Source organism: Hypomesus nipponensis, chromosome 1 (genome assembly GCF_054491055.1).
Source record: "Hypomesus nipponensis isolate SF chromosome 1, ASM5449105v1, whole genome shotgun sequence".
In the NCBI taxonomy this organism is placed as follows: Eukaryota; Metazoa; Chordata; class Actinopteri; order Osmeriformes; family Osmeridae; genus Hypomesus; species Hypomesus nipponensis.
Window position 1 is genome coordinate 5,654,071 of NC_140361.1, and position 72,089 is coordinate 5,726,159.

The following is a 72,089-nucleotide window of genomic DNA, read 5'->3' on the forward strand; positions in this document are numbered from 1 at the left end:
AATGGCAGGGAGTCAAAGACAATCACATTAGATTTCAAAAAGCCTTTGCTGCTGATGCTGTTCACCCAGGGGCCTTTCCATGATGTGTGTGTACGTGTGTGTGAGAGAGAGAGAGAGAGAGAGAGAGAGAGAGAAAGAGAGAGAGAGAGAGAGAGAGAGAGAGAAGAGAGAGGGAGGGAGAAGGAAAGAGAGAGAGAGAGCGAGAGAGAGAGAGAGAGAGAGCGAGAGAGAGAGAGAGAGAGAGAGAGAGAGAGAGAGAAAGAGAGAGGGAGGGCGAGTCAGAGACAGAGACAGAGCAACAAGGGAAAAAGAAACAGAGTGAGACTTTGCAAAGTGTATGTGCATTTGTTTGTGTGTGAGTGTGTCCCCTATATTGATTTGCGCCTGTCACAATGCCTCACGTTTGTCCTTGAAATAGACCGCTGTGTGTTCAAATGATCCTCTTGCTGTTTCAAACAAGGGCTTGTAATTGAATGTACCCTATTAGGAAATGAAGTAGTTCTGATCACATAAACACTTCATCCCATGTTTTTTGGACCACACATTCAAAATGCACAGTCGTGTGAATGAACTTGCATACTTATAAGTTCACACACACACACTTGTGAAAGGACACACAGACCCACACATACATCCCAGTTGGAAATGTAAAATAGATGTCCTGAATACTCTGGAAAATCTGAGGTTCAGCGAAACAGCATCATAGTAAAATTGTGTCCATACACTTGATATATCGTGTAACACTCAACTATGTAAAAGATTGATAATACTGTTTCTCAGGGTTTCTCACCTCACAAGGCCAAAGCTTCAAGAAGTCCGGCAGAGAGCTCCTGATACTGTCTACCCTGCCTGGAACTTCTCAATCAGTCCTGCACATTTATTGTTGTCTTACAAAAGCCTTTCAACAGACCTAGTTACCAGCTTAGGATAGGTAACTATTCAGGGTTTATGTTTTTTCCTCTGTATATACATAAATTCAGTCCATTAAAACTTATAGCTTCTGTATACTGAGGTCAAATGTAAAGTGTTGGTGATTCAAATGCTAACCCTTTAGCTGTGCTCCATGCATCACCAGCTCCATGCTTGTGTTCGGGATAAACAAAGCTTCATTATGTGCCCTTCACTCTGTCTCGTCCAGGGGCCTTCTGCTTAGCCTTCCAAACCACAAGTGAGGTCCAGCAACACTGTGTGCCAAATCCATTCCCCTTGTTCATCCCAAATCAATCGCATTTTTAAAGAGATATTGATGAGCTCCAAAGGGATTTGACACCTAAGAATTGGACTCTTAAAGTGTGTATTTGTGTCAGAACGATCTGACACAATGCAAGGAGCTAGCCTTGAGCGTGACCTTGCCAGTCTTTAGTGGGGCTGAAGCCAAGCTCGGGAGATCACGAGAGCTTCTCGTCCCACTGTGGGCCCTTTAAACAGCCCCCTTTCATCTCTCACATGACCCTCCCGGCTCCTTCTACACACAGTCACATGCGCACACACACACACACACACTTGCATTTGTACCTGCACAAGCACGCATGCATGTATGTATGCACACACAAATACATACATACTTTAGTCATCACTCCCTCCTCTTGCTGTCCTCTTCCCTTGTCGTCATTCTCTGCAGAGAGGCGTCTTAAAATATATTCCATCTCCAAGAGCAAGGATCCCAGTGCTCGTTCCCTTAATACGCACATTATTAATTAGAGGCAGACTCTAGCGGCCATATTAGCCTTTAATGCAGAGTCTGCTCCAACCCAGGGCAGAATATAATTCTAAGATGTTTTATTTTAATTTGCTCTTAATTGAATCTGAAATAATTGTTGGGAATCCCACTGGTTTGTGCCTATGGTGACTGGCTTTTTATAGAGATCCATTTCTGTCACTGATACAAACCTTTTTCTTCCTGTGAAGAAAGTTAAAGAATGGATTTTATGAGTCCTACAACTCATACAGTCGATAAACACCTTTGCTGTTTATGGAATCTGAACGCTTAGATGATCTTATTTACTAGCTGAAATATTAATAATCCAGCATGACAGAATACCGTTATCATAACCCTCTGCACAATCGACACAATATTACAAATGAAACAAGAAGGCATTTGTAAATGTTAGAGCTGTTCAGTAGTTCTAAACGCAGTAGCATTCTTGTCAAAGTATCTTTCCAGAACGAATGTTCTGCATGCTAGGGAAGCAGAGTAAGACTCACCTCAAGCCTTCAGCATGATTTGGTTGTAATGATGCTGTAAGATGTAGTCAAGGACACTGTTATTGATAGAACCTCTAGCTCAGAGGAAGCTGAGATGTGAAACTAATGCAGAGAGATTTGACTCTCTGCATGACACCACAGAAATAAAAAGAAAATGGATTTCAAGGAGACGTTAGACAACAGTTTGACGAGAAATTAGTTTAGAGACCCAAATAGAAAAGAGAAATGGAAACAGACCTGTCCTTGGTCACAACTGGGACACCCGACTTTTGCATACAATAATTGCCATGGCTATTGCTGTTGCACTCTGTTTTTCTCAATTTCTATTCATTTTTTTCTAGGCATGAAAAACAGCAGTGTCCCCAAAAATAGGAGTTTAATCCTCCAACCCGACTTTCTCATCGTCTTAAATTAGTTTGAATCAAAATTCACCCCTTCATCATAAACACAGCACATGTTAAACACTATTATATGAAAGATACATTTATGCTTGAGTTTGAGTTTTTTTAAATGCTTTGTTTTCCTAAATCTCAAAATAACCCACTCTGATGTTGTAGTCTCTTCACTGCTTGTTATGTCCTTGTATGTTCATAGATCCCTTGGTAGTAAAATAAGAGGGAGATTAGCATTACGATCAGCTTAGCACTGTGTTAGCTGTTCTGATCAAAGAGACCAAGATCTCGTGACTCACACCAGACAGCCCCCAACTTCCCTCTGCCTGTTCAGGAAGTGAGCTAAAAATGACCGGTAATTGAGGCTTCTGCTGGCAACATTAATGGGGAAATAAATAATTAGAACAACGAGACAAATGCGGTGAGAACACTTGACTGGAGGCCACGGCAGGTGGAGCGTAATGATGTTGGACTTTGTAGGGACGTGTTCCTCTGTGGATTTACTGCACCCGCATCAAAGAGAGAACGAGAAAGAGACAGACAGAGAAAAGACATGAAGAAAGGTACGTGTTGACTTTGGGAATGGAAATGTGGCCAGGGCACGGCAAAGCCAGTGCAATGTTGTGCAGCTTCAACCAAGAATTGTTTATGTTTGATGTTTTGCTTTTCAAGCCTCAACTGATGCAAACAAATAACACAATTTGTGAATAGCAAGTTTGTCGACGTATTTGAAAGTAAGACTTAAAATTCCTCACGAATGATACGATGTTGAAAGCCCCATACATCTCCTCACAAGTCGTGCACATGTGAAGAAAAACCCCCCCAGGCATCCCATGTCCAGTGGAGTTGTGAGCCTTTTATACTTGAATTTGAAGTAAATGTCAACAGTGTCAGAAAACAATAACAACCAAATCATGTATCACTTAATGACTTTCAGACCAAGGTGACATTATGTTTCCCAAACAATGTCCCAGTATGTGTCCTCGTCACTGCACTTGCACTTGAGTTTGTCATATAAGTAAACCTCCAGGGTATGAGCCGCCGTAGCCTGAGTAAAACAAGCATGAAGGTCGGATCATTTCTCCCTCTCTCGTCTTGGATTTTTAATTGCCATCCGTCTTCATAATCTGATTACTTGGTACGAGGGGTAGGGAGAAAGATAAGGCAGATAGTAATTGAATTAAAACCAATACCCTATCCTGCCTTCCCACCCTCCTTCCCTCTGCATGCCAGTGATCAAGGAGCTGAGGGGTGGAAACAACAACTTAAATTCAGCACTGATTATCGTGGCAACACATTTTTCATTTTGCGCGGCAGCCCACAGTAATACTATCAACAAACACACTCATATACACTCATAACTCATCAAACACACTCATATACGTCATCTACAAGTCTCCCTGACTGCATCCAGGGCTTGAGCGAGTACTAAATGTGGAGAACCACACCCAGAAGTGGAGGCCTGGATGCTGCAGTACACGTATATTAAAACCCAATTCGGCTCCTGTGAATGATCTAACAGCTAATGTGTAATATCCAATGGCTTTAATCAAATGCCCCCTCAAAGTTTTTCTCAGCGGTACGACATAAATCACGGAGGTAATGAAATATGTGTTGTAATATGGTTGGCGAGGTTCTCCGCAGTTAAGCCATTTGTTAAATAGCATCCCACTGTTTGGGCTTCTGTGATCTCTGCTGGGTACCTGTCTGTTGAACAACCTGCCTCACATGCTTGCAATTAGACAGGTTTCATTCAGAGGTGTGCTCGAATCAGATGTACAATACTACTGTCGTACCTCTGTGTTTTGTCACGCACCTCCAAGTCTTGGATACGATGCTCTGTGATTAAGAACAGATTGCCAGGGAGAGGACTAGAGGCAGTTACTTGAAATAGAACCATGTATTTTGGCTTGTTACCGTAACACCACCGGCTTGAAATTACATTGCCCCTGGTACACCTGTGTAATATACCTTGCCTACTATGCTGTCTCTCTTGCTCTCTCTCTCTCTCTCTCTCTCTCTCTCTCTCTCTCTCTCTACTTTCTTTGTTTCTAAAACAATCATATTACCCTATCTCTCCTTATCATAGAGTATGTCTCCTTTTCTCCTTTCAACAGAGATTCAAGTTTCCATCTCCACTTGTTCATGTGGTAGTGATGCTGTGTGTTTACGTAAACAGCGTGCCGTGCCCGCAGGTCCGCAGGAGGGTTGCTGCTCAACTGCACTCCTCGCCTTGTTGATAAACGAGGCACCATGACGAATGCTTCTCTGTGAAATAACAGAGGGTACTTGAGTTACTTTTCATTACATTAGGACAATGGTTCCCCCCATTCATCAGACGATAAGTGCTGCATGGAATGGAACACACACACACAAGCAGAGAGACAGAGAGAGAGAGAGAGAGAGAGAGAGAGAGAGAGAGAGAGAGAGAGAGAGAGAGAGAGAGAGAGAGAGGGAGAGAGAGAGAGAGAGAGAGAGAGAGAGGGAGAGAGAGAGAGAGAGAGAGAGAGAGAGAGAGAGAGAGAGAGAGAGAGAGAGAGAGAGGGAGAGAGAGAGAGAGAGAGAGAGAGAGAGAGAGAGAGAGACAGAGAGAGAGAGAGAGAGAGAGAGAGAGAGAGAGAGAGAGAGAGACAGAGACAGATGGAGAAAGAGATTGATACAAACATTACATATGATGTATGTCTTTCTCTGTCATCTGAAATGCTATTACAACAGCAACCAGAGAAAAGTTTTAAGCATACATGAGAAATTTAGATATGGATTTTTTTTCATTCAGAAATATCATAAGTTGCTCAGTACCAGTGTTTATGTTTGGACATGCTTGTAGGATAACCGATAAGGGTCTAAATTCAGAATCCATAAATGCATTGTGCGTACAAAATTAACATGAGAATAGATCACTTCACCTTTGAGGTGAAAGGTCATAATAATCGGCAAAGAAACTTGCACAATCTTGGTTCACTTGAAAAAGTGTGTTGAAGTTGAGTTTGTAGGCAAAAATGATGCAGGATTAAAGTCCACATACTGTAAAACCAGCTGATGCATTCTATCCTTGTATGTTCATTGGAGTGAATATAAATCACACATCAGTATTCACATGTACACTGACTCCTCTCAGGGTAAAAACGTCTGCACTTAATACAGCAAGCCACTGTCTTCAGACGCTGGCATATACCATGGCTCTTTACTGCGGCATGAAAGCATTAACCTCTGTCTGTCTTTGTAGCACTGTTCAGGCATCACAACAGCAAGCCAGTTGCCCATTGAGCTGCTGTTTCCTCCTCTGACTTTTAAGGACTCCTTGTTAACTTGAGAGCTTTTGTAAATTCCCCTGTGAAAGATATTTACAGCTTTCAATTTGTCCTTTGAATGAAATGGGCAGGGCCAACAAAGTTAATTTTTCTGAACCGCACTCCTAATGCTAAGCACTTTTATGTGGTAATCAAAAGCAGGAATCACTTTAAAATGTTGGCACACTTGTCTGCTTCGGAATTATTTATAGTGACAATTAGTGATCCAGCTACACCTTTGTCATTGCTCTAGCCGCTCTTCGTTTGTTGGACAGTGTCGTCGTGATTGGGCTATTAAATCTATAGCCAATCATTATCTGACCTTTATTTTTTTTTATGACTGATGTCCTGCATGTTTTCAGAATGTTTTGCTGAAAACAGGACACCCCAGAAGATGGAGAGACTCATCCAGAGAGACTTTGGTTGATGGTGTTAGTAACAGGTATATTGAATCGCAGCAGTTACAGTAATGTACTGTAAATCATTGTACATTACCGCACTTGTTCTGGAGGAAACACAACAAATAACATCTGATGCCGTGTATTTCCCACAGTCTACCTATGTCAATTCATATAACATGATAAGAATGGAACCAAACCATTTGTATACTAAAGATACAAGGAAATTGCCCGTGGGAAAACAACTGAGAAAAACAGAGAGGAGAGATGAAAGAGAGAGAGAGACCCTAAGACTAACCCTAAGACAGAGACAGAGACAAACTCATCATCTTCTCTACTCTCTTGGCTAACGAGGCTGGAGGGGACGATGTTTGAGCAACGCTGGCCCTTTCCTTCACCTGGCCCCAGGCCAAGCTCCCCAGCCCAGGCCAAGCTCCCCAGCCCAGGCCAAGCTCCCCAGCCCAGGCGCACCATCAGTAGACCCAGGGAGGAGCACATAAGGATGGATGAACACTGGCAAGATTTGAATAACATGGAACTACAGTGTGACTGTAAAGACTGAGGTGTTATGTAAATAGGGTAGACAGGTACCTGATGTTTCTAAGACCTTTAAATTAGTTCACATGCCACTTCCCCAGCAACTACCAGGTCTTCACATGGTACCTGTTTTGGGATTGCATTACTGATTATAGTCATTTACTGTAAATATATATAGTACATGCACGTACAGACTAACATGAGGGAGTACACAATTTTATTACATTACATTTGTCAAATGTGAGAGTTCTGATGGAAGACATATTGTAGGAGATAACTATAAATATTCTGTAACGGTATCTTCTTTTGACAAATTTGCTCCAGGCCTGTGTGTGTGTGTGTGTGCGTGTATGTGCGAAAGAGCTGTGTGTTTGAGACAAAGAAAAAAGAGGAAGAAAGAGAGTGTATAGTAGAGGAAGAGAGAGACAGAGAGAGAGAGAGAGAGAGAGAGACAGAGAGAGAGAGAGAGAGAGAGAGAGAGAGAGAGAGAGAGAGAGAGAGAGAGAGAGAGAGAGAGAAAGAGACCGAGACAGAGAGACAGTATAGTAGGCAAGGTATATTACTCAGGTGTACCAGGGGCAATGTAATTTCAAGCCGACGGTGTTAACAAGCCAAAAGACATGGTTCTATTTCAAGTAATTGCCTCTAGTCCTCTCCCGAGCAATCTGTTCTTAGTCACAGAGCATCATATCCAAGACTTAGAGGTGCGTGACAAAACACAGAGGTACGACAGCACTTGGAGCCCAAACACCAAAGGGCACTTAAGTGTTGAGGCATTGGCAGAGAACATGATTCGACACCTGCTCCGAATGAAACAGAATGTGAGGGAAGGTCTTTAGGGGTTGGAACAAGCCCAAATTTGTTCTGTAATAATTCCCTATATATAGTTATCATACAGGACATGTGTGCGAAGAGTTAGATTTGGTGCCTTCTTAAGGGTATTCGGTATCACAGATGTTCATGAGCTGCTGTACTGATGTACTCTACAGTATTAACAATGTTGAAAATGATCCTATTTTTATGAAACTATGGATTATTTATTTGAATTTTTGTATTTTTGTATGAAAATACTGTTGTTTGATGAAATGTTATATACCATTTGAACTTTGTGCTGGTGTGTTGTTTTGCAAAATACAAACTTAAAAGGACCCTGAAGTGTCTTCTATACGGTAGCATGTCAGATAAGATAACGTCTAGAAAAGTTCTGATATCCATATGGGCTTTCCCTCTGTTTCCTTGTGAGAAATAATTGGATTGTTTCATGTTGCATTGAAGAGGCATCTCTCTGCCTTCTCCCCAGCCACATGAGACATGAAGGGCCCAGCTAATGTGAATGGACATGTTTACAATAACAGACTGAACAACCAGTTGCACTCCATTAAGGATAAATTAGATCCCGGTCCACAGGATCTCTATGATGTCTGCTTGAGGTAGACTAGTGTGTCCGCGTTTGTTTCCTACATCATCATAACAGGCCTCTGCTCACCACCTTCACTGTAGGATCTGCTGTATCTGTGTTTCTGAAGATAATTGGAAGGTATTGGGATGGTCAAACCCCTTCTTTTGACAATATTGTTGAGTCCTTGCGGAATCGCACTTATCTATCCTAAGTTCAGAAGAATGTGAAATGATATTCATGTGTTTTTTATCCTCTCCTCTATCTATCCCACCAGTCAAATTTCTCATGTTTTTTTCAGTGTGGTCTTTATCTCTCTCTCTCTCTCTCTCTCTCTCTCTCTCTCTCTCTCTCTCTCTCTCTCTCTCTCTCTCTCTCTCTCTCTCTCTCGCAGGATACAGGATTGAGGATTGTTGGGTAATGCATCTTATACATTGCTTGGCAGAGGCAAGCAGTTCTTTCATTGTATCTCAGAGGGGCTTTCAAAATGATTCATATCTGAGGAAACCTTTAGAAGCAATATCTAACACTCCTGTGGCTCTGCCTCTTTCCCTTGGTGGTTTGGTGTGGAACTGTCACCGTTTAGCTTGACCAAGATCATAAACCAGAATGTATGGCATTTATCAAATGTGGGGCATCCATCTTAAGACTACTTTCATCCCTCTAGTTAATTCTGTTCATTCCAACTTTCTCTTTTCACATGCTCCATGATAGAGGAGTTTCGGTGATCCTTGTTTTTTTTCTTATAGATTCATAGCGTTTTACTCTCTAAAGACTTCAGGCAACTAAAATGCCATGACCGTTGATGTATTTACACATTAAATGGCTGTTGAAGGGACATTCAACTGTCACTGTAATATTGGGGAAGAATACAAAAGCCTGCAGGAGAGAAGAATGCCAGTGATGAAACGGCAGGGGTTAGAGCTTTAGCAGAATTAAGCTAATCATCTTGGGTATAGATATTTCCCAGTCACTCAATTAACCTCGATGCTAGAAAATAGAATACCTTTCTAATCCGTGATGAGCTTTAATTCACAAAGAAGCAGCATGGCTGTGAAGAATGGCTTGTTGTGTATTTGTGTTGAGAAGATAGAGACAGGAGGCACAGTTTGTGCTGTGTATGAATAACACTCGACAACTCGCTGCAGCCGAGTACCGACACCTGACAACCATGGCAAGATAATGAACACAGCATGAATGACATCATACACAAAACACAGAGTAAGTGGGCTATTTGATGGCTTCATTGTGTTTATAAACCTCAAAGTCTTTCCTCCTAACAAATGAACAGAGTAGAACAGATTTAAGTTGTATTTTTGTTTTGGTGTCTCTTGTGAAATGTGATTCATGGGCATTCATCCTAACAGTTCATTCCTTAAATAGTTTGACGAGCACTACTTACAAGTTTTTAAAGGAAATACATATTCCTCTACTGTACTTTATGTGAAAAGAACAATTTTATTTGGATGTCAACAGGTATGTTTCAGCAGAATTTCTTCCATGCCATTTGAAGTTTGAAACTGTAATTCAAAGTAGCCTTTCAAAAGGAATATTTTTCATGGAACTCTATAACTACTTTCAATCTTTAGAGAAGGGAAAGGGGACATATTTGACTATTGAACATTCTATTTGCCAGCACAGAGAGACAGTCTCTCGAGTCTGGTCTGCGGAAAGGAAACCAAATCGATTTTCTCGGCGGAAGCTTCCTCTGAAGAAAAGAGAAATCCCTGGTGAACACAGTTCTCTACATGTGTGAGTTCCACTCCTCCTCAAAACCTGTTTTTATCAGATGGCGGTCAATTATTACACAAGGTCTAGAGGAGATGTTTTAGATTGCTTGGTTTTAAATGGTTTGCTCTCTCTGTACACTGGTGCAATGAGATTCAGTGTGCACCATAGTAAATACAATCCAAGGAACTACAGAACTGCAAAAAGAATGTACTTCTATATTCAGGTAGTCAACTGGTAACCTCCTTCACTAATCTTTATCAATGATACATTTTTGTCTGCAATAAGCATCCAATATAGACTAAAAAGTTCACTGAATGCCATCGACATCATGTGCTCTTTTGCGCTTTGTGTTGAAGGCTGTCGTTTTCTGGTTTCAGACGGGACAACAAATTATAGATTGAGGCCCTGATCCCCTTGGTGAGACAGCAGTACACACTCAATACCGTTCCATAGCCTCTCGTCGCTCACATTGACACCTTAAGTGTCACTGTAGCAGGCAAGCAGGAGCAAGATGACTTCGATCACTTTCTGTGTTTCAATCAGCTCAAATTCAAACATCAACAAAATCAAGGTCAGAGAACTTTAAAAGACAAAGCAAGAAGTTTGTTGAACCTTTGATTCTCAGAGTTTTTAAGAGCTGCCAGCATCTTCTGATTGATGGTGATTTTCAACGTTGGAGATTCAGGAATTTCTAAGGGTATTCTGGGACATTAGGCCTATAACTTTATCAGTTAATGATCATATTTGGTATTCTATTTTACAAAAAGATCAGCAGGTAGAGTTAGATTTTGAAAGACATTATAAATGTACTAACAATATTACACATTTGTATGGATGACTTAAGAGTTGAGCTATGTGAAGGTTACTGAGGTGACTCAGAATGTTGATGCATTTACAAAACGTTTTATTTTGAAACCAGCGACCAAATATATTTAAGAAAAACAAAATTTAGATTTTCCCAACATTAACTCTTATTTAACCACTCATTTTTGTGGGTGGTAATGACATTGTCTTAAATAGTGAAATAGTTAATTTTCATTATGTATTTGAGTTATGGTTTGTAAAAAGCTTTAGAAGAAAGACAATTCAAATGATTACCACAACCTTAACTCTACCAATCTAGATTCTTATTGTCATTTTGCAATAAAAAGTATACATACGGCAAAAGCATCTCCAGTAAAGAGGGTTTACTGACAGAGGCTTGTAGAATGTGTATATTCTTAATAGAGTGATCACCGGGTAGATTTTTTCCATGCATTGTCACGCTGAAAACACCCCAGAATAAGATACTTTATTATCTATAGTCGCTGGACTGTGTGATAAATCAGTTTGTTGTTTCACCTGAGATATTTGAGAACGCAATGAAGACTGGCAGAGCCTGAACTACTTGCCAAGCCTAATGCAATGGATACATTTAAATATTGTTCAGAATGAGGATAAGAGAGAACTAAAAGGCGTAATGTTCCTTGATGGGTGACTCTCAAATAGTGGCACTGGTGTTTGTGCTTCTACACTAGCACTTTGAATCCCTAATGGGAAAACGATGACTCATCCCAGAGTGTATCAGGCTGTTCTGGCTTAGTTTAAGAGATGCTAACTGTGCTTACCATGACCTTTCCTGGCCCCTGTTTCAATACTTTATCTCATCCAAAACTTTAAGGCAAGTTAATGAATTGTACAAATATAGTTTAAGTTTCATATATCTCACGTAAAACTGTCCTCCACCAGGTAATTTGTGGTTCAGCACATAGTTCATAGAATGGGTTCAAAAAACATTTGACTGCTGTTTAACAAAAAGTTCTGTCTTATAAAACCAAAGATAAATCCAATCCCATAAAATAATGTTTAAAAGGTTGAGCAAAAGAGAATGGAACTTGGAGCAAGGATTTTAAAGTTCAACTTTCCCTTCACGTCAAACAAATCTTGGACACGAATGTCAAACACAAGATGATTCATCTCTATCTGGCACCGGATCCTTACATCCATCATTTATCATGTTTGCGCTCCACTGTGCTCTGTCCCTCCAAGGCGCGGTGGCCTGTCTCGCCATGGTAATTAAACTGACATAGAGAGGACACCCCGTGCCTGCCCCCAAAGGCATGCTGTCAACTACATTACCCACAATCCAATTGGACCGCCCACATTTTTTACTTGGCAGAGGAAGTGCTAGGGGGGGAACTACATAAGAGACATCCCCGCCCACTTTGTCGGTTGGCCCTTTAGGGCCACGAGACAGACATGACTTGATGTCGTCCAGTGACCAAGCAGTATTGTTAACTTATTTGCGTGTGGGTTTGTGTCTATATAACTTTGTCAAAGTGTCGGATGCCCCTTGCCATTTTAACAAAGGTTAATGGTGGGGAGTTTCAGCTGTCATCCCAGACAGCACTAAGAGTTTGCATAGACATCCAATTAATCTTCCCATGGAAAGAGGCTACTGGAAGTGATGACGTGCACCAGGCCAATTAAGCCGTAGGAGCAGGTCTGACAACAGATCTGAGACAGCTCTAATTTAAGCCTTGGCACTAATGAAGACGTTCACTTTGATCATTATGCTTAAGGTTGTCCATCTCAAAACGTTCAATTTCAAGCCAGATATTTTGGGTCTATCAATGCGAATGGAAAATTGAGCTTTTTTTTTTGTTCTTTGTTTCCAGTCACTTTTAGCAGGAGGCGTTTGAATGTCAAAAGATTGAACTTTTGTAGAATTGGTCAAGGGCTCACTGAAACAAGCAGAATAGAATAAAACAGATCCCTCTCCTACACCCTTTTGCTCTGGGCACCCTCTGACAGAGCTGCCCACTGCTCCTGCGTGTGTCCTGCTGCTGCCTCTCCCTGCAAATGTGTGTGTCACATTGACAAGATCAATACATGTTTCTTCTTCGCTCTTCAGATTTTGTTGTGAATTTTTCGTCAGAAACCGTCAAATTTTAAGCATGCGATCCCATGCAGGCTTTTACACAAACATCTCAAATACACCTCATGTATCTTTTTTCCTCTCAAAACCCCCAGCTGCACACGTCAAAACCGTTATTTCTCAAAGACACTCGATGAGTGTCATGAACAACCAGTGCATAGCTTTTTAATGGTCGTCATACACAAAATCAAATAATTCTGTGATACAGCATTCACCAGAGTTTTGTGGACCCCCCATTGATTGCCTACCCTGGTGTGCTCACAGGGCTGAAGCTTGTGTTCTCAGCCTCAGACAGGTACCTCCAACTCCCCCCATGATGTCTGTGTGTGGAGAAGGAGTCTGCGTCTGTACCTGGGAGCAGCTGCAGGTGTCTGTGGGTTTGTGAATAATTCAACTGTCTAAATTAGATTTCCCTGACATTAATGAATGTATTAATGAGGCCCATTGACACACTCCCTTATGCTAATCAGCGGGGCTGCGCAGGGAAGGAACAGAAAGTTAAATAGGTCACAGCGAACTTAGAGAGAGAGAGAGAGAGAGAGAGAGAGAGAGAGAGAGAGAGAGAGAGAGAGAGAGAGAGAGAGAGAGAGAGAAAAGATAGGAGAAGGGCAAAATCAACCAAAATCCTTTGTGTGATACTATAGCATATCAAAGTTGGTTCTTTTGAATACAGTGATTAAAAGTACATCTGAAACTGCCACAGTGTTCTACTTTTATTCGAAACTCTGCAGGGGTCAAAAACCGTAGTGGTTATCTTGCACTGTACTGTATATGTTGACGAAAAATTAAATTAAATTGCATTAATTGAACTAAAAGTATGCAGCAGTTTATGAATTATGAGTCCTTTGATTTATCCTTTGCCAAGTTATGACAGCTCTCTTACTGTGTCAGCATCCTATCATTACGTAATATATTCAATAGTATGTATTGCAGTGAATTCTAAACAGTAGAGAGGTGTCCTTGTTTTACATAAGAAAACATTGTATAATGCCAGCTGTTGTTAGTGTTTTTTAGGTCATTGTTTTGTGGGTGACAAAGCACTTTTGTTGGCTGTCAACCATTGCTAGTGTTATGGAAGAATGAGTTGATTTGAGACATGTATGAATGTAGGTGATTTGGTTGTTTTAGTGCATTTTGAATGTGAAATTAAAACTACTGTGCCGAGCTGAAAGTTGGTTAGGAGAACTGCGTTAAGAGTTTTGAAAATGTGACTTAAGTATTGAGAAATGCCGCCTAGCAACTGTAAAAAACTGTAATATTAATCAAATAATTAGTAAAATTAACCAAATACCGTATTCAGCCAGGGGGTACCCCACTGTTACGTAATAAAGCCATACACATCATAGAAATTATCCTCAGCAGACACTTTTCTCCAAAGTGGTGTACATGGGGAGATTTAATTGATGGAAAGTCTTATCTATTCTCAAAACAATTCTGCATTTTATAGCACGATTGCACATACACTCAAATACATACCACACCACAATTCATAGGTTCTTTTTTTGTGAAAGTGTGAAAAAGCAAGACAAATTTGATCTAGCGTTTTATCTTCAGATTGTACTTTCCGAAAAAAAAAAGTTATTCACGACCACTCTTTCACTCTAATCAATATTTAGTGTTGAGTCGACCTGGCCTTAAACTTTCCACATTGGGGCCACCTCTTCCCCAAAATATATAAATAAGGAAATAAATAAGAATCACCTCTTCCAGCTTGTTGAGGGACTAAATCAATTTTCTGATTACATGGTTCAAGGTACGACGTAGGCACTAAGCTTATTAACTCTCTGGGCTTGGCTGCAGTACCTGGAGACCTGCCAACCAGGCAGAGAGAGAGAGAGAGAGAGAAAGAGAGGAACAGAGAGAAAGAGAAATACTAAGAAGCACTGAGAAATCTCAAGCTACAGCCTTGGCTTATACTGCAACCAGCACCATACTGTTCCCATATAAATCAAGGGCTTTTCCTACAGACACTGTTGCACCCGCTCACTACTGAATCCTGTCTGCCGGATTCTGTGGTCCATTGTTACTAGCGCTTCCAACACTGATCTGCTATAGCAGGGATAAGCCCTTCCTCCCCATTGGCTAAGCCTTAACGTAACATTTAAAAATGTCAGGTTTCATAGTAGGCACAATACAGATGTATTAATATTGAAGAAGTGCCAACTTTACTGTATATCTATGTGCTTCATGTGTGAGGTGCGAGTTCTTAGTATATCTTGTCAGGATTAAACAAGCCGGCCCTCTAAACCGTGGGTGGCTAATAATGTCATGATAACACGAGAATGACAGTAATCTCTTTCTGCTCTTAATCACTGAATACAGCCCAGGGATAGAGGCTGCATTAGGATAAGTCATCACAGACGTTTGTTATGTTTTAAATGTTTGGCCCTTCTCCAGAATTGGGCTCAAAAAGTAGAAACTTTTTTCTAACAGGGCCCTGACAGTGTCAGACAGTTTGATGTCTTTTATGTGTCTTTCCTATCCTTATTGGTGTTGGCATGATTGTGTTTTTCCAAATTGGCCAAAAGTCCAGGTCACAGAAAAGTTTGCTGCTTAAAATACAATGCTAGTGCTATTTGACAATCTTACCACATTATACATTTTGGTCAAACAGCTTGAGACTTCTTATGCTTTCACCTGCATTAGATACATGCGTTTGTTCATTGCTTTGACATGAAGGAAAGTGCTTTTGCTATAGAAAGTTTCGATTTTACTTTGTACTGTGTGTGTGAATGTTTGTGAGTGTGTGCGTGCGTGTGTGTGTGTGTGTTTGTGTGTGACAAGGTGCAGCTTGCATTTATTTCACGGACCTCTACATACCTCACAATGATCCATCTCTCTTTTTCTCTTATCTTTTTACTCCAGTGGTTTCATCCTCGCTTTGCGTTCCACCTGACCGAGTGTTCAATTCATCCAGCATGTTCCATTGATACAGACATTCACTGAGGCATGGGACTGGATGAACTTCTCCCTGACTCTCCCTTCACCCCGACCTTCACCTCCCTCCAACCTCTGTGACATCAGCTGGTCTCCTGCTTGTGGATTGAGCTCTGTGCTGCACACAGCAATTGAACAGGCTTCACTCACGCTGAGCCACCGTGACATAAGCACAAGTTTCAGATGCATTGCGATGCACGGCGAGTATCGTTAATAAAGCACAGTTTAGCTGTCACACTGCAGGCATTTCTCGTGCAATATCAAACGATCGAGAAAGTTCATTCAAATCAATCGCCTCCATATGAGCGAAACACACTGTAAGAACAGCAAATTGTTTGTCTTGTGTTTTGACTTAAATATGTTACTGTCATGAACTGAAGTTAAATTAAGGTTCGATACCAATTTGAGTAGGTTTAATGATGGGCCACAAGAAGAGCCATAAGCCTGTGTTGTTCTGATGCAATGAACCAGACCACCACATGAGAACAGCAAGGTACTGGGTTATTGGGGACATAAACAGGTTATCCGAGGACACTGGTATAGTATTTACTTCAACTGCATTACATTGTGCTGGAGACAGAGGCACTCAAAGCAGATCCCTTTATTGAACAGCTAACCCCTTGAGATCTACTGTGTGAGAGAATCAGCTGAACATAAACATGCAGTCATTTTAGGTGATTTCCTTAGGAGACCCTCCTGGTATTTTTCATGTTTTCATTCAATTTAGAATTCACACAGTATGGTATTAAAAATCTTATTTTGTGATAAAAAAACGTTTCAATATTATAAATATTGATTCGACTGTGGAAGGATATATTACAAAAAGACTTGAATGCATATAAAGCATGCCAACATTGCGCGAACCATCGATAAAACCTGAGAGCATGAAACAGTCTTCCAGATTGTGACTTTCATTACTGTCACTCATGGATGCATCCGAAAGATGCAGAAGTGTCATGGCTCTGATCCCCAGTGTTTTTGCCCTTCCTGGTTGACCACCACAGTAGCAGTCCAACCTCAAGGCCTTCTTTGTATCCTAATGCATTAATACACTGAGCTATAATTTTTTTTACTCTGACTTAAATAAAAATACACGTTTAATAACGTGACACATTAAATGTTCTGCCTCATTCTTTTGTGGTCTTGTCCTTTTGTATTGACCTCTAGTATAACCACAGCAAGGACTCTTCACAAGACACATTACTATTCAGAGCCAATAATGTTTGAGATGCTGGTCTCTGCTTCATCTTTCCCTTCAGGTTTTTTCTACATTATAACTCCAAGGTCAAACATCATGCGTGTAACATAAGGGTGTGGGGAATGCATACAGTGTAAAGAAGTTAGGAGGTATTTTTCATTTTCAAATAGTGTTTAAAACGTTGTCTAATGTGCTGCATGAACAGAAGTTGTGAGTCTTTGCCCAGATGGGATGGTGAACCAATGAAGATCATGATGTTATTCAAGGTAAGGTTTAGCATGGAGGAAAATATTAAACTCTCTAAGTGAAGTTTTTATAATTGTCACACTTAAAGCTTAAAATCATGTTATACCTAAATTAGTTTGTAACCTGCACACATACAGTAGTTCAAATTGTAGCCATTGAAACAGGATTAAGTGTGTCCTCAATTTAAATTATTTCTTGACTTCATGCCTTCAGTTCACATAAAACCCGTCAGAGGGCATTACAAGGTTGTAAAGGACAAACTATTTAACAATTATTTTCTAGTATTGTTCATGTATTGTGCAAAATAACAAAATCACAATTCTTATAAGACTACTATAATTGCTCTCAGAATTTGTGCCATGAGGAATTCAATATGCAATATATCAGAAATGTCACACATTAGTTCCTGTTTTTGCACATGTGCTTTTGCACACCTATGTCGTTGCCTTACTAAGACATCCACTCTTGTGGAGCTGACTGCTGTGAGATATATATATATATATATATATATATATATATATATATATATATATATATATATATATATATATATATATATATATATATACTGTATACATACTTAAATGTAATGACTCAGTAATGTTACTGTAAAGCTAACCGGCCATATGGATAAATACTGTACTAATCAAATCATACACGGTTGGTGGTGCTACATCTCATAGTCTATCTCATACTTAGTCAGCAAGTAAGAAATTCCTCTCACATCAAAACTTTGCAAGACATTGTTTTCAAATTGCAGCAAGGCGTGAGAGCACAGCAAGGATTATTTTGACAAGGTGTAAAACAGGGGAACTGTGAGGGGGAGGGGTGAGTCAAATACAAAGAGTTCCATCTTTCCAGGGATCTAATTGAACAGTGGCCCATTGGGATGACTTTAAAAGAATATTTCTTCCCTGTTTGGAGCTTACTTTGTTCAAACAGGTCTCTGCCAACTGTTGGATTTAGTTTCTTGTTCTTTGTTTGTTTTCCAAGCTCTCATACATAAAACATAGCAGTTTGATGGTAACGCAACCACAGGGAAATCCAACATCCAAAATTCTTGGTTTTAGTTTTTTCTTAATGTTGCCTTTTGAGAGTTTCCTCAACTTTTAAAATGATTAATGTTGACTCCTAATTCACCAAATCTTTTTACCTTGAAGATTATTTGGAGATTACCCATCTTTTCCAAATATTTGTTATCAATCTTAACTATGATTAAAACTTTCAATGATTGACCTACGTATGACATTATCGATTTTTGTCTAAAGAACTGTATAATTTCTCATAATCTCTGAGCTATAATATATAACAATTAGATTTTTGAAGACCAGTTAGAATTTGAAAAAAAAAAACTAACATTTTATTTTGTAAAAAAGGCAACACTTTATAGGGACACTATGTTACTGTCACTTTTTTTTAACATGGGTCACAACTGCTCAATTGATCAGTGGAACTATAAAGAAACAGACTCCTATCTTTTTGTGGTCAGACATTAACACTTCATCAAGTGCATAACTTTAATTTCAAGTTGTTTCATGAAAACTGCAGTGGAACATACCATCGGGATGCACATGCTGTAAATGTGCGTAGTAAGATAATGGTCAAATGTTCGTACCATGATTGCAGTAAGATACAGGATTGATGATGTGGTCTTTGTGAAGAGAGGAATACATTGTGAGAACATAGTAAGATATGGGGTAGTTATACTGATGGAGCTGAGTGAGGTAGTTTAATTAGGAAGGGTAATGGGCTGAATAATGATGTTACCTTTTTGCCATCTGGCCCTTGGTCTCCTGGAGGCTGAGCTGGTGTTATTGTTCTGACTGGGACCAGCCTCTGGAGATGCGGGCTTGGGTTTACTACATACAGCGCTCTCCTCCTCTCCTCTCTTCAAGGCACAGGAGACATATTACAAAGCAATTGATTGTGTACACATGCGACACCCTGCCATTGACGGCTGCATGTGAGTCTGTTTGTCCCTGAATGAAAACTCAGGGGTTTAGAACCACATGATGGGTTTAGACAGAAATGTGGTTTAGGCACCAAAACTGATCCTCCCCCCTTGTCCAATGGGACTTTTTGCAATTGAACAGGAAGTGATCATGAAGAGCCATGTCAGCGCATCATCTTAAAAGTTAGTAATGTTTTGAAATTGCAAAGAAGGGTATTAGCATGCAAAATATTTTAATCTCCAGAGCTTGCAAGGATTATGTTTTGGGCTCAATGAATGTGTTTAAAAAATGGCTCAGGGAACAGAGCATATGTTTCATTTCTGGTCTGCCAGTTGGAGTTTTTCAGGCTTGTAAAAACAAATGTTTTTGTTTCCCCCTAATACCCCATAGGTGTTTGTAATTATACAGCAAAGGCATCCTGTCAGCAATCAATTCATATTAAGCATGACAAGCTGAGTGTTTGTAAGTCTAACGCTACTATACCTGCTGAAGGCTTTCACCCTTCTATTGTCTTGGGGTCATAATGACCCAACATTTAAATTGAAAACCTGAAAATTATATAAACCATGAATCTTAGTAAATGGCCTTTAGATGTAGTTCCCTAAAATAAAGGCAAAAATGTAATGAGTGTGTATGGTGTATGACTATGAATTAGTTGTGTTCTCCGCTCATAGCTTTAACTGTGTGCCAAATATCACATTTCATTTGTATTCAAAGGTTCAGTTGAGTTCTGAGATAAATTGGACTCTGAGTCATAGTGACCCAAATTTACAGTGTACTGTAGATATTTCGTTTTAATAAAGTCCAACGTGATTCTAAACTAAATGGACACCCACAGTACACGCCACTTGACTATATGTCTGTGGAAATATAATGGTTTCAGAACTAAATTAATCATGAGTTCCAAGATTGGAATGGCGTACATACAGTACTATGGATACCAACCCGTCATACACGACCAAAGACTGTCAGGCATGTTCATTGTCATACTACATCCTGGGAAACAGGGATATAGCTCTGCACAGAGTGTGGAATAATTCAGCATTATGTTTGACCTTCGGACAATAAGCACTCTTATGAATTACTGACCGTAGCCATTAGCAAGATTTGCAACGGGTGTGGGTTGCTGTCGCACAAACACAAAATAGTATTCACAGCAATAACAATTTTTTTTGTGTGATGTTCTGCCTATATCGTCTCTTCCTTTGACATCTTTTGTGAAATAAGATATGGAAATGCACCCCCACCCACCCACCCCACAAACAATAACAAACATAACCTCATTCACACTTTCTTGTACCAAGTTGTATACCTACAGGTTGCCCTCCTTCCCTGTCTCTTTGGTGTGAAGACTTTCATTAGCATTCTTGTAGCTCTCTACGCACATCTCCAGGAATAATTAGCCGCTGGAAACAGGGCCACTGAGGTGGAAGAATGTGTCATAAGGGACCTTTACTCCTATAGTTTAAGTTTGCCACTTTAATATTCCGCAAATACAAACTGTTTTATCATACTCTTGGAAGTTCACATAAGAATTACAGGTGAACTTTCTTTGTTTTTTTGTTGTTAACCTTTTTGTAAATGTGTTTGTCCTTTTCAGAACTAACATACTAATGAACATTCGAGCAGATTAATTTGAGAAAAACCACACTGCTTTTAATTGAGAAACTGATGAGGAGGGTTACATGAGAGAGGTGAGAGGGGGTCGATAAACCTTTAGAATATATATATATACACAGTACCAGTCAAAATTTTGAACACATTTTCCCATTAAATTGGAAAATGTGTCCAAACTTTTGACTGGTACATTACATTAATATTTAGTCATTTAGAAGACGCTCTTATCCAGAGCGACTTGCATACAGTGCTGTACGTTGTATTAGTTTATATATTAATACATAGATTAATTATAAACTAATATTGACCAAAATCAGCAAAAAGGAGAATATTGGCTTCAAAGATCCACAAAGCTTTTTGAGAAAGTAAAGTATTAACAACATTTATTTTTAAATCTTATTTGCAGGATGATGAAGTCAGTAAGGGGCTATGTCAACTTAGTATAGCCATTCACAGCATTCTGCTCACTCCACATATATTCATATTACATATGTATTATGTACTGTATTTTATATTCTAGACCCTGTTTCTTCTGCCTTACATGGCTGGTTTAGTGCATAGGTCAAGATCACACTATGAATTTACATTGGAAATAAATAGTCAGAGTTGAGATTGCATGTGACCCTCTTGATTATGTATGCAAACTGCTAATATTCTAAGGCTACAGTATGGAACATCTTAAAGGCTTGATGGTGTTTTAAGTGCCTCTGGGACACAAACTTGTAAAAATAGGGCATTTGTGGACAGACATACGCAACAACAACTCTCATCATGAGGTTAAAGCTATATAATTCTGGGCAAGCATCATATTTCAGAGGTTAATTGCTTATACTGAAAGTATACATTCATGCTGTGGTGGTCTCCAGTGGGTGAGGCTATGCATCTCTGGAGCACATTTGTAAAATGTATATAGAATATATTATTTGATATCAATGGAAAATACTTCACACAATACAGTTGTAACCAGCCAGACTTGTGGGATTTCAATTCAATGTTTCCACAGGATCCGTCTGTTGCCTACCTGATGGATGTCAGTGCATGGAAACAAAGCAGGCCAAGAAATGTGCTAGGCCGGTCTAGTAGTTTATAACAATAATATGGATGGCAGACACGAAACTGTGACAACATGATGCCCTGGCTTGGCTCCTGATCTCAAATCAAAGACAATTGCTTGTATAGCCTTTTTAAAGCAATGTCTGAAGGCTCACAGAGGCCTACAGATCATCATATCTAAACCTTCAAGGAAGACACGGAAAACCCCCCATGAAAACTTGTAGAGACAAATGGAAGGAAGGAGGAGCAAATCAGTGAGGGATCCCTCCTCCAGAGACGTTCAGTAATACAGAGAGGAGCAGACCGTAAGCTAAATACAATCATGCAATAAGACTAGAAATAAAACTGAACATTTGCAAGTGAATGGATGGTAAAGTCCCAGATATATCTGATATCATTTTTCATAACAGCCAGACACCACTGACACCATCAACCGGCTGTGAAGTTTGGCAAACTGTGCTATTGAGTGTTGTAGAATGTAACAAATTGATTTTTTTTCCCTTACAGAACATGATAAACATTACTTTCACAGCTGTTAAAATACATAGCAATATTGCAACATTCAGATAAGTCATCCTAGTCTGGCCCTGCCCTCCTACATACTTCTGCTCAATTTTACTTTTGCCTGTAGGTCCAATCAGCGAACAGAGGGAGTGGCAGAGAACGATGGCGTTGATGTTGTGCGCAAGTTTGATGCGAGCGAACCTATTCGGTCCGTTGTGGCAACGCTGCCGAATATCCAGAAGTTAACGCCGGAGCAAGAACAATCCTTGCTAAGTTTTGTTGGTTTATTTATTTTCTCATTTATTTCAGGGACAATGCACACGGATCAACAGCAAAAACTGTAAGTGCGCCAGAGTAAGCCAGAGAGGCAAATTTTCATCTGCTGTCCCTAGTCAGATGTTTAAAGGCAGCCCAATATTACAAAATATCAAATAACATACTAAGGTTAAAATAAGTCAATAAACATACAGTAACGTAGACACACCCAGTTCACATATAGGCAACTGAAAAGTGTACCTACAGTTCAAGCACATATGACTAAATGTAAATGTACATATGAGGCACATGATGGTGGCCATGTTGTGAAGTTTGATTTTCCAGCTACCAGCTTCCTCCGTTACAGTAGTGGTGAAGGAGTTGGCTAAGGCAAATGCTAGCGATTGGTCATCAGAGTGGCTCTGGGCAGATCCAATAGTTTTAAAGTTCAACAGAGTACCTGCCTTCAAGGAAGTTAACGCTTGTCAATTGAGGAATCCCAGACCCTCTGTACAAATGAAATGTACGAGGGTCTAGTTAGGACCAGGCTAATGTCATCCATCCTATTAATGGTGTATTACAAAAAAAAGAACTTCTTGCCAGCTGTCAGACAGAGCAGGGAACAATCCAAAACCGAGACTCGACGAGTCAGAACCAGTACCGGTCCTAGCACATTTGGCGCCCTAGGCTAAAGTTATCACCAGCACTCCCCCCCCCCCCCCCCCCCCCCCCCCCCCCCCCCCCGGGGGTGTCGCCCCCCCAACCATAACACGGACATATGACGTGGCATGGTTTGCGCCCTTTGCTGGTAGTGCGGGAGGGTTAATTAATGGCTGCACTTTGGAAAATGCCGCCCCCCTCTTCATGCCGCCCTAGGCGGCTGCCTATGTCGCCTATAGGAAGGACCGGCCCTGGTCAGAACCACAATGCATACTGGAATATTCTTAGTCACATAGAGCTGTCAGAAGTAAAAAAAATAATTCATGGACAGTTGACTCTCTCCTTTTCCAGGAGAATTAACTTCAGCCTAGAGGCCTAGTTTTGAAGCACCATGAGGCTTTATTGAATAATAAAAAATGGAAGAAAAAAAACATCAAATGATAATTCTCTCGTCCTAATTTTCTGAGGCTGTGGTTTGCTGACCTTGTGGTAGTGTACTGTCAAGGCTCCTTAGTCACAGTAAGCTTCACGGATCAATTACCTCTCATTGCATATTTACCAGAGCTTGAGGTTCTAGAAGTACTGCGATCATAATATCATTTATTATAAATAGTATTGCTGTGCATGTGCATCCACATGCACTCGCTCTTGTCCATGTACAGGCACAAGACAAACACATGCATGCATTCACAGCCACACACACTCATTCCTTTACACATACACACACACACACACACACACACACACAGTGAGGTTTTCCTCACTGCTCCTATTGAAGTTCTACTCAACTGTTAATAAGGCAATTGGAGGGATCAATTGGCTGGTTTGGTTAATGAGAATGTTTAGAGACGGAGAATTGCTACCTCAACAGTAATTGAATTAGCTTAATGTGACTCAGTTGGACAACTTTTGTTTGCATGTTTCCAGCTGTGGGGCAGTACATGGCTGTAGTAGAGTTGGACAACCATCAACTTGATTTAAAATCACTTTATCAAGGAATTTTTATACATAACATAAAAGAGCTATGGACTACTAGTAAAAAGGATAACTTGGCTGCATCACTGAATTTGCGGAAGAGTTAGTACTGTAAGTAGCAGAGCAATTTATAATTATTCAAATGGGTCCCTTCATTTGGAAGGATTGTTCAAGTACACCCACCTCAGAGCACTTTCTTCACCACCAAAGGTACACCATCTGCTCCCTGTAAATGCATCTTTTCAAAGGTGTTACTGAGGAGAATCCATGACGATATTTGTTTGTGTGTGGGAGTGTGTGTGCTACACTATCCATAGTACCTTGCCATATTGGGTAGATGATGAGGGATATTACATTGCTCTTGGGTCAGGTCTTGGGTAGTTCCTGGGCCATACCTGTGTGTGTGTGTGTTCAGATTGTGAGGCTAAAGTCACACAGTGTGATGGACCTTCTTTTTATCAAAGACGGAGATAGATGGGGAAAGTAACTGGATCAGGCTAAAGAAGGGTGAGTACATAGAGAGAGAACAAGGGATACATAGCCAGACCCGAAAAGGAGAAAGGAGGAGAGAGAAAGATAGAGAGGTAGGTAGAGAGAGAGAGAGAGAGGGGGGGGGGGAGAGAGCGAGTACAGGAAGGAAAATTAGTAGGAATGTAAAATGTGTTGTAGGAACGTACAATGTGAGGTCTGAGAACAGAGCTCCAGGCGATGCAGGCTATGCAGAGCAGATGGGAGAGACCTTCTGGTGCCAATAAAGCTGATAACAGGTTGCATTAAAAGGGTGAAAGGGGAGCATGGTGCCAACTCTGAGTAATATGAATGATAATACGGTGGATGGATTGACAGAATAAAAATGTGTCTGCCTTGCAAACGGTACATTCTAATGTGTATACCCTCTTTTATCATGGAATGACAGGCTCTTCACCCGTGAAATCCCAGCACAGTGTCAACCAGCCTCATCCCCCAAACAGTCCAACCACCGAAAGAAGAAAGAACATTTTAATATGTCTACCTAATCCATAACCAGTCTGGTGTTCTCATGGGTTAGGCCCTCGAAGGCTGGATGGTTACTGATTACAACAGTTTACAGGGGCACTTTTAAATCATGGACAAAACAATACTCCTTATTTGTGTCTAAGGAGAGATTTCCCTTTGACAGCTTGAATGATATAAACCAATTAACCAGAACCCCTGCTGTGACAACACAACACAGCGCTAAAAATACAGAACAGCCGGGTGTTTGCTTGCCCTCTTTCTTTTTTCTGCTATATAGCCAAACCATTGATTCCCTGCTTCAGCGCGCCCTATTAAACGGATACTAGTGGGACAATAAAAAGAGCAGATATCCTGCTCATTGTCTTCTAAATGCTGAGTATTTTTAGACTTCTGGCCCCTTGATGTGAGAGGAGAGAAATGGTGAGATGGAACATATGTGGTGAGGCGAGAGAAAAGATCTGGAACTTTGTCACCATTGAGTACTGGGCTCACTGAGCAGACATCAATAGCGTGCGTTTGCCGCTTGGCGCTCGCCTTGAAGTCCACTGAAGTAAGACAATGCTTGGTCCCTGTGGTGGTCACACATCTCTGCCTCTACCCAGCCCTCCCACCCCAATCGCTCTGTCTGTCTATACCTGAATGCTTCTAATGCATCAGGCCACAGCACACTCGGTTACACTGCAGAAAGAAAGGCAGGCAGACAGATAGAATGACCGACTGACAGACAGACAAGCATCACACGGCAGGCAGATATGCAGACAGACAGGTAGACAGTGTTATGTTTACCAAAAGTGATCTTTGGTAAAGAGAGAACACAAATTGAATACATTGAAATAATTGAAATTTAATGAAAGAACTATTCCATTTCCCCTCTCATCTTACTACCACATATACCAGTATGTTGGAAAGACCCTCCAGTGGTGTAATACATTATTCCTCCCCCTCTTCAAACATTGTCGTCTTGACACATGATAAAACACAGTCTTGGCATTGTCTACTCCCTTCTCTGTTTCTCCCCCAGGGTATAATGAATCTGCAATTACAGCTGGAAAATGCTCCCTTTTGTTGAGCTTCTGCACATCACTATTGGATACACAGTCATGGTAATTGTTCCCAAATTGCAAGAGAAGTTGCTTAAATTGTCCTTCCCCTTATCTTGTGCTCAATGATGGCAAGAAAAACAGTGCTAGCTTTTGTATATATGTCCACTGGGCTTGAGCTGTTCTGAAGGTAACAGTTTTGTGGTACAAATGTGACCAACCCTTTAGCTCTAGTCTTTGTAAATCTCAAACATTATTGGCACATGCTTACTGTATGTGTGTATGCACTCTTACAACAATCGCTTCTGACTTCTTTATTTCTTACACAAACACACATTTTGTGCCTTTGCAAAAGAGAAACACCATATACTAACATGACTATACCTTGTGGAACCGAATGCTTGGAAGTAATATTAAAATAACCCACTGTAACACCTCTGTCCCAGAGGTGGCAAGTTATTCCAGCATGCTAATTAATTTACATAATTGTCTTAATTACACAAAGCAATTCAGAGAACAAAGGAAGTCGAGTCACTTGGCGCTAACCCAATGTTATTGGGAGCCATACATCTGGGTCTATACAGGTGTAAATACAGTTTACCCAGCGTCACGCGTGTACACAGACACGCGCACATATACACACCTATCTGCTGAAACGTACTAGAATGATCAGCATACTAGAAGGCAATTCATACCTTGAAACAATATTAATGTTCCCCCATTTTCCTCAACTTAAATGGTCCTTGTTTGTGCTCCTTGTTAAGTGTTTTCTTTTTTATATACTTTCCATTAGGGCAAGCCTTTCCCTTAAATGAGTTCATTATGTCAGGTGTCAGCCAGTGCTATTTTTCTTCAAATATGTCACAAGGTAAGACAGAGAAGGATGTATCCTACATGAGGATGCATGCTCCAGTGCCCCACATAGATGAGGTTATTAGCCATCACTTCCAACATGTGAACAAACTACTGCATCTAATACCCCTTCACACACAGTCACACACACACACAGTCACAAACACACACAGTCACACACACACACACACACACACACACTATGAGAGTGACTTCAGCAAAGACAGATTCATTACCCTGCCACAGTTGTTCCCAGAGGGAGGCCACACAAATGAACTGAGGAATAGGTCAGATTCTAATAACTTTGTGTACAGGGAAGAAACTTTTCTTTCTAGACCACTGACCAAGTCACATCTTGTGTCTCCATTGTTCGAGTTAAATCTGACATGACAATTATACAAACAAAGGGAAGCTATGTTGCCATGGCTTTTTGAAATGTGAATGTGGAGAGACTATTGAAAAGCCATACTGTAAAAACGTAATGGCTTCAAAAATGGTGTTGAAAGGAGCTGTGGGCGAAGATTCTCCATGTCCACACTCTAGAAAGTGCAGTACATTTAAAAACCTATTCAGCATTGTCTAACCTGCTGGGACGAATCATCTTTGCTAAATGAAACTAAACTATCGTATTTAATTTCATCCCCTCCATTTTACCGTTATTGATTATACATGCAACGTAAAAAGACAAACACTAAAAAGGTGAGAGGCAGATGTGTTGGATTAAGACAATTCATAGAGGGATCTTAAAGGCCTGTTCATGAACCCTGGTCAGTCCCTATTGCATCTAAATGGAAATACTTTCATGCCAGCAAACAATGGACTAAACAATCATAAACTGTGTTCAATTATTGTTTGGTATTGTCTGCCCTATATGTAATGTCTAACTGCCTTCCTCCTTAAGCTAGATCTCTTCATTCTTACTTAGTACATCTGTATTATATCTCGTTGCAGTTAAGTAAACAAGCTATGAGCAAAATAATTTTAGCTCTCTCCCAAACTTCCTAACCGGTATATTTCTACAAGCGAAACTGACAAGATGACAACATTTCCCTTGGCTTGCTCTCCAATTTACATTTGTATGTACTTTTCTATGCAACCAGAGGAATATTAGATCCCATTTGGTCCTTAAAAATATACATTAAATAGGAAGGGTCACTCTTGATAAAATTACTGTGATGTCCTCTTATCTCTGTACTCTTCATGCTGCATCCTGGATCTGCGAGAGTGGCCCAAAACACAATAATAACGACCATTTGAGAACCCTCACAAAGCAATGCTCTATTCAACAACCAAACTAGATTCACAATCTGACATCCAAGGGCTTGACCTGTATAGCATTGCGTGGACTTAGCTTTTTGGGTTGAACTTTTCCAGAGTCTGTCAACTTACTTATGGATCTGAAAAGCCATTTACAGTTCGTCTCACAGTACTGTACAAAGTAAATTGCTTAAGCCTAACGGGTGCCTGCAATTTTGTATAGGATTTGTATGTGCATTGTACTAAGAAGACCATAAAAAAAGTGTTAACAGAAAAATCTAAATCATTCATTACCACACTGGGATAGTTAGTATGCAGGGGTTCGTTTGGTATGTCACATTTGTGGCAACCAAGGGACATAGACAGGGGAGAACAGCACAGCACCACTCAAAAGCACGGTTGTCATATTAATTAATAGACGTTTATTGAAATAAACGACAAAAAACACAAAATAAATGGGGCTGTTTGGGTTGTAGGAGTTGGTTAGACTACGGTCTTAAGCATGTGTTGGAGTCCAGCTCCTACTCACTTCTAGTGAGCTCCCCCCTCCGGCAGGGTTGGCTTGCCTTTCATGGTGTGGCCGCCGTGTGCCTCCCTTGGGAGTGGTACCTGGACATACATGCCTCCGATCACCTGACCCCGGGCTTGCCGGTGACGCAGTCTATAGTACAGCACTCCTGGGTTGCCACACATTGTACAGAAAATAGATGGAATCACCATTCGAGGAAGACTGTGGATGCCCACATGTCCCCTTCTCATTCTCCACTGATGATTCTCTTTTCAGGCAATGTCATTCTCTCTCTCTCTCTCTCTCTCTCTCTCTCTCTCTCTCTCTCTCTCTCTCTCTCTCTCTCTCTCTCGTTGCCCCTCTCGTTCCTAAACAAAGGTTACGTGTTTGTGACTGACAAATTCTCAGACAGATCCACTCCTCCATTTCCCCCAAGAGTTCCTTAGTGGCAGAGGGACTTATAATAGATCAAGCGGAGGTAAGTTATGACAGGTGCAGGAAACAGAGGTGGGCCTGGGTGAGGAGTGGTGATGATGGTGTAAGAGTAGGAGGGAAGTGAGCAGGGTGAAAAAACACATGATGGCGTCCCCCTCAGGACCTAGTCCTCCATCGCCTCAACGCTCAGAAACTAGCGCTCTTGTTATTGCCTCTGTGTAGTCTGTAGGTTTCTTTTTTTTTTCATCAGGCTTCTGTCCACAGCTTTTTAGAAAGGCTTCAGTAACATTCTCCCTTGTGGGGCTTTGTTGAAATGTCCTTTGTTTTCCTTTTTTGTTTGTGGTTTGGATGCGGGCAGGGCGGGGAATCTGCACTGAGTGCTCTCTGTAGTTACCATACATCAAGAATAGCCACACGTAAGTTACTATGGCCATGTTTATACTTTTGCCCTTGTATCGTTTCCCCTTCCTCCCATTTATATATACAAATACATATACACATATATACAGTATATATATATAATATTCATGACACAGATTTGCAGTTTATAAGTCTGAAGTTTGTGAGTTATTTTAAACGCCTGAGGGTTATGAATATGAAATGGTGGTTTACGCCCCCTCGCAATGCAGTTCTCTGTAGGAATATTCACTGGAAAACTACACTGCTGCAATACCTCCATTATGGGTCTTCCCTCAGTTGGCACAATTGGACTTAAGTGCCACTGAGGAATAACAGCCCATATTTTATGTGACTGACTCTGGTGCAATATACAGTACGTTGTTATGCCCAATCTGTAACAAATCAACTAGGACATAAATGCACAAGAGAATCTTTATTAGATGGGCCTATCAGGGGCTTAAATTGTTGTTCAGTGCACAGTTCTGAAACAGACACTGTAAACAAAATGTTCTTCAGAAACTAATACCATCTTTTTTATTGTTATGTATTTCACTTTAACTTCAAGTGTTGTGACAACTTTTCTACCATGGGGATAATGTTTAAAGTCCTTTGTTTAGCCATGCTTTATTGGCATCACAATCAGACAGCAGTGATCGGATGCCCTCCGTATTGTGTGCATCCCAAAAGGACTACATGCTTTCACCGTTTGAATAAACAAAAGATCTGGATTATATCCTTGTCCTGCTTCCAAGAGATTGTTGGCAGTCTGCATCCCAATTAAACTTGTCCAATGTATTTATTTATTTATTTTTGACAAAAATTAGACCCCAAAAGTAACAAGCCCACTCTCAATCGAAGAAGAATGTCAATAACCCACAATTCATTGTTTGATTTTTTTTTTCCAGATTAGCGTGTTAGAGATGATGTAGTGAGCATAGTGATCTCGTTGGCAGAGCCAGTGTGAGATGATAATCTTTATTGGCCAATGGCCTGTGATTTCAGAGAAGGTGAAGAGTGTGTTTGTGGGTGTGTGTGTGTGAGTGTGTGCGTGTGTGTGTGTGTGTGTGTGTAAAGATAACAGTAGCTAAATACTGATAAAATCCCAGAGAGCATAGTTGAAAATGCCCAGTGGTGGGAATTTGTCTGCAGGAACCCATGCATGAAGTAGATCTTGACTCCTGTAGTCTGATTTGCCAAAACACTGGCAAATTCTCTATTTTTCAGTTCATGAGGAGGACAGGTCTCTGTCTTCATAGACCGGAACAGGGGCAGGCCATGTTAAAACTGATGCCCATGTTTGGCCTGGAAAAAAGGCTCTCAGACACAGTGTCAGAATGAAGACAAACACAAACACACAAAGCCGAAATTGTGTCCTTGTCTCATGCCTCGACCTTGAATCCATTAGGGTCTGGTTTGAAAAGCTCCCTGATGCCAATGGCAGAAGCAACATTACATGGAATGAATGCAAGACATTATTTATATAGTATAAACAAGCATATATACTGTATATATTATATATTGACAAGTGTATTGACCGATTTACATATTTACATTTACTTAAACACATTTAATTAATTCTTGGATTTTGTTTTTCACGGGCATATTTATGTTCAATGTCCAATAGCTACAGTATGTCAAAGATGAGTAATAATTAGGTGGCCACGACAATACTTGGTCATTAGTTGGTATAGCTCCAGGAATGACAATGTGTGTATTTTGTTATTGGCAAACCAGCCACAGGTCTTTTGCTCACAGGGGTTAGCACCGGGCTCTTGTTCTCATTCCTTTCCTTGGGAGTCAGATGGCTGAGCGGTGAAGGAGTCGGGCTGGTAATCAGAGGGTTGCCGGATCGATTTACCACCGTGCCAAAATGACGTTGTGTCCTTGGGCAAGCCACTTCACCCTACTTGCCTCGGGGGGGAATGTCCCTGTACTTACTGTAAGTCGCTCTGGATAAGAGCGTCTGCTGAAAGACTAAATGTTAATGGTTCTTTTGGGCAATGTGAGGATGAGTACAGTCAGTCAGTTTCAGAGTTTTAGCACCTTGTACCAGTTATACATACTCTATAAAAATGCTTAAAAACACGTTGTACAACTATAGTCTACTTATAAATCTTCCATAAAGAGTCTAAATATAGCGTTGCCAACATCTCGATCTGTTCTCTTTTCTTTGCTTCATATTGCCTCCGGAGTGTCTGCATAATTGTGTGTGTGCATGTATGTGTGTGTGTGTAGGTGTGTGTGTATCCATGTGTGTGGTTCATGTACAACAGCGGTATGTATAATTAAGCAAGAGTGTTCCACTCCAACTTGAACAGTGAGAGGAAAACATCTGCAGTTTGGCTCTGGGCACTCCACTTCACACATGTAAAATCATCCGTCTAAATAAGAACAGAGAGAATAGCAGCCGAAGGAAAATAATAACACAATCACCTATTACTGTGTTGTACATATAAGATACATCATACAGCAAAATGAGTTTTTCACAGTAGTCTTCACATGACTTTGAAGTTTGTATAATCACACATCCATCGAATCTACATAGGGCTTAGCATCTAATAGTCAGTCCACAACCATGAACGCCTACTTTAAAGCAATTTATTTAACACTTTCATCTCATCTACACGGATGACAGATCTTCGAAGCCAATACCTTAGCCAATTCATAAAAAAAAAAAAAAATTAAGCCACTAATTTCAGTCAGTGATGCTGTGTTCTAAATGTGCTGCGGTATCTGAGTCCTCCAACCACACAGTATAGTGTACTGTCATCATGTATACCTGTTCATCTTTTCTACAGGTGTGATGGAATGTCAATCCATCACACATTCATCTTCGTTCATACATCAACCGTTATTAAACTGTATGAGGTCAAACTCCTGGATGACAAAGGTAGGCCATGTGTGTATAGCTTGTTGTATCTGTGAAGGGTTGGAAACCCAAACCATGTCCAATTCGCACTTTGATAGACTTTACAGCACTAGAATTTCAATTCTGCCATTCCCCTTTCGAAGCTCTTTGTGTAAATTCCCTGAGATTCCACTGCACAGGAATGAGCTGGCATGAAATAGGATTAGTATAAAAGACAATTTCCCTTACAAAGCCTCTTCTCTTGTTCTGTCAAAGCTCAGACTTTCTGTACCAGGAGATGTAAGGAGCAGGGCAAGAGTCTGCCATCTTGTCTACTTCTTCTTTCGCTTTGTGTATCGCACAGATTCACTCTCGTATATTAAAGTCACTTAATGAACCCTTGTTAAAGGTAATTTATTATTGTTTATTTATTTTTGGGGTTTGATACTGAAATCTATCCTTAATTCTCAACAACAACAACAACCACCACAATTATACACCACCATGTCACCAAATATCAGTACAGAATGTGACAGGATTATGTATTTTTTCATAAATTAATATACAAGCAAATGGGCCAAAATTCCCAAAATGTTGGGGTTGGCTCTCATTCTTCTTAATCGTCGAATGTGGACCTTAAGCAGTACATGTAAGGTAGACATGTCATGGTGCCAACATTGATGACAATTATTTGACAGATTCATTAGCAATGGTCTGGACACTTATTTGTGATCCAACAACCAATGAGATTTTTCCTGCTGTTAGCTTCACCATCTTGACCTGTTAATAAGATAATTGCAGGGATCAATGAAGAGATGTTTGTGGATGATCCTTCTGTTAAACTGCAGATTACAACCTGATTAACAACCTAATAATTGCCTTAATGAAATGGTGTGATTATGGAAATTAGATCATTCAGTATTTAAATGCTGTGTTCAAAATGCTGTAGCCTCACGTCTTAAAGGTTTGTTTTTATTCCAACCAGTCGTAATGGCCTTCACTGCTTCGACCTGTGCTGAAATATTTAAGTAAGGATTATTGATCCTGCCCATTACCTTGACACATAATTGAACCCACACCTGAGCCGCTGCATAATAGTCTGTTGGCTTGCACTAAATTTATGCTGATTACTCCTTACAGCTGAGCTGTGAATCACAAACAGAACAACAGAGAAGTGTGTTACAGCGTGATACATGTTAGTCTCTTTTTGTTCCCCTTCATTCTGTTTTCCTCCCTTCTCCAACCTCTAAACTCTCCTTTCCCGTCCATCTTTTTACCTCTTTCCTTTCCCTGCCTCACGGACTATCTCTCGCTCAGTCTTTTGACCTCCAATTTCAGACCACAAGGTTGTTCTCTATGACAAAACGAGCAGAGAAAAGAATAGATGACAGACGAGAGGGAGTACAGGGACTGGGGAGAGAGCCGTGTTCTATCTCTCCCTCCTTCCCCGCCTCTCTGTATTAATGGAGGACATGCCAATAGATCAGTCCCAGTCTCCCAGTCCCAGGTGTGGCAGGGGCATGCTGGCTGACTGCAGCATCTGGCACTGAACACACATCACGGGGCCAGAGTCAGCAGTCAGCTAATCGGGATGTGGAGCCATTGGCAATACCCATATGAGCGACACACACACATACACACTTGTGACAAGCACACACACATACTCATACACCAACGCACAAACACACACTGCAGTCTGTTATTTCACATAACCATAGTCTCTTTTACTAGGAATGACCTTAGTGATACTGTGGCACCACTCTGATCTCGGATGTCATTTTCCTTAATACCTTCACTACAAAACAAGATCCGGAAAGTAATGACTTCACTGTCGCACACACAGCTGTAATCTGTGACGTTGATGAGAGCTAGGAAATAGATGCAATTCTGTTGGAGTATTGTTTGACAGACAGATTTGAGTATGTATTGTTCATACATTCACACTTGGACAGAATATGAAATTACACACAATGATGTACATTTAACATTTAGGCACATACAATATCTGCACAAGAGCTTCCTAATGCACATATATGATGTGCAACAGCTACACATATATGTATATAAAAAAAGGTAATTTACACACAGCTCACATATCACTCCTCTGAGGGACTATAGCAATTTCAAGCGTTTAAGGTCCTCATCCCTCTCTCTTGGGAGTGAGCGAACCAGCGGGTTGCAAAGCAACAAAGTCTGGCCATTAAATGGCATGTATGTCAGAGATGGATGAGCCAGGTCTTCAGAGGCTAACATCAGAGCCTATGTCTAAACCACTGATCCTGGGGAGTCCGGCGGGGCAATAAAGGGTGGTCGGAGAACTGCCTCCACCTGCCAACTTTTACCCTCATCTCCTCTGCATCCAAATCACCTCAGATCAGAACTTCCAGTGCTAGCTTGTGCAGGACTCTTCTAGAATTGTCATTTTAAAAATGGAATGTAAACTATAGATGTGTGTTGCGCCCTCTGTGTACTGTATGTGTGTGGGAGAGAGTGTTGGAGGTGAGAGGGCAATGATTTGCCGTAAAATAAATTGGTTGCAGACTCAACTTCGAGACTCAGAATACTTAAAAATATGAAATTAAATATAATATATATATTTTTTAATCTAGTATTTCATGATCTCTCTGTAGAGGTGCCTACAGGCAAACTAAAGTTACGTAAACAATTCAGAAACTTGACAAGTCTCTCTTAATTTTGAGGTATTTCCACATGACATAGAGTACAACTTTTTTTTCACCCAAAAAAGATCAAAACAATGGTTTCTGTAATAAGGCAAGAATCTCAGAGGAACCAGATGTGGCATCAGGCTAGCAGATGTTGTGTGGCGTTCGTGCTGATTGCACCCCAGCGTGTTAATAAGGTCAAGCCAAGGTGAGAGCACGTGTGTGGGTGTCACAACCTGGAGTCTGTCAAGCACGATGGCTGACACGCTGACAAAATGAACCCAGCAGAGGGGAGAGAGACATGAGCCGTTCTGCAGAGGTGGTCACCTGGTCGAGGGAGTGGGGGACCAAATGGGAACAGACAAACTGGGTCTTGTACCTGGGTCCCGATTCCTATTCCCAGTTGTACACTTGTTCACTTCTCCTCAACATTTAGTGTTTACTCGAGGTTGTCATTTTTGCTGTTTGAAAATGCTTTTAAACCAGGACATTTATTTACAAACCTTTGTTTTTTACTGTATATCAATCCTTGGTAATATTTAATTATCACTTTTTTTCCTCTCCAGTCAATGGGAACATAGTTCGGTTTGACTTCTGCATGTTTGTATAGGACAAATCAATTTAATAAAGATATCACAGACGTCACAGTCTTGTCAATGCAGTGGAACTTCAATTCAGTACAACCAATTCAGTTTTACATGGGTTTTATAAATGTGTTTGCATATTTGTACAAGTTATTTTTATTTCAGGGAACTAAATTTAGTAGCATTGTAATAGTATTTGTTTCAGCGGTCATTTCATTACAGACTCAGGACTGTATCAACTGTATAAATCCTCATCCATTTCATAAGTCTCTGACATGCCAGTCATTCATGCATTGGCAGAGACACATATCTTCCTCAAAGCTGGGTAAATGGTCAATATGTTGAGGTTTTCCTGCCATGACCATTTGAAAAGCAATCTTGTATTAGCATAACTTAGGAGATATAGCCAATAGGACAAGCTGGAATGATTGAAATGTACCACAGCCAATGGCATTGTGACAGGTTCCTTGGAGACAGAAGTGAGGCTGATGGCCAATTGTCTGAGAGGGAATTGGAGCAGAGATTAGCCTACTTCTTGGTTCATAAAGGAATGGCTCAGCATTGTAAAGCATGTGTCCTTATGATACTATATCATATTTAGATTTTGGTCCAGACTGGAATGGAGTACTCGTTTTCGTAGATCACTTAACTCAAGTATTATCAGTTAAAAGATGGCATTGAGGGGTGTGAGGGGGCAGCATGCCGGATACAAGTCAGTCAGGGGTCCTTTTCATCCCAAGTGTGGTTCTAAAGTAAGTCCTTACTGTGTTTACACAATACACAAGTCTGTGAGAAAATGCAATCTACTCAAAAAGACCATGAACATGATATTTACTTTCATTACACACTCATGTAATTTTCATTCTTCTACATATAAATGAGATCAGCGGTGCTTCAGGCGAATGGCAACCCTTGCCACTTCTCATTTGATTCATGTGGTTTTATATAATTGACTTTCCTTCCACTGCATGTATTCTAATTTCCTCAGGTAAAAAGCTTCAAGAGTTTTTTATTTTTTTAATGTGGTGCAGAGAAGAAAATGCAAAACCTCTTGTCAACCTGCAGTTTTCTACATGTAATTTGCATGTTGAAAAACATTGTGACCCTTAAATCAACCCACTGTACACAAATGTGGTTACTATGTAAACTATGCCTTAATAATAATAATTACTACGTAGACTATTTGTTGTGCCAAATCAATGAGCAACGTGTGTTTGTTTATTAGCAACAAACCTCAAGGTTATGGGTTTGACTACTGTATTTGAGTTCGCAATGGATGTGTCATTAATCAAGAGAATTCTGCAGTACCACTCCCAGGTTCTTTGTGCTATCACAGCCTGTTGCGATTATTTATTAGGATGTAAATAGATGTGTGGTAGTTTTGTTGGTAATTAGGAACATTTCCCCACACATGTTAAGCATTCTGCTCTCTTGACTCTTAAAAGATTGCTCTGCAGAACCTTTCCATCTGGGTTCATTTACATACAGGACTGCAAAATCTGTAAATGTAGACTTACTGTAAAAAATAAAACGCATAAGCCCCAGATACAGCTACCCAAAACTAAAACAATACCAGAGCAAATCTGGCACAATGTTGTGACCAATATGCAAGTCTGTGACTGGAATCATTAACAATGGTACTCATTTATTGAAGGGTTTGAGAGGCTTTTTCATGTTTAAATACTTTGTAGGACTTAATGGTATTTTCATACAACCCGGGGTTAATTGAGCAACTACTTGTTCAATAACGTACACTTAAAATTATTTTGGATGGATTACATACACTAGGATGATTCTCAATATGATCAAACAAACTTGGAAAAACCTTCTAGGTTAAAGTCAAAGAGAAGATGACGGTGCTTACAGTGCAAACGTTGTCGGTTATATAAAGTTCTCAAACCATCCTTTATTTACACGCAGTTGATACCACAACATTGCTACATTATGGTCTATTCAAAGCCATTTTAGTATTGGATGAGAACCTTTCTGTGCTAAAAAGTATCCGTCTTGCAACCAGTAATTTTTTGACGATTTAAATGCTTTTGTGTTTAGCTCCACTGTGAAAAAAAGGATGATGTCTTCTAAAAAATGTAACTGTACAGTATGTACTCTGTGAAAAAGCGAGGGCAGCCTTGAGACCACCAGGGCCGCCACAAAGCAATCTGTCAACACAATACAATCTTTATTTGCCACTAAGGTCCATATGTTGCTGGAAACTGCAGAACACCCAAGGCTGAGATACAATTCACAGGATAAATAGAACATGTAATTGCAATTGTATGTGCACAAAAAAGAAGATTTGTCTGTAGAAGGTACTGTGGACTTCTAACGGACTCGTACCCAGACGCACACACGTAAATACTCACAGACACACAAAATATGATTGAAGAGCTTACTGCTTTGACCGCAGGTGTGACCTGACTGATATACGTCTCCAAAAAGCCTCAAATATATATGCATTGAAATGTCATGTGAAAACGTATGGCCGCCCCATTTCACCATGAGGGATTTGTCACTGCTAGCAGCACCAAGTCAGCACAAAGGAGCCCGTGTGAGCACAGTCAACCACTGTCAGAGTGAATAGGCTTTGAGGGAGAGGGTTAATGTGGAGTGGCAGGTTGGTAAAATATATTTTCTGGGGAGTGTTAGAGGACCTAACAGAGACTCACTACCATATGTCAGTGCTGTGGCACAGGACTGTAAAGTTTGTTGGCATGTTGGCTCGGGTTGCTCACAGCCGCTTCAGCATGCACAGCTAAAGTACTCTTGCTTCTCAGGAGAATTGGAGACAGCTTGAGGAGGTAAGCCTACAATATAGTCCTACATGTCTTAGTTGACAGGTTAGCTACATTTACATTTACATGTATTCATTTAGCAGACGCTTTTATCCAAAGCGACTTCCAAGAGAGAGCTTTACAAAGTGCGTAGGTCACTGATAATAACAACAAGAGCTAGCCCCAAAGCATTGCAGGTTGCCAAAACAAGAAGCACACGTTTTGAACAACCATAAAATAAGTGCCAAAGGAAAGAACCATAAGAGCATGTAGCTCAGTCGATAGGTTTGGAAGCTCTTGCTGTGATAGAGTTGTAATGGGTCATGGGATCGAACAACATTGGGTACACACATTGGCAGAACGTGGGGAAATAGTTTCATGAATTCGAATATTTCATGAATCATTTTCATGAAGCAACAACATTTCAAATAGCTCTTCAATATACATTTTTGGTTTGCCCACAAAACAAAAGTTTTGGCAGCAGTTTCACGGGACAACTCCAGTCCTTGGGTATCAGTCAGAGTAACATTTGTGCAAGGTGGAACACATAAGATTCTTTACATTTTATTTTCAGTTGAGGTGGCTCTACTATAAAGCCAAAGCTGTCTTTGTGTCTAACATCCTCCACATCTGTGCCTCTGCTTCCTTCTTACCTCTCCATATAAAGCTTCCTCATCAACAGCCCCCCTGCGCCTCTGCCAGAGTGGCAGAGGAAGCTGGAAATGGATGGCTTTCAGCATTTTAGCCACATTTTCATTTCCCTAATCAGATCGTCTCATGTTTGTGTTAGGGCTCTCATTTTCATGTAAGAGGTGGAAAGGGAGAGGTAAAGAGCAAGGCGAAGAATGGAATGGGGGAAGCTGTGGAGAAGACATTGGATGTAACCAACAGAAATAAATGAGCTCTCATCATCACCCTCCTAACAGCTTGACGAATCACTTTACATAACTGCATATCTCGGTCAGTCTTCAACACTCCTACCTGAATGAATGAGTAGGAGAGGGTATCTATTCCTTGTATGCACCAGTGGAATAATTAACATGGTTCATACTAATGTGTTCAATGACATATTGTATGGAACCAAATATAAAATATATCCTTCTAAGACAGAACATGACTAAACATGGACACATAAGAGTTTTTTTTTTTTTTTTTTTCTGTCTGTGAGGACATAAGGCATGTACCTTTAAGTAAAATGACTTACATTTATGTTTATGTTTATTCCATTTATGTTATGCTTTGGAGTAGATTTTTTTGCCAAACTTGGGAGAGAAGGCAAAATATTGTAAAAAACAATTTTGAAGTAGAATGAAACATATTGCTTTTTTAGATCATTGTAACTGTCAAAGCAAACAGAAAAATCAATCATCAAATCAATTAGATGCTTGCCTACAGTGCTTGCAGGGTCAATGTTAAAAGATTAGAGTTAGGGTTAAACGAACAGTTGACTGAATAGCAATGGTGTTTTTTCATTATCACAATCAAACTTCAAGTTGTATGTTTTAAAGGTGTGTGAATTCCATTAGTTCATGCTATACAGAAAGTTTTTGTATGCAATTTTTGAAACCAAACACCTATATATCTGCCAGTTTTGGAATGGGCTATGCATCTAAATGCCAAACACAACCTAAAATTGTTCAGTTTTCAAATAAAACTGATCAAGTAGAGAAACAAAATATGCCTCTAAATGCCTCTCTCCAAGTATTTACAAAAGACACTTTCATCCCTTGGTATTATCTATTTTCATTATCTATGTCAGACAGATTAATGTCAAGTTCATAAACCCACATTCCAATGCCCCACTTTAGAGATATACAGATTTTTCCTTGACACACATTGGCAAAAAAAAAAAAAAAAAAGGTTTAGCGTTAATCTCAACTTTAAGTTACTCTGCTGAAGATGCTGTTTAGTCTCTGGAAGGTTTAATCCAGGTTGGAGGAAACAGGCTGGGTAAATGTCATCATGGCTGCTTGTGAGGACGTAAATGGCTGTGCATCCAGTTCAGCTCCCAGGGGACCAGACAGTGTAATCGCTGGAGTGTTATTTGGTAGCAGAGATAAGAACCTTTGAGCTATCCAGCAAGATACAATTATAGCAGGGGGATAGGTCACCGAGGCAAATGGCACCAGGCTAATGCATGAGGATGAGAACCGACAGACGCAAATGCACTTACACAGTTACACCAGCACACTTTTGGATGAGTCTGCTGTTTAACACTTGAAGTAAACTGTAAACATAATTTTCTCCAGACTTGAGTGTCTTCTCTGATAATTTAATTTAAGTATTTTAAATTAGACATGTGGCTATTTAGGAACAATTAATAATGATGTCTTAAACTTATGAAAGTTGCTTGTGTACCCCTCCCCTAATATGTAAAGGGTCGGTCCTGCCATCGTGTGTGTTATTTTCTGTGTTTTCTGTGTTTTTTTGGTCACAATGAACAACCTGAGATAATATGGAGATGTCTGCTCTTTTCTAGCAAAAGCTACAGAGGGGATACACATTATATCAGGTGAAAAACTGCCTGATATAATGTGTGTGTCCTCTGTAACGTCTACCATATGAGTTACAGAGGAGACACATTTTAGAACCTGATAGCAACACCTGCAAGTTATTGCAGACATCCATTGATTTGACATTTAAAGTTGTTAGAATGCTCTTTTTGGTGACTCAATTGTTTATCAAAAAAGTGATTTAACTTGTTTTGTTGAGTCAATATGCACAGAACACACTGAATCCCAAACAAATACAAATAAAGATTTACAAAAACAATCACGTTTCCAAGCTCATTCACCATACAGAAAATTGTTGAGTGTGAAACAACTAAATACATGGAACTGTGATAAAACTTCTTCAAAGTAACAAATCCAATTATTTTAGGATATTTTTGCATATATATGTAGATAGATAAATATATATTTATATGCACGGTAGATACATTTTGTATGCACCTACTCTGCATTGCCTTTAAAGTCTATACACTTTTCCAATTCCAATGATAATGGATGTTTTAATTTAGCAAAATATTTTAAATATTATGCATGTCATGGCTGACCTTACAACATTGTCTTGCTACAATATTCACAATTTCCGTCACAAATTGCTAAAAAGCTGGTCGATATAGTGATAAAATATAAAATAAAAGATAAAAGAGAGCATGAACCCATTTGGGAGACAGCAGCAGTGGTCTTAAATTCACCCCCTGACCCCATTACTACATTCACACCGAGCACTCTGGGACTGGATCCCTGTTCTCCCTCCAGCAGTACACACCAGCAGCCTCCTACACTCCTTTCACCCTGGCAGGAAATGTCACAGCCTATCCCAGAGACAGGGATGAACACTGAGCTCCTGTCACCATGCCAGGCTCCCTAGGTGGACTGGACCTCGCCCACAACAGAAGGAGGCTGTCACACACGAGGACCAGGCAAACATACACAATGTCCTTAGAACGATACAAAGCCACAGAGCTGCGGCCAAGATGGTGGGGATCTGAGGAGTAGGAGACGTATTGTGCACAACACACACAATCATCAGATCTCAGCTGGAGACGTTCTCCTCATATCAGCAGTATGGCCTGCCACGACACATCACGGATGTCAATCTCGCAAATGATTTTCCTTTCCTTTTCATAAATCCCCCTGTCAATGCAGATTACCACGTAAATCTTTGCTAGGTAAAGAGAGCTCCCCTCTCAGGCTCCGACAGTCACGTGCAGCACCTGAACACACACACACACACCTCTTCCCACCGACCGCCCTCCTCTCTGTCTGATTGTCTGCAATAATGATCTGTCTCCCATAATATTTACTTAAAGCTGATGAATGATCTACCTTCATCATGGGCGTGATGAGGTGCAGTGCTCTGCCTCTGGGCTTGTCACTCGTCCTGCCTGTGGCTTTTTAACTGATTTTGAAGTGGGCCAGTCCCCTGACAGCTCTATGTCTGCTGTCGAGCAGATTTAGGGAGTTGGCGGTTGCACTGAATTAGGGACTCTGACAGCTGACTAAGGGACGGATGGCCACGCCTGACACATGTTTCTGAAGAGCCTTTCTAGATGTGGACAGGTGAATCAACAGGGTGCCGGCAATGGAACCATACCCCTGCCGCGCCCTCAAACTGCTCGGCTTTTACTAATCTCTCGAAATGCCAAACATTGTTATGTCCCCTTTAGCCAATTAGAGACCAAGATAACAAAAGGGGAATGCTCAAACGGATTTCACCTTGGTAACAGTTGTCCATTTGTATTGTCAATTGAATCATGTCTGTATTGAAAGTATGAAGATACACAGTAGGTATTCATTTCTTCCATTCACTTCTTCATATTTGCGGTATTATTATTGGCATAAAGCATGGTTTTCTATGTTGGCCAGGAAGAAGCTTGTTCCATGTAACTTCCTGGCTGTTTTAGATTTCAGTAATGCACTGCAGTATGCAGGCCTCTATCACTACTCTGAGAGCACTTGGTTCATTGTATCATGCGGCCCCTCAGGATCATCACAAATGTCTAACACACCCTTGTGGTATTTACAGCACCATTGGCTGGTCCTCATTGACCCTGTACTTCCATCAACACTGGTTTAGAAGACCATCCAGGGTAAAATGTCTCATTATCTATGTTCTTTTTTCATCAGGTCAGTTAATAAGTAGCAATTACAATCCCGTTCTCATTTGCCTCGAAAAGTTAGATAAGAACAGGCCATGGGAAAAATCTGTACTTGGCTCTATCATGGTCCTGGCATTCTCTCCTAACCATTTTAAAACCAGATGGAAGAATATAATGTTTTGAATAAAGATTTTTTTGTGGTTCTTTATGTAGTATGCATTGTGTAAATGGAAATACGTAAATCTCTTATCTTGTTCAAGTTTGTGTTCATTTAAGTAAATGTACAGTCCGAAACTTTGCGGTTACATGTGTTTCTCTGCATGGACATACAAATATAGATAAATGTTTGGCATTCTGGTTGTCATGTGGAACGAAGAAGCTCATTTTGCCTCACAACAATCAACAATCTTACGGCGTCACTGTGACTTCAGCATCCACTCCAAGTCGTCAACACAAAGAGGGTTCTCTCAGAGAGGGGATCTGGCTTAGGTTGAGTCTCACCCACTGGAGGGGATGACTGCTGGCCAGACAGGGTTCATACAACAGAGCCAGGCAGGGATGAGATGAGATTGATGGTGGGCTGGAGCGGCTGTCATCCAGCAGTCCAAGCTATGTAGGAACAACTGAATGTAAACCGACACCTTGTCACTTTCTCCTCTGCCTCTCACGTCAGTGAAGACCCACGATTAAGATGATGTGTTGGAGGGGGAATTTCAAAGGGAGGGTGCAACAATGGTCACTCTTCATCTTCACTATTGTTACACCGCATTGTTAATAAATAACCTGCAAAGGTCAGAGGTTTACTCCCCTATCTCTGAGTATCCAGCTTCTTTTCAGTTTTTTTTTAAGCTTTGTCTTAGTAGGGGGTCCATGCTTTGGGCCCCCTACTAATGACCCCCTACCATGTGTTAGTTAAATTATTAGCATCAGCAATAGTGCAATGTATTGAGTAATATTGAGTGAGTGTTAAGAAAAGTGCTAAGAAAATAGTGGCTTTTGGACCAAGCCAACTTCATATGACTGCACATTATTTTAGATTGTTTCAAATCAGTATCAGTGTTATAATTTGTTTTTTTCATTGTTGAATTCCACCAGAATTAATTTGATTGCCTGCATGTTAATGGTTTGATTGCATATCTTGCCCATATTTTTGACATCATGCAGACAACACAATATATATAAAAGACGACTGCTTTTTTTCTCTTTTATGAGGGCAAGAACAGACCTTGAGATGGGAATTAACTTTTGACCCCCATTCTGGAGTGATTGGTACAGTAGGTCTCTCTAATGACAGTAGGTCTCTCTAATGATAGCTCACTCCCCCTCCAAAAAAGAGTACAGCACTCTCAAGACCCAGCTAATCAAATGCATACCAATGCTGCCACTCTCATTACCTTTAATGAACTGTGACACATTGGACTGCTTTGATCTGTTGAGTCGGCACTTGATGCTCTGCGTCTACCAGGGTGGCCTTGCTACTAAAATACCTGCCTGTCAGTTGCTATGCACAGATTGGAGATCAAATGGATCTATCCATGCATTGTAAACATATTTGTGTAAAAAAAAAAAAAAACAATGTTCATGAGCCTTGATAATGGTGTGTCTTGATAATGATGTGTGCCTTGATTATTAAATCAATATTTGGTTTGTGCTGTTAAATATACATTATGCAAATAGGGTAAAATGTCATACATGTCTCTCCTATTGAATAAGACAATGTCTGTTGGATATACCATGCTAGACTAAATGTATTATTTCCCTCTATCAGGTTTTACAGCTGCTATATGACCATATTTAATATTTAATCAAATTCATTGAAATTTAAACTCAACTTCCAGTATGCTAATGTGCGTTTGACCTCCCCAACCTCTAAGCCATAAAGCAGACTTGCCTTGGGAAAACAGAGTAATTAACCAATCATTTTGCCCTGTTTAGAAAATGTTGACAGTCTAAATTCAATCTTAAAGGTTTTCTTCCAGCTCAAGTTTTGGTGTGACCTTCATTCGATGCTTATAAAGGAAGGGTTACATGCACGATATATAAGTTGGTAGGATACACACAAAGAATTTGCCAGATAATTGCCTTTTTAATGTGTTTACAAAGACATCTGGGAATTCGGAGTCAAGTAGAAACAAAGGTCAATGAAAAGTTACCAGAAATACACTTTAAAACACATAATAAATTCAATACATCTCGGAATTCTTCCCGTGAGAAAGGCTTAAACAAATGTAATCTGTTTTTACTTCACACTTTAACAAGTGTTGGTGTTTTTTGCACTTCACATAACTGTCAGTTTGCAAACAATACAAGCAAAAATCCACTTTAACAAGTAATGTGATGGATATTCACAAGAACATAATGTACTTCACAGTCTCTCAATGCCACTGTGTCCTAAAGGAAGGACACAACTGAAAGTACCAAGTTAGGGTGAAACCATCTGTGCTCAAATCACACATTTGATTTGGGGTTTTAATTCAGTTATGTGCACAGCTATCCAGTTTTTGTTCAACATTCCGCTGGGATTTTTGTCTATTGCTTGTTTTCAAGCAAGCAATTTAAACTGATAGCTTTCACATGAAAAACACTGTGATTGTTTTAATAAATACAAGTTCTTTTGTTCTCATAATTTAACATTATATATTATGCCTACTTACAGAGCATGCCTTCGGCCCTTCTTGCCTTTTTGGATAACAAGCACAAGTGGACTGCACCCTTTTGTGTCCATATTTACCCATGCATGTAAGCTGCTGTTTGTGAGCGATTTGGTAAACTGTGCTACTGTTTCAGTGCTAAATATGTCAGCTGACTCATTTATATTTCAAATTGATCTTCATGAATTGTGTCAAATCAATATGTTAAAGCCAGTAATATGTATGTGAGGGTTGTATAAAATATTTATGTCCATAAACATGCAACAAACATTGCTGTTGGGGATCCTGTAATGCGACACAAGTTTACTGAGCACGAATGCCACTTTGCAAATATGACACCTGACAATTTACCTTCTGATAAGGGGCATGCTTAAAACAATGCTGCGCTGTTTGTCAGCAAAAGGAGAAGGAAAGAGAAACAGAAAGGATACTGTCAGAGAAATTAAGAATGAGAATCAGAATGGGTTTTATTCGCCATGAAAGTTTGCACAGACAAGGAATTTGCTTTGGTAAGAAGGTGCATACGTTAAACATATCTTAAATTAAATATGAGGACTCACTATTTCTAAGGGTACATAACTAGCAATGTAACATTTTATACTGATTACAATACTGGTGCTAACCATTGCTTATCAGCAGAAAGGAGAACCCCCCCCAAATGAACTTTGGGTAAACTAGGCTTACGTAAACAAGTTGATCCAGGCTGACCATTATCGTACTAGAGATGCCATAAATATGCTTAGCCTTATCTGTACTGAGTGGGCCTGTTGGTCAGCCTAGAAGGGGTCAGAGACCTTGTAAGTTTCCACTGCTAGGAACGCACGCACACATGCGTGCATGTTAAAATCAACTGAACTGAGACAGAAATTAATATATCAGGGAGACTAGGGAGCACAATACTCTGAACGGAATCTAAATGAGTCTGTAGATGCATGATCAACCTGCCTGGGCTGAGAGGTCCCACCAGTGGAAATCTGCAGCATGTGTTTATGTGCATTTTTATGTTCTTGTCTGGGTCACAGGTATCAGGCTAGTGTTGCATTCACAAGTAGGAGGGACAAAGATATGTTGGGTGGAGGAGGGGCGGGGGGGGGGCACCCGGTCCCATCTGTTTATATTAGCTTTAAGTCTTCGAGGGCAAGATCTGTAAATGTCAAAAGAATGTCTAAACAATTTAATGGGGAAGTCCAGGGTGTTGGCTCTTGTTCAGTTCTGCATCATGACGACTTGGTGGTGGTCGGAGGGGCTGTAGGTACTGATTGGCAGCCATGCTTCTGTCAGTCTGCCCCAGGGCAGTTGTGGCTACAGTTGTAGCTTACCACTACCGGTTTGACTGTGTCTGAATGAATGAGTGTGAGTATGAATGTGTGAATGAGAGGCAAAACATTGTAAAGCGCTTTGAGTGCCGCTAAGGTAGAAAAGCACTTTATAAATGCAGTCCATTCCATACCACTTATTAGTACAAGTGTGTTAGTACAAGTTACTTACTGACTGCTACATTAAACAAAATATTCCCTCTGTCACTCAGTCATTCGTTTGGGTGGTATCCAGTATAAGGTGATAAATGGTTGGCTGGAATATTCTGGATGTCATCTTCAGGACGTCAATCTTGATTGCTAACCCTTCTGGAGTATACCCCCTGCCTTCATTTCAATACAATTCTCCTTAAACCCACAGTAATGAAAGGAAAACATGGTTATGGCTCTAACCTCTTTGGCTCCATGATGAAAGCAAACGCAGGTCCGACCATACACGGCAGCCAGAGTTAATGAAATAAATTCTGTGTGTTTATGCAGAGCACTTCTTCTTTGTCTCAGCTGTGGTTTAGCCCAGGCCCGATTACTTCTAATCCTGTAGCTGTGGGTGTTGACCAACAATAAACCTCTCCATCTTTTAAAATATCACCTTTTATATCCAGACAATCATTATCGGCTCCATTGTCTCCAAGCAACGGTTAGGTCATCTTCTGGCCCTTTTGAAGCTTTTTAATGTTCACCTTTTTCCCCCACATATTGAATTTATTTCCAAAGCATTTTTTGTCCAAGTAGGTACATAAACCATGACACATTATGGAGGTATTTAAATGAGCCAATCTTACACATTAGCTGCAAGGCAAAAATGCCAGTGATATGGCGAGTAAACAAAGAATTTGGGGTCTAACGAGGGTCTAACTCTGTCTGAACAGTGTCACCCTGCAGATGTTCACTCTCAGCAACTGATATCAGCCACAGCTGGGTCCTGAGTCACAAGCTACTACACACCACAATGTACACACACATACAATCACACACACACACACTCTTGTCTCCAGATATGTGTATCTATGATCACACACACACTTGCAGCATACGACATCATCATCACCACAAGACACATACAAACATTCAGAGCCCCTAAATGCTACCGGCGTCTTGCTTGGGATGTTTGCTCCCTGCCTGTACACATGCACATTTGAGACACTGCACAGTGAGCAGCAAGAAGCCGATCTACTGCTTTCCTGTTTCTTTAGCAATCCAAGCAGTTACTCTGACCCCACAGAAACCGTGATTGTCAACTATTAAACAATGAATACGTAACTGAGGGGGCATTTTTATCAAAATGTATTTTTTGATTCAGACTGTGTCATCAGCGAGAAGATAATTGGTCCTGGCAATTGGATAACATTGTAAAAATGCAAGCCTTTTTACATAATGCCTCGTGTTACTGGACCTGGAGCTCAACACATGGGTCTGAAATGTTGTTCTGAGGGTGTCGTCTCAAGTTATACCAGACAGCTGGTGAGTTTTTCACCAGAAACAGCATTTTGCTGAGAAATTAGTATAAATAATTTAGTAGATTGAGACAAATATTGAGGAGGCAGGTGGGCAATATGGCACCTCCCACAGGGCTGCCTGAGATTTCCTCCTGATAACACGATGATAAAACCATGGGCATCAGCATGCTACTGACTTCTCAATTACAACAAAAGTGTTTAGGGAAATGATGAAGATGTAATGAATTCAACAAGATCTACGGAGAACCTAAGTTGATGCTTCTGTAATGGATCATTTTACTTTATATGTATAGTTATCTGTTAGGATCCACGATGCAACATGCAACCAGCAAGTCTGGCTGTGAAGTTCATTACATTTTATTTGTATTTTTTTCACTTCGTAATAGTTGGCCTCACTTTTTACTGACAGAATACGCTGTACTAGTAAATCCAATGATTAAAGTATGAGAATTGTTTAACCTTTGATTAATTCATGTTAATTTCTTATAGTGAACCCAAGATCCATTTCATCAATGGGTTTGTTTGAGCCGGATGGCTCAGTGTGCAGCCTTTGGTACAGTAGGTAACCCACCCTACCCTCTTGGCCCACATCCCTCTTCTACCTCCATTCCAATCTCATTAAGCCTCCATCGAACGATCTTAAATGTCACTTCCCTCCTCAATTCTCTGTAAGACCATACAGCCCTCTGTCCCCTCTGTAAATAGTGGCCAACAAAGGAACAGGCAGGAACCGTAGCCTATAAGACAACACGGCCCGAGCCGGATGCCTCCGTCGATGGCGAAACTTGATCCTGTTAGTGTCACAGAGCTGACATTCAAACCAGGCCCGGATGTCTCACGTGGGTGGTATTGATCACGGGCCAGACACTGCTCACCTGGAACCCAATATGATTCTGAATGAATAATAGGTGGCGACACCCTGAGAATGGCAGACATGCAAACATGACATGGCGGTAGGTAGGGTAGGTAGTTATTATGTATCAGGGGCCCTTTCAGAGGCGGCCATGGTCAGAGGATATGTGATTACAGCGGCTGGCAATAGGATTGCAATCTGTGTTTTGGAAGAAACAAGGGCTAGGGTTAATAATTTAACAGCTATCCTCTATCCTCTTTCTCCCCTCCATAGAGAGGCATGCTGTCTTGAATCGGCAACAGGCAGCATAGCTCTCTTACCACTCTCTCTCCCTGTTTTACCTCTTCCTCTCTCTCTTTCTCCAGGTAATAAAAGAAGTAGAGGTGGAGGCCTATTTTAAGACCCTCCACTCTTCAGCCCTCTGGGATAACAGTGGACTGAGACTTGGACTGATAGGCCTATTCTTACAGAGACAGTGAGGGCTGTATATATCGAGTCAACAGAGGTAATATGCTTCCACACGATGTAAGATCAAGAGACAGATTTTCCCCAGGAGAGGCACAAAGATCTTTAGGTTTTCTCAGTCCACCTTAAGTCCATTGCTTCTCAAACTGAGACTTATTGCAAATTGATCCAGAGGATTGTCTTCACTCTACAGTATTTCTGATCAATATTATGGATGACTCTGAACTTAAAGTACTCAGCAATCAATAGATTGATTGCTGGGTCTGTGTTTAGGGACACCACCGCCTTGACGTCTTGTTTGGCTAATTGCTCTAGGTAATCTGGAAACGGCAGTGTGTGTTGCCATGGCTCCTACTGCGAGAGGTTGTTGGTCTTGTTCAAACTCGAACAATATCGTCAATATAATATGGCTCAGCATTTCATCAAGTGGGATTTCAAGTGCAAGTTTTTAAGATAATTTTTCATCATAACACACTGTCTGCACATGCAACAGAGGTTGTTTTCTTGACAATTTCTTGACCTTGTGATGACTCGTAGTCAGAGATGGAAAGTAACAAAGTAGAAATACATCATTAGTGTAGGTTTACTTAAGTAGATTTTTCTGGTATCAGTACTTTACTTCACTATTGTTTTTTCTGACAACTTTTCACTTTTACTCTTGTCTGTACTTTCTACTTCTTACATTTTCAAGCCATGCTTTTTACTTTAGTGTTAATCTGTATTTGGTGGCATGATCAAAATTACTATTTCTGGTCATTGTGCGCCTTTTTCTTTTCCTGGCTATCATGCACGAAAAATGAGATCTAGTATACGAAGCTACCATGGAGAAAGGCAGGTAAGCGGGTATTAGTAATGGTTACTTTTTACTTATATGTCAGAGCCCACACTTCTTTACTTTAAATTGAGGGAACAAGTGTAGTCAGTACTTACCAGTCTTTTTAAACATGAGTATCTGTACTTCTACTTGAGTGAAGGATGTGTGTTCTTTTGCCATATCTGCTCATAGTTGGCAAATGATGCAAGTATCTTAAAACCAGATTTGCACATTTGGTCAACCTAAAAATTGAAGACCTGCTTAGTAGATAGGCTTTTATTTGAGTGTGTTTGCAAAATGGCCTTCAATTGCTAGAACGTTGGTTCAGTTTCCCTTGACTTAGCTGACAAAGTGCCATTTCTTATTTCAATTCCACAGAGATATTGTACCTCTAAAAAAGAAAGTGCTCTAGCCTATTCACAAGCAGTGCAACTTAAAAGTGTATTTTAGGAAACAAAGGTTCAAAGTATCTCAAGAACATAAGAGAATTTGAGATTTTCAAAACTGGAAAATAATCTGGTCATCTTCTTTGAAAAAATGGCTGCTGGTTTCCTGTTACGAGCCAACAGCAACGCCTCAGGCTGCTGTTCATTACCGCAGTTGTGCTTCCTGAGGAAAACATAAATGTCAGATGTGGAAAGAAAGTATGTTAAGTACCTACGTGCCCTGATATATACATTTGCACAAAACTGCCCAGTTGAGCTCTGTTTAAACTCTAGTGAAATCTTACAAGAGATTTGAGGTCCATCAACTGTTCAGTTGACTTTAGCATGGCTCCGGAAATGTCTTTACGGAAAAGTAATTTTGTAGAGTGAATTCAATATGCGAAATAAACAATCACTATTCTTTTCACAGACTAAACGTCTGTTTATCCATTTAATGTGATTTCCATTTTTTGTCCACTAGAATGCATGTTTTCCAACTAAAGCTATTTCAGTAACTTTATGTAATGTGATCAACATTTAATTTCCGTCCTATTTGCTTTTGCAAGACTCCACATTTTAGCACCTGTGAACTCGCAGATTATTAAAGTCACTTAAAATCCATTATGACAGTCATTCTCATATTATACGGAAAGGCAAAAGCATGGAATTGCTTCAGATGGCAAGTCCCAGTGTCTGCCTCATGAGGATGAATATTGACAAACCACCGGGAAATTGTTTTCTTCATAAAACTTTGTCTCATTTAAATTGTGTTTTTTCTTCTTCTTCAAACCTCTCTAACCTTGGGTGTTATCAACCACGTCAAATAAAGTGGACTGCTTTGTGCTTATTTTCCTATTTGTCCAATTTGTATTAGGGTAGCAAAAGCAATTTCTGCATGTTGCTACTGATGACTTACCCAGGGTGCATTTTGATATGGGCCTCAGTGTAACAAGACATGATGAAAGCCAGTTAGGGATTGCATGTAGATGAGGGCTAGGAGTCCTGTCCTGCATGTCAATGTTTAGTTTGGTGTCGGCAGTGCCCCTACACAGTCCTATCACTGTGGTAGAGACCTGGCATGCAGGGTGATGAGTTTGATGTGTATTTGTGAGTGTGTGTATTTGCGAGGGTGTGTTTTTTTTTGCGTGACTGTCGATTGCCAGCCCTCAGAATGTCGGTCAGTCTGTACCCTGAATGTTTTACTTATTTTCTCTCTCTCCCCCTCTCCCTAACTCACAGAGGTGGTTTCAATAATAGTACAACCATGCATATAGCCGTGTAGTCTCTCTACCTCTCCCCCTCTAAATCTCCTTCACTCCATCCAAATCCCTTCCTATTTGTGTGTGTGGTGCCAGGGAGGGGATCAAGTGAACACTTTTGGTCCCTTACACATCCAAACCCTTAGACAGGTGCCTGGTTTGACTCATCCCAAGTCGAAGCAGTTAACGCAGCCGTCACAGCAGCAGTGGCGGGGGTATGGTCATGTGAGGAAGGGGTGTGAGTCACTCTGAGCTCGGCTGGGCCGCTCCGGGGAGAGAGGAGAGGAGAAGTGAAACAGCGGAGGAACAGGGGGATGATGCTGCTTTAATGTGCGAAGGGAAACCTCCTTTCTCCCCTCTCTTTCTGTCCTCCGTCCAAACTAAGGGACACCTCCGATCGCTCTGATGTCACTCGCAGTGCTACTGCACCAAGTCACGGGGCACTCCTCTCTGTTGCTCCTTTTTCTCCAGCTCCATTTTTCCTCCCATGCTCTGACTGTTTGTCTCCCTTCTCTGCCAACTCTCTCTCTCTTTCTCTTGCTCGTATTCTCTCTCATTCTCTCACGCTCTCTCTCTTTTCCACCCTACATCTGCACACTAGATATGTGTATCATTAAATAACACATTGTAATTGGCCGGTTTCCAACCAGAGCAACGGGGATCACAAGGATTTTTTCCACCATTCCCATATACTCTCTTGTTCACTCTCTCTCTCATTCTGTCTCTCTCTTGTTCTCTCTCTCTTGTTCTCTCTCTCTTGTTCTGTCTCTCTTGTTCTCTCTCTCTCTCTCTCTCTCTCTCTCTCTCTCTCTCTCTCTCTCTCTCTTTCTCTCTCTCTCTCTCTCCATATATATATATATATATATATATATATATATATATATATATATATATATATATATATATAGTGATTTTTTTGTTTCCTCTATATACATCACTGAAGGACCATGTTTTGTTGATAACACTTTGGGTTCTGAATGTACCCACCCAGACTGAGCTGTGACTAACACCCCAGACTGTGTCAGAACCCCCCCCCCCCAGTCACATAAAACAACATGCAACATGTATTTAGCCATGATGAGTGATTGGGTGCCGGTTTTATGTTAAATGAAACAGTACAAATTAATTCTTTTCCGTGACTACCCCGCCTCCCCAGTAAGAACAAGAAGTCATAGAGACAAGCAGATAGCTGGAAAGGGCATAGCATGTAGTGTGTGTATGTGTGTGCATGTGTGCGTGTGTGTGTGTGGGGCTGCATGCATAATTTGGTGCTAGACCCCAAGGTATGTAATTATAGCTGAGTGCAGTGAAGTGTTTAAACTGAGCAATTTTGGTTAGCATTGACTGGGAGGAAATTGACCCGCTCTTTCTTTTTCATTTTGGTGCTAATTATAGCCTCTCTGTCAACACTTAAATATATATGTTTTTCAGTGGATGCAATATGCAGCATCACTGTATGCTTCTATTATTACCTTGCAATCTCATTATATGAGATTGGTTTGGATGTAAGTCATGTGCCAGGCATGTCTTCAAAAATCCTTTGAGTAATAATAATACATTTTTAATTTCCAAGAGATTGCAATAATGACACCGGATGTTTGTGTTCATTTATATTTGTTGTTGGTAAATGTTTTTAATTTAGCCACTAGAGGCTGAGGTAGATATTAAACACCATTATGTGTTATGGGGGGCTAGGCTAGAGGACCAAATTGCACAACACCAAACACAAAACAATAACGGTGAGGCTTGATGGGTAAATTACTGAGGAAAGGAGGGTCATGGAATAACCGGAAGGTGGGGCAGATGGGTGAAGAGGCTGGGGACAGGAACCAGGCCTGTCTGAGTTGGAGGCACAGGAGACAAACAAACAGGAGAACTCTGGAGACTAGATTTCAGAGCGGCTGTGGCAAACTAACTGGGGTCTGTAGTACAACAAACTGGTGTGGACTGTCTGATGGACCGCAGGTGTGGAGGCAAGATCGAAGAGAATGGAGGACCTGGACTGGAAGACCAGGGCCAGGAGCTACTCCCACACACAAGACACACAGAAGGCCAGCAAGAAGCACCAGGAGCAGGGAAAACACAGGGAAAATACAAGATAATCGCAGATAAAAACACAAGAGACACTCAGAAACACCAGGGAAGACACAGGAGCATTATAGCCGAGACATAGTGACACGAGTCTATGAAATACACAGTCATCCCTCTCTTACCCCCAACTATGAATGAAAGAAGTGTAATGGCATGGGGGAATACAATCTGCACTTTTCCGCTAATAGCAATTAGCCTTATTTTCAGATTGTTATGGTCCTAACAGTAAACCTAACTACAATAGAACGCCAAAGCTCAACCACACGAAAAATGTGCATGCAATATGTACCACATGAGTTGACAGTCTAAGCACTTTGCACCACTTGAGCAGAGATTACAAAAATATCTGCACTCCGTAATAATTCCATATGAGTACAAAACCTATTTATGATAGTTACTTGGTGAATTGTATAATGTTAACTCATGGGGGTGGACATGGAATGAATGGTGTTCATAACAAAGAGAACACCATGAGAGGATTTATGTTTTCAGGCATAAGACTGGCAGAGAACTCGATACCTTTTCCTTAAAGAGGACATAATTGTTAAGTGAATAAAGACGCCCCAAGGTCCTATTGACTGCGTAAAGGATGAGATTGTGAAAAAAATGGCCACATACTGTTTGAGTGGGTTAGCCTAGCCTAGTATGTCTATCAATACAATAAAGTCAATAACCCCCCCATTTTTATATTTTCATTATACTGAGTGATACTACTGGGATTCAGAACATTGATCTTCCAATGGACTACCACTCACTCAACCACCCATTCACTCACTCACTCACTCACTCACTCACTCACTCACTCACTCACCCCTCTCTCTCCCTCTCTCTCTCCATTGTTCTAACAAGCCTCTAATGCATACGGTACAGTATAGAATTTCTGAATCATCCACCCAGTGGGATCACCCCCCACATCTCCAAATGAGCTTATTAATGGAGGATCTTTGAGAAAACGAGGACAGACATCTATAGTTTATGAACTGTTTGTCACTTCCGCCGCAATTACCCATGTCAGGGGTAATGTCTCTCGCCCCTGTCTTAATGAAGGGGCATTTATCCATACGCTCATCTGGCCCTGTATTTATAGATTACAAATCAATGGGATGAAACTGGAAGCCTATCTCTCTCCGCCATAATGGCCCACTGATGACTGATCAGAAGATCAATGGTGCATCGTTAGAGACCACCATATGACAAAAGATGCAATGTGTCATAAAACCGTATGGTATCGAGGACAAAGAGAGGAGAGAGATAGAGAGATAGAGAGGGAGTGAAAGAGGCCACAAAATGGCTTCCGTCAGCAGTATAGCAGTCCCCATATTCGCGGTTTCTTGACAGCCTTGATATGTCAGAGTTAGTACCAAGATGGGGTTTCACCGCCACAGCACAGTGATTCCAGATGCATGTAGACGATGATGAAACCTGAATGACCCGGCAGCCTTTTCCTGATGGCCCGCACGGCATGTACACAGCAACAACAACAACAACAACAACAAAACATACAATTAAACTTTTTCTCTCTTTTTCTCCAAAGACACATTATTATAGGTGTTGGATGTCAGGTAAAAATATATTGGAATTCCTTTCAATATTGTCATTCTAACCTATGCTTGTAGATTCAGAGCAGATGTGAACAGTAAACATGAGAAACCCCATCAGCCAAAAGCTGTTCTCACGCAGCTGGCATTCATCTAACAGCACATTTGGAAAATAAGATATCAATTGTTAAATAAATATTTTTAGGGCCTACTAATCCCTTCATTTTGACCACCTGAGAATTAAGTATAAACTTTAGGCAACTCTTAATCATGCATGATTGAAATGTTTTTGTGTTTTGCTGAAGTGGTTCCTGTGTTGACCATATCCTGATTTAATTATCTGGTCGTTCAGTGCTACCAGGCAACAATAGTGTGATAAATTACCTGTTGACGAGATACCATGGTCTAGGAGCTATAAATCATGGCCACACAATAATCCCTCCAATACTATAGCCTACACACGGATGCCGTATGTCAAGACATTTCCAGAATTGAAATAAACTTGAATTTTTGTATAATTCACTCCCATAATTCCTTAAGACGCTGAAAGGAAAAGTCTAAGCTTCAAAAGACTTTTGACGCTCATGTACCTCAGATGGCTCGACCCAGGAAGTGTGAAGAGACAGACATTGCACAGTCAATGTTGTTTCACAGAGACAGAGAGAGTTGTTAATCAAATGAATTGCACCATTGAGATAAACAACACTTACAACGGGGTCACACTTCAGTGGGAACAGACCCCCACCATGCTTCTAAGCTGCAGAGATGAATGTTCATCTGGAGTAGTTTCATTATGACTCTTGTAGTTTGTATTCCTTCCACCCCAAGATAGCATTCAGATCCATTAACAAAATGGCAAAGGTCAGCGAGTCGATATAAGCATTATTTTAGGAACCATATTGAGGTTGTACTCTTTAAAACTTAGCTCTGGTTTAACACCCCTGCTGTGACAAAATTGAGGGCAGCCACTGATTAATTTTCTAAATGGCATGGTCAGGTATTGTATTCATAAGTGGGGCAAAGTGATATGATAATAATATAATATACCTTTCAAAGTCAGAACAAGTCTGGTTGGTCCTGCTGCCCTTTGTGGTGAAGATATTGCTTTTATATCTAAAGCCCATTCGTCTGTAAAGGTTAAATTAAGGACTTGAAGAGAATGTTTCTGACAACACACCATTTAACTGAGTATCCAGGCTCCACTGCAGTCACATAGCTTGGTAGTGTAGCTGCAAAGGTCACTGGTAATCCCTGGCATTTATTTTTTATATTTTTTCTTCATGAAGACTCATTCCGATACAGACCTGATGTGCTCACCAGAGGATATTGTGTGGCGGCGCCCGTGTTTTCTTTCATATCCAAAATTCATATCCAAATGAAAGGTCATTATTACACTGTATAATGAACCCAAGGGTTAACAATAGTATCAACACAATCATCTGCCTCACCCTTTTTTCCAAAAAATAAACAGGATAGTATTTTTTATTTTATTTTATGCTTCTTCTGAACCAAATCTTATTTTATGGTTCTCCCACACCCACCATGTAGTGCTTCTCCTTCTTTCATGCCCAGTGGTGAAAGGATTTCCACGTTCAACTACATACCTTTCAGTCACTGAAATAATTGTTACACTGTCATGATGTTGCATGTTTGCTATGATATTGCAGTAATAGGTACTTCTCAGCCCAAGAGAATATAAACAGGTTAGGACTTTGTGTGTGTGTGCCTTAATGTGATTGTAAAAGACTATGCATAAAACAACAGACATTTCAAAGGAAATTATGCATGCATTATACATGCTACCCCAGAGACACATAAGTTAAACTTTAACAATAGATAGTCATGCTAAACTAAAGACAAGTCATTTGTTCCCAATGATGCATTATTTACCTGTTACACAATTCTCATCCTGTGCCAATGCTAGAACATGGAAATAAAGGTTTTGAGGCCATACGTTACATTGGGTCTTGGAAGGGACCAGTAGGGGGCACAGTCAGCCATCTGGCCTACATGATTTTCCAACCGCTTTCCAGAAGAAGACAACCCAAAGAAATGTGAAGTTATATCTCAGATCTGAGCAGCAATTGCAGCTTTCAAAACTGAATATAAATCTAAAAAGCAACCAGGGTTAATCAAGATGGAACCATCTGGGCTATATGTTCTTGGCGCAGGGACAACGCATTGGCACTTGGATCTGTTGCAAAACCATTTGGGGAAATGGTTAACAACAGAAGATGTCTTCTCTCCTACAAGATGAACAGGAGGAAATGACATATTCTCTGCTAGCCAGATTCTGACGAGAGACGATGAACAAACTGGAGCAAACTGGAGCCTCTTTTGCCAAGAGCTAGCATGAGTACGAAGATCGAGGCTCACATAAAACATGACTGTATCTCGACAGTACTGACTATCACAATCAGTTTGTGGCATGCAGTGCGATTCCAAACTATGTGTACATGTTAACCTTGAACTACATTTGGAGACTTGTGACCAGATTCAGAACAGGTTGATTTTTCAGATTCCAATTCCTATGTATAATCCCATGTGAATAAAGTAGAATGTTTCTACTTCCCAGCTGAGTCATCCAGTAGGCTCCCTCTCAGTCACAGTGAAGATGCATTTCATGGAAAGGCTGAATGTCACAAGTACACTGCCAATTAATTATTTGACTCAACATTTTTATACAGACTTTATTTTGGATAAAGATAATACTGAGCTTTTTTTCAGCAGCTAATATTTGATGTGCTTTGATGTGCTTTATGTTCTTCAGTATAAGTCAAGTTTTGGGTCTACGTAAACTGAGTTTCCAGTAAAATAACCTCTTCGCCATATAAAGAAAGTAAACATTTGTGGGCTGAGTTTGAGTTTTTTCACTGGCAACTGCATCTTCAGAAGAACATGGTGGAACACTAATTTCAGAACATAACAGTAATTATTAACAATGATTCTATGCGAAAGTACTGCTTTCATATTCTATTTTGGTCTCAGGTAAATTGCGTCTTATTGTATCTCACACATATCTCATTAGATGCATTGAAACATTGCAATGTCCAGGGGCACTTCAGTGCTGTCATCCCTTCAGTACCTGAGATGGATGTACTCTGTTTTTAGGCAAACTAATTGGGAAAACACCTTGCTCGAATGCCCTTTTTGGAGACGCTTGCATTAAAAACCTGATTTAACACTCTTGCCTCCACTGCACACACTCTCCTCCCAGCCACAGTTTAAAACCAGTCTTGGGTAGGTACTGTATATCATTTCCTACAATCAAAGGCAGGTGCTTGTGAAAGATCTGCCACGTTGAACTGAGAATTGCCCTCCCTCCAAACCCCATCCATCATACATAGGAACTAGGCTTGTGGCAGATGCATGCCTCATCTGACAGTCTTCCCTACCATATTTCTTTCTTTCTTTCATTCCCCTTTGCCCTTTATCTCTCTCTTTCTTTCCTTGTGAATGGGAGCTGTTGTTTCCAGGCATCACAATCTAATAAGATTCTAGCCCCCCCGCTGACAGTGCTGAGCTCTCTCTGTCCAGATCCGAGGCTCTCTGCCGCAGGTGTCATTCTAAAACGTTGGGAGTGTGTCGTCTCTCTGCTCTCTCGCATTACATCATGATGTTTTAAAATTGTTTCTGCTGAGAGGGGGACATTTACTCCCCTTTTTTTGGCATTGCTATATTTTGAGAGTTTTTCAGGAATATAGAACCGTGCTAAAATATCTTAACATTGGTGTTAATTGGGGGTGGTTGAATTGGAATACATATAAGGGTCAATTCCACCTGGGTCTGCATCTGGATCTCTCAAGGCCTATAGTACCTTGAACATTCCTGGGACTGAACCTTAGGCATTGTTGATTGCCACTTTAATAGTTTTATAAAACATGTGTACACTGTCTTGAGGATTGATTGAATTGATGTTTTGTTTAATATAATGTTCCTGTGAAATATTTTTTGGGATGATATAAGAAATTGTATGGATGCAAATGCATGCCATGTTTGCGAAATGCCATAAAAGGGTGACTGTCACAGCTGTAATATTTTGGGTGTTAGAAGGTGGAAGGTGGACTTAATTTTCTGGTATGGTTTTCTCCAGAGGCACTGGGCTCAGGTAATGAGAAAAGATTAGCTGCCCTATGTGTCATTACAACTAGACTAATGGCTAGCCACTGGCCATTATTTGCTGCTATGCAGAATTGTGAAAACAATTAGTTGCGGAGAGATTACCACCTCTGTGAGTTATTGAAGGAGACCATTAAAGACTTTTAGGTTTTTAGCTGCTCCCCAGGGGACGATAAGAAAGAGGTGATTGGCGTTGAGGACAGGTAGCTGTGTAATATCCGTGGAAAACAATTTCCCCTCATAGAAGACAAGAGAAACATCAGGGGACACATTCCTTTTGTCGGTCGGTCATAGTCGTTCCAAGCACTGCCTGAGAGGCCATCAATTTGTGAATAGCTCACTTTGCAGCTAACCTCTTAAAATATTTCTGATGCTTCAACTCAACACACTAAACTACTGAGCGTTTGTGATTGTGGATATACTTTGTGAATGCACTCTGTCAATATACTACATGTAAAATCACGAATTTATCATTTATATTCGCACAAGGAATTTTTGCAGACAGGATGCAGTGTGTGTGAGTGGCCAGTTGAACATCAGTCATTTAGTGTACTGTGCCAATTAATCAAAGGCCTTTATTCCGCTGCCAATGTAAAATAATTCTGAACATGCAAAGTCACAGAAAAACATCTCAATAGGTTCAGTCATGATTACAGATGTTACAGGACCACCACTCTGCTAAACTATGCACTCAGTGTAATATGGCAATAGTTGCCTGCTGTACAGAAATCAATGTATTATGAAAGTAGTCATTTGGGCCTCATAATGACAGAAACACCTCATAAAACTGTTACTGAATGTGCTTTATATGTACAGTATGTGCATTCAAGCAACAGTCTTGTTTACCAATGGTCCCATCACACGTTATGAAAATAGAACTGTAAAAAGTAATTTAATGCATAGTTCAGATAATGAATGATTAGCCAGATGTGGTTGGTGTGTTCATCAGAAGGGGTGAGGGTTATTTTTTCCTGTGGTTGTGGAAAACATGCAGACAGGGTTGAATATTTAAAATGTTGTATGTGAAGTAATATAAAAGTAGGACAGTGATGTGTAAGGTATTTTCTGTGTGCCAACAGAATGAGACATGTTTACTGGCAGTCTCTCTCTCTCTCTCTCTCTCTCTCTCTCTCTCTCTCTCTCTCTCTCTCTCTCTTTCGCTCTCTCTCTCTCTCTCTCTCTCTCTCTCTCTCTCTCTTTATCCACACCCACCCTCTCTCTCTCTGCAACAAAATGGAGGTGTTGGCCTCTTGCCACATTTGACACTCACATTAATCTGATTAATGTTTCCAATTTCTGTAAGTGTGTACAGAAAAAGACTAGAAATGCTTTTTTCTTTCTGTTGCAACTGTGGCTTATGATGTGGTTAGGATTATCCAGATGTTTTTGCTACCCCTGTCTGTAAGTGTACAGCAAGAACCACAGAGGGAAAGAAAAGACTATAGGCAATTAGGCAGACAGCAGATGATGAAAAGGCAGAGTTCTGCAATCTAATTGGAGAAATCAGACTTTTATTTCTAGCAGTTTATCATAATTAAGTAAATCCCCACGTGAACGTGTCATTTGGCGGAAAACAAATCCCTGATATTGGTTGCATTAGAAATAGAATTCACTGTGGGAAATACCCAAGTGCAGTTCACAACATGACCACAAGGTCTATATGTCTACTGTCTATTGGATAGAAGACAATGAGCTGTGACAGAGCTTGAGTAATACCAGTCAAAAATCACACCTGACACGTTTCCTCTAACCTTGCTATGCTAGTCAATCAATATAACTTGTTCATAGCTCTATTCGTACACCATGCACACACTCACACATACACACGCTCACACATACACACACTCACACATACACACACTCACACATACACACACTCACACATACACACACAATTGGGTTGGAGACAACTGAACGGCCTTGGTTGCAATAGTGTTCAGTGAATCATTTCTAAGAAGTGGAGAGAAAGAAAAGAGATGGATGGATAGATGGAAGGGAGGGCAAGGCTTTATGATGCTTTATTCCCTGTGCCCTCCTTCTCTGCTCCATGTTTCACTTTCTCTTTTGCCATACCCCCCAGAGGTATATTGCAAAAAATGTATTAAATAACTTGACAATGATTTGCAAGAGCTGTGTTGAAAGGCCAGAACAGGGCCATAGACTTGTCTCATACACTGGGAGGTATTGTGCTCCTCCTGATGTGTTTAGTCCACAACACCCTGGCTTTAACACCAAACAAACACGTCTTACCCATTACAAATAGGCTGAGACGAAGTAGGAAGAACTATTTATGCATGATGTTTTGAACATTGGATTAAATTAACATGATATTATGGACAGAGTGTGAAGCTTGGAAACTCTGTGGTATACCTTTTGAAGCCAGTATGGCATCGCCTTTCTAAGGGGCATGTCCATCGATTCAATATGTTGAGTTTGGGAAAAGTTGTTATAATGGCAGAGAGTTATTGTAGCTTTATATATTAAAAACGTTTTCATAACTCAAGTAGCAAACACAATGTGTACAGAAAGCTTAATAAAATACATTTAAATACCCACAAACTCGGACAGTAAACTAAGAGACATTAGTAAACCTTTTCTACAAAGCAACAATGCACGGTTATTTTTCCCTGATAAGACAATCTTGAAACCCTGATTTTCCATATGACACATTTGGTTGCTATGGTCATTCTGTTCATAAGAGCTCCCGCTGTGTTGGATCGGTCAAAGGTGGTCATATCTCATGCTTGACATTTCAGGATAGAAAAGAGAATAAGAAAATGATCTCCTGTGATCTCCATGGGGACATGTCAATGGTCCGCTGTCATGACTGACAAAGGCCAGGGACATCAGTGGGCTTTAAAATACCCCTCCAGGCATATGTTGCCGTTATGGGAGGCCCTCATGGGATAATGAGTTAGACTGACCTGCACTTTATTTCCGTAAATTCAATTGATAAATAACGAACCAATCAATACATTGTGAAATGTGTTTTCATATTAACTGAGCCATCATGGCACAGAGATTATTGGAGGTTGGACTGAAAAATTAAACATTTATTAAGTGCCAAGTTGAGATTCATAAGATCAAATGATTTATTGTCTATATTTGTTAAGCAGAAATGTGTCTACATTAATCAGTAGATGTAAGCTGGTTGAAAAAATATCGAAGTCGAGGTCTGAGGAGAATTTTGTGGAGAGCTATGGTGGAGCTTTTGTTACACCCAAACCATCCCTACACTATGTGTTCATGTTGGCACTGATTTATCACAAAATACTTTTTTATCAGTTCCTTTGCTGACTATTTACTAAGTTGCTACTAAAGTGATGATTAGCAACATTTTCCAAACTATTTTACTACAGCACTGTCTGCCAAGAGACGTCTGAGTCATCATCATTATCCCTCTGCTGAAACTAAAGAGAGAACCTGGCGTTTGTCTTTGCACCTCAGGCGGTGCTGTAAAGTATTTATTTAAGAGATGCACCTTCCCTTCAGCAAGACCCGGAGCAAACTTTTATTAAAACAACAATGGGATGATCGTTCACCTTAAATATATATGGCTGAGTGGTTAGGAAGTCGGGCTATTAATCAGAAGATTATTTTGACACCCGGCCGTGTCAAATGACGTTGTGTTGTTGGGCAAGGCACTTCACCCTACTTGCCTCGGGGGGAATGTCCCTGTACTTACTGTAAGTTGCTCTGGATAAGAGTGTCTGCTAAATGACTAAATGAAAACTAGAAAGATAGCTCTGTGGGTAAAGGTTATGGAGTTAGGGAGTATTTATATATTGTTTGTCTAGTGTACCCGGTATAAATAAATCACTTGGATGAGACTAATCATATTAGAAATATCAAATCAAGATTAAAGAAATTACATGTTGGTGATTCTGGATGTTTTCTGCATTTAGACAGCTGTTAGCAGATTTAGTATGGGGTGATAGAACTGTCAGCAGTTTAGTCTTGTGACACAATTTATTATTGTGCCCTAAAATCCTACTTTCGCTGCTACTTCTTAATCCAGATGATATCTTGACAGAATTCAATTTCCTTGCTTAAATTAAAAAACCTCTAGCCAGATTAATTGGCAAATTGATCATAGAAAGTGATTGTTTGATTGTAGTTGTAATAAGTTTCTCTGTAATGCTATCTTTGCCACATTTCTAATCTTATGTTGACACATAGAAGCTAAGCACTTATTAGCTTTCTATAGCTTACCACCACTTGGAGTTAACATGTCTCAGTACTAAGACATTTTCAAATTAAAATTCAACCGGAGCTCAGAAGAAATGAAATTCCATCAGACTCATTAGACTCAGATGCTGCCTATCACTGGGTCTGACAACATAATCCGTGCTACACAACGAGAGGCTGTGATATAAAGCCAGTATCTGCTGTGGAAATGCTGCTGAATCATTGAAACCTGTAGGTGACTCAGGGAGAGGATCCCACACATTGCCATTGTGCTTGTTTTCTGTCTCTGTGTGTGTGTGTGAGAGAGAGAGAGAGAGAGAGAGAGAGAGAGAGAGAGAGAGAGAGAGAGAGAGAGAGAGAGAGAGAGAGAGAGAGAGAGAGAGAGAGAGAGAGAGAGAGAGAGAGAGAGAGAGAGAGAGAGAGAGAGAGAGAGAGAGAGAGAGAGAGAGAGAGAGAGAGAGAGAGAGAGAGAGAGAGAGAGAGAAATAGAGGGAGGGAGGGAGGGAGAGAGACATTAAAGGTTATATTTACTGTCTGGGACTCTGGAAAAGGACAGACAGGAGGGTGCTGTGCTGCAACACTGATGCATTTTAGAATGTGCATTCAGATTCTTATCTCAGGCCCCCATACCCCCACAGAGGAACAACAGGGGACTATAATTGGGGATTTAATTAAATGTCTAGGTCAGTTGCATCATGTACTGAATACAGACTGTGGGCCAAGCAGCTTTAATGAATGCCCATTTATCTCATATGCACCTGTCCCCATTCATTGGACTTTGCATCCCACAGGTTTAGTGTCAAATGTCTGTTCTATTCTGTCCTGCTGACGAAAGGACTAGCATGTTGATTTGAGAGTCCAAAACCCTTCATAGTAGTAGGAGCCCAGGAATATGGATCATACATATATTCTTTAGTGTGTGTGTGTGTGTGTGTGTGAGTCACATATAAACGATTGTATGTAAGCCCTCAGTTTTCCTGTAAAGTGATACAACTTGCCTGCAGAAAGCCTCCAAGGCCTAATCAATCAAATCCATTACTGGGCATCATGATACATGCAGTATAAAGGATGCCTTTGAAGACTTTTTTGTGAAGCTCATGAAAGGTCGGCCTACACAAAAACTCCAAAGCAAATGTCCAACATCAGCAAGGTGATCCTTTTCTATCCCGAGGACACTTATTATCCAGCAGACCCCAACAGTGCATGTTCACTAGCTGCCATACATGACAGGATCTTTCTCAAGAGGATATCTCATCATGTAAAGAGCACATGTTGAGTCTTAGCTGCCATTCACCCAGAGAGCATAGTACAGGCAAGATCAGAGAGATTACTTAGATGGCTTCAAGATGCTAGGACTATACTTTCATGTTTGGCCGTCCACAAGGGAATCTGTGGACGTAAGGGCGATCCCAGCATGATCTGAAAGTGCTCAAAGTAAACTTAGCACGATATCTTTTACCCTGCTATTATTCAGTCAACGTATCAGCCGCCGTCTGAGGCCAAACCTTAATTGTTGTACAAATTGTCAAGTTTGTCGAATTTCGATGCAAGAGAAACAACTTATGTAGAATATTAATGTAAAAACAAATCTTGACAAACTTATTATCTGTGAATAAATATGGTGGGTGTCAAACACCTTATGCAAGTGTGCACCAATACAGGTTTATGCAGATGAGGTAATTTCAAAGGTGTCAGGTTCTTCAAAGGGAGAAAACTTCAAAGCAACTGCTAAACAAAGAGTGGGTCATTTTTGAGTTGGAATACGCGTGTTCACTATTTATTTACACAACATAATTCAATTCAATGAAACTGTATCTGCATTTCATTTTGAAAATGCATAGTACTTTGACATAAACAAGAAAAGACAAACTCAACCACATTTTTTCAAATTTGGATGAATTAGGTAAATACAATTTTCTCTGGGCATGCAACTCTTTGATTCCCTTTAAATCAAAAATAAATCACACAGTGATATTTCAATAGGTCATTGAACTGAAATAAAGTGATATATGTCTTTGCTTTCTCTACAGATTAGAGCCTCAATACATTGCAGACAGTATTCAGGCCCAGTTGGACTTTGGCGCAACGCCAGGACAATAATCAATATCTGAGTAAATAAGAAAAGAGTTGAAGCTGGTTAGACCTGCAGCAATGTCTGTCTTGGAGAAGAAGCACATTGCGAAATACACTATGAGGTATTGCAACTGCATGCTGGTACAGTTAGAAACAGATCGAATATCTTACTGAAAACCAATATACAGGACATAAGATTCTCTAGCGAGGCATTTGACGATACATAGTTGCAATTGTTGGTTGTGACATAGAAGTGTTGGCTGTGGAGGGTCTGCTTTATGGACTGAATGTTTATCAAAAGCATACAACCACCTGGACCTTAAAATCAAGCCGGTCACCACTCCCCCTACAGTGTGACTTTACCTTTAGACCTCAGAAGCATCTCTGCTGCACTGTTGAGACAGGTCTCACTCTGCAGTGTTTTGGTATCCACCCTGGAGAGCACTACTGATGACTAATGTGGCTGCAGCATTTTTTTTCCTTCCCTCCTCAAATCCCCAGATGTTCAGGTTCACCAAACTACAACGATATCTCTCTTGTCCATCAGTAGTTTAAGATGAGAGAGAAGGGGCAACTGCAGTAACCCCCCCCATCTCCCACCTATATGCAGATGTTATCCCATGCACTGCAGTCTGTTTCTAGTGTTAATGGATTGTTATTTCCCTTCCCCTCAACACATACCCAGATGCTCAGAGTTGCCTGCAGGTCTGGGCTCAGTATTTGTCTATCATGGTGGTGAATGACACCTACGATTACTAGACACCTTTGTGGGTTTGTGACATACTAATTATCTTTTTGAACCACATCAAGGGTATCCAAAAGTAGTCTTGGTCCAAGTCCTTTCTGCTTGCTGCAGTAGGATAGTAACTGGTATACTGTCTGTGCTCTTCTCCCCTCCCAGCTCTCTCTTCATCCTTTTTTGTTGAGTTACATTTGTATTTTTTATTCTCTATAAAAAAAAAAAAAAAAAATGTATTACTGTTATCACTTGTATTATTGTTTTTATTGATTTTATGTAAAGCACATTGAGCTGCAATTCTTGTATGAAAAGTGCTATATAAATAAAGTCTTATTATTTTTATTATTATTATTATCCTCCTCGCCCAGGCCCAGGTGTTCATGGCTGCTTCAGCAGCTGCAAGCCACCACTAGGAACAGAGTACAGGTGTACACACCTCTTGTGTTACTGAATAAATCATGACGCAATGCACTACCCTGAAGATGAATGGTCTCTGATACGAGACCCAGACAGACACAAGGGAAGACAAATACACACACAGGGGAATCAAGTGGTTTATGTGGCACAAACTGGAATCGACTTGAAAAGTGAGTTGACAGAATCCCCATTGGGAACTGAACACAAATTCTCCCGTTTTGAGGTGAAACAAACTCTTTGCTTCGCCTCATTGTTTTTTAGGAGATGGACAGATGTTCAGAGGAAAGAATCCAATGTATCTTGTTCAATTCAATCAGGGCAATTTCACAGCATTATTCAAATTCCCAGAGTGGGATGGTAATTTATGGCAACTGCATGTGTCTTTTTAAGCATTCCCCAAATGAGAGCATCAAATGGTGGCAAAGTGCGACTAGGGAAAGCCGTCCAGCTGCGTTAATGCGTCAGCTCAATTGAGAGGTGTGCTACACTATATTTCACTGCCCATATTGGGTTACTTCCTGACACCTGGCAGAGCTAACACGACAGTGAACCAACACAAATGAAAAATGACCCCCAGCTTCATTGTCAGAGATTTCATGGTTTAATTCGATGAGGACTCCAACCAACGAGTTTGCTCAGGCTAATGTGATTTGGAGTTGGGTTATAAATAGAGTGCGGGCAGGATGTTGGTGATCAGATGACGACTGCACTGATCAAACACTCTGCAGTACATTTGCCCAAACACACACATTTAAGTGACACATACAAATGTGTCCCAGTGTGTGTGTGTTTTTGGATGTGAGCAGTGTGGAATGAATTCTTGAAATACATGTGTTTGTGTTCTTTGTGTGTCACACAAGGAGTTATTACGAGACCCTGTCTTCAGAGACAATCCAGTGAAGAGGTTCCTTTACATATGACAGATCAAAGTTAGCTGTGCAAAGAATATCATGCTGGTGTTTGGACTGCTTTGCTGCAAAGCATCATTCAAGCTTTGCCTCTTACTATAGGTGTGTCTTATTATCTCTCTGTCTGAGCACAGAGTGGAGAGAGAGAGAGAGAGAGAAAGAGAGAGACAGAGAGAGAGAGAATGAGAGAGAGAGAGAGAGAGAGAGAGAGAGAAAGAGAGAGACAGAGAGAGAGAGAGAGAGAGAGAGAGAGAGAGAGAGAGAGAGAGAGAGAGAGAATGAGAGAGGGACACAGAGAGATGAGAGAGACAGAGAGAGAGAGAGAGAGAGAGAGAGAGAGAGAGAGAGAGAGAGAGAGAGAGAGAGAGAGAGAGAGAGAGAGAGAGAGAGAGAGAGAGAGAGAGTTGGTGATGGCCACTGTTATGCAAACCTGACGGTCTGTTTTCTAGTAAAAATCTGAATTTTCCAAATCAAAATTCGTATTAAATTACCTTAATAAAAGTACAATCCCATTATCAGATCTTTTTAAAAAGTGAATTTGGTCAATTTGTCCGATATAGTCCCTTTACCACTGGTCTCAGTCCTTAACTGATTGAAATTATACATTCCTTTGTTTAGTAAATTATGTTCGCCTGTGGAGAATAGTGATCGGTTTAAAATAATATTTCCCGTTTCCCAAACCTTGAAGATGAAGATTCCCTTAGCTGTCTATGCACTCAAATTAGCAGTATACATGCAAGCAAACCTGAATAAGAGAATAAGGAGAAACAAGCCTGCATTATGCAGTCTCCTTCCAATGACTAATGCTGCCCTTAGTGACTCATGGGAAAAGACCACCAAGAGGAGAACCACAAAGAAATATGTAGAAAAAGTTCAAACTAGACACTGACGTCAATACACCAATTCCAATGGTGCTAATGATGTATTTTTAGCCAAAGAAAAACAGCTGGAAAAGTTCCCAAACAAAGCTAAGATGCCCTGGGAGCTCATGACTCTACCAAGCTTGAATATCATTTCCAGGCACCGAGTCCCCATTTTGATTAATTCAAGGAGTCAATGGGGAGCCTTGAGAAGGCTGGGAGCTACCTTGTGTCAGTGTGAGTTGAACTCAACACCGTGTCTCAGGTAAACAGGAGTGCAGAACTTACAGGCACACACCTCCCACACTGAGTAAACCCCATCTGGGTGCATCATGCCGGAGCCCTGATAAAGAAAGAGGTATGGAGGTTTAAGTTAAGCTTTTCAGACAGATTTATTTTTATCTGCCTATTCCCTCGGAGGAAATGAGAAGACTGACATTTTGTCTCACCAGTCAGTCCATTATCAGTACAACGCTATTTTACATACATATGTAATGCACATGTAAGTATACATTTTATCCATGTTATGGATTATTTAAACATGTAACCCACCCAGAGATTTGTGGCATTTTTGCAGTGCTGTTTACAGATGTTTGTTACATCAAACACCGGCCAAACTATACTGTGTCTCATTATCCATCACTAATATGGGCTTTAGGATCATGTCCCACTGCAGACTGGGGTATGAGTCTCTTATACAGTTGTACATTTTTCATACAAACACATGTGCATCAGGACTTGTACTGTATGGTTTACTTAAACATTTATAAAGAAAGGAAATATATACAATGGTTAGAGACAAAAATAAAATGCATCTTTTCAGAAATGGCCAACAAAGATTATTGTAGCAGTCTGTATAAAAAAAGAAGTCAGTACTCTCATGAGTTTAGTTGGATATGGATGTAACTTTTTCAAGTAATTGTATTATACATGGGTCCTGCTGTACTTTTCATCCCTTTACTTTAAATCTTTGACACTGTAAGGTGCATTCTGCCTGCCCTGGCACAGCACCTATGTATTGCAAATATGCTGTAGGTGCTGAAATCCATCATTAAATGTATCTGTGGTTAGAATATATTATCTGATGAGTGCGTGTGCATTCATGGGCATATGTCTTTGCAATCACAGAGGAACTTTGAGCATGTGCAATACCTGGGAAAGAAAAATAAACTGAAGTGAAAGCAGTATCATGCTTGCTGAGCCCCTTAGAGACTGCAGCAGTCTGCGAGACTGACTCAACATGGGCTCTCAGGTCGTTTGTGTTTGACTGTATCAGGGTAGGCAATTAGCCAGTGCATTTTATCACCGTTAGACAGCAGAGTCCTAATTACGTTGATCAAGCTCGTACTACAAAGAGGCCCTGTGCTGATTGAGCTCGTTAGATAGAAATTGAACTGGGATTTAATGGCCATCATTTGCTAACATGGTTTATTCTATTGGATTGTGTAGGAAAGTACAAGGTGGAACTTCGATAGAAAGAAACCCAGAAAAATAAAGTGTGAGAAACAATGTTTTGGCCTTTTAATCTCACTTGAAATATGAAATTATTTTGTTAAAAGGTCAAAAACACCCTGTGGCCTGAGTTGGAGTAATTTGTGAGTTTCAGTCCAGTTCTGTGAGTCTCACTTCTGTGACAAATTAATATGTGTACCAAGTGTTTTGTAACATTTGGATAAGTGAGAGGGGCTTTGATCATTTGTCATTGCATTCATGGAGGCATTCATTGCTGAAGCAAGATTTCTTTTGATTTTTATTATTAATCTGATCACTGTATTTAGATGAATTTAGGTAATTTCACATTTCATGGGGTTTATAACACAATCACCAGAATTAAAATGTAATTGAAAATGCTTTGTTAGGCTTATTGCAACCCCATTACAAAAAGAACAGGAACACAAATATGTTAGTCCTATTCCTATGTTGGATATTAAATTGTTTGACAACTAACCTGCAAGCTGTTAATTTATATAAGGCTTTGCTATCACTGCAATATTGATTCTTGCTCCACAATTAAAACATATGAAATCTCCCAAATGTTGCTGTAACTTTTCTCCATAAGTAATAGTCAAAACAGTACCACTGAGTGGGCGACTGTTTTTAACCTGATAAATGAAGCCCGATTCACCAGGGAAATGTTTACCTTTATTCGTGTAAACAGAAAACTGGGAAGGTGATAATTAGTTTCATTCTGCATTCCAGTTCGCTGGTATACTATTTTTACTATGTTAATTTCCTCCGCACCTGCACACGAGGAATTAGAAAAACAAAATATTGTAATGGTACCTCCAATTAGGGGCACTTCCTGTTTTAACTTTGATGTTAACGCAAAAGTAAGACATAATATTAATTAAGCAAAAGATGGGCAATTTGTGATTAAGATAAATAGGTGTTCATTAGAAGATCTAAAAGTAGCAATAGATTATTTCGAATTTGTGGTGAATTTAAATTAGGATCAAAGACATCGCTTACATTAGAGTGGCTATGGTGGGAATGTGTGTTTAGAAAGATGAAGGGTGTATGTTGAGTGTTTGTGCATTGTACTGAAGGTGTGTATGAACATACAAGGACACTGTTAGAAAAACTGATTCGTCATGTTTAGTCTAACGCCGTGTGAACATGCCTCCAGGCTTGTCTGTTAAACATCCAGTATCTCCACCCAGGTACAGAGAACACCCACCTATTCCTCTCATT

The 72,089-nt window shown here is 40.4% G+C and overlaps 1 long non-coding RNA gene across 1 annotated transcript; it reads left to right on the plus strand.

Moving 5' to 3' along the window:
* Window positions 1-24,590: 24,590 nt before the first annotated feature.
* On the plus strand, window positions 24,591-25,585 carry LOC146302185 (uncharacterized). Its single transcript, XR_014726944.1, has 3 exons — window positions 24,591-24,847; window positions 24,933-25,044; window positions 25,180-25,585. It is a non-coding gene; the product is annotated as an uncharacterized LOC146302185 (long non-coding RNA).
* The last annotated feature ends 46,504 nt before the right edge of the window (window positions 25,586-72,089 follow it).